Source organism: Dipodomys spectabilis, unplaced genomic scaffold (assembly GCF_019054845.1).
Source record: "Dipodomys spectabilis isolate Male_0828 unplaced genomic scaffold, ASM1905484v1 ptg000611l, whole genome shotgun sequence".
In the NCBI taxonomy this organism is placed as follows: domain Eukaryota; kingdom Metazoa; phylum Chordata; class Mammalia; order Rodentia; family Heteromyidae; genus Dipodomys; species Dipodomys spectabilis.
The window spans coordinates 1,575,619-1,647,707 of NW_024871288.1; the positions used below are offsets into that span (position 1 = coordinate 1,575,619).

The 72,089-nt window shown below is 41.5% G+C and overlaps 2 protein-coding genes across 2 annotated transcripts; one reads left to right on the top strand and one right to left on the bottom strand.

Moving 5' to 3' along the window:
• Positions 1 to 30,122: 30,122 nt before the first annotated feature.
• On the top strand, positions 30,123 to 37,221 carry Lect2 (leukocyte cell derived chemotaxin 2). Its single transcript, XM_042671340.1, has 4 exons — positions 30,123 to 30,168; positions 31,548 to 31,644; positions 33,159 to 33,304; positions 37,055 to 37,221. The coding sequence occupies exons 1-4, from the start codon at positions 30,123 to 30,125 to the stop codon at positions 37,219 to 37,221; spliced, it is 456 nt and encodes a 151-aa protein (XP_042527274.1).
• A 6,739-nt stretch (positions 37,222 to 43,960) lies between these two features.
• LOC122100923 (F-box/LRR-repeat protein 21) lies at positions 43,961 to 50,782 on the bottom strand. The gene is made up of 4 exons (XM_042671332.1): positions 50,417 to 50,782; positions 49,880 to 50,002; positions 45,532 to 45,703; positions 43,961 to 44,604 (listed from the first exon to the last, which is right to left on the bottom strand). Exons 1-4 carry the CDS (start codon positions 50,780 to 50,782, stop codon positions 43,961 to 43,963), a joined length of 1,305 nt encoding a protein of 434 aa, XP_042527266.1.
• Positions 50,783 to 72,089: the final 21,307 nt, after the last annotated feature.

Sequence of the window (72,089 nt, forward strand, 5' to 3'; positions counted from 1 at the left end):
TGTCCTGAGCTTCGGAGATAAAGGCAGTGATGCTCTGCTTCACGTGACCTGGCGTTCCTCTGGTGTGATCCCCCTTTCATGTTTACCCAGAGGAGCTTTGCAGAACCAGAGTCCAGATTATCTCCGCCACCACCCCCTGCGCCCTTTCCGTAGCTTGGCAAAGGAAGAAGTAAAGTCCCGGCTTTCGATGTGGGAGGTCTGGTGGATAAATGGATTTGAAAATGACTTAACCCAAACAATGACTCAATGAGATATGTGTGTGTGTGTGTGTGTGTGTGTGTGTGTGTGTGTGTGTGTGTGTGTGTGCAGGGCTGGGGTGGGGGTTGGGATCAGAAAATGGTTATTTAACTTTGCTGATCTCAAATGAGGTTAGGTGTTCTGAATGACCCAACCCCACCTTGAGGCTGAGCGACCATCTATGATTTCAGGGGAGAAGTAGGTGTACAGCTAGAAGAGGGGCTGTTCCTAGTGCCCTCTGAGTATGTGGTGGGATTTGAGATTGTGAAGATACCGGACACACTGCTCTTCCTTTGCTGTGTGCTGGGCTCTCCAACTACTCTGCCTTTGTAGAAGTGGTGGTATGGGGTTCAGTCTAGTAGAGTAAATCACAGGCAGAGAAGAATGATAAGAATGTCGAAAATCTGAACATCGCTTTTCTGATGGAGGCAATGACAATGATCATCAAAAACTGAGCAGACATTACACACAGTGTTACACGGAGAGGTTTGTGTGTGTTCATACCCTTGCATTGTTTTACATGTGTACTGAGAGCTTACCACACGAGGCTCAGTCATCTGGTGATATGTATGTTATTTTTGTTGGCATAATGTATTAGTTTGAATCACAGAAAACTATACATATGATGAGAACAAATAATTAAGTTTTAGCTAAGGATCTCTGGGTAATATCTATCTATCTATCTAGCCATATAAATGTATCTATGGTTATATATATGTGTGTACATATATAAGTGCATATATACATATATATATATGGATACATTTGTGCTCAAGGCTAGCATTTTACCATGAGCCACAGCTCTACTTTTTGCTGGTTAATTGGAGTTAAGAGTCTCTCAGATATTTCCTGTCTGGGCTGGTATTGAACCATGATCCTCAGATCTCAGCCTCCTGAGTAGCTAGGATTACAGGTGTGAGCCACCACCAGCAACTGGCTACTTCTTACTTTTTACAGCTGGTCCTGGGGCTTGAACTCTGGGCCTGGGTGCTTTCCTTGAGCTTTTAAGCACAAGGCTAGCACTCTACCACTTGAACCACATCTCCACTTCTAGCTTTTTTTTCTGGTTAATTGGATACGAATCTCATGCACTTTTTTGCCTGTGCTGGCGTTGAACCACAATCTTCAGATCTCAGCCTCCTGAGTAGCTACGATTACGGGCATGAGCCACTGGTGGCTGGCAAACCTGGCTACTTTTTGTATTTTTACAGCTGACATATCTTTCGATCATCTATCTATCTTTTTCCACTAGGAAAAAGCCCTCCCAATGATGAATCATCTTCATTTCATAAGGAAAGAATGTTATATGTTACTGTGAATACACAAATGGTCAGTATGAACTGACCAATTGTTGCATTTACTATGGGTGATGTTCACATTTCTACTGAGGAAGCTTTTCCATGATTACATAGAACCCCTTAGGTCTCTCCTTAGCTTGTAAGTACACAACCTAGATGGATGAGTTGGAAGCAATCCAAAGCTCCAATCTCAGAGAACTCACATACCAATGCTTAATTTGTTTAGAAATACTTTATGTGTATGAAAATGGAATATGTGTCCAACTCAAAACTGACCTGGAATCAAGATGCTACACCCTGAATGTTTTCCTGCACAAGTCATATCTTGGAGACCTTATCCTCACTGTGGTCCTGTTAAGAGGTAGAACTTTTGAGTGGTGATAGTTGATAACGGTAGTTAGGTCAAGAATGGGATAGGAGGCCCAAGGGAGTTTACTGGACTCTTTGACCATGTGAGGACATAGTGAGAAGTTTCCAACCCATTAACCAGGAGGTGGGCCTTCACTAGACACCAAATCTGCTGGCCTCATCGTCTAGGAAGTCCCAGCCCACAGAACTGTGAGGAACAAATTTCTGTTGTTTATAATCCATTGGCTTGTGATATTTATAGTCGGCCAAATGGACTATAATATTAATCCTTCCGTTTTCTGCCAGAAAACTGTATCACGCTACTGATTTTAGTCATTTTTTTTTTTCTTGAGCCAAGTTTAGACAAGAGACATAAACTCAAGGTAATTCTTACCGCACCACAGTATACAGACATACCCGCCGCTGAGGACACTGGAGGCTTCCATGAATAGCATCAAGTGATGTCCCAAAGACTCAGTTCTTTATAAATGCTGAGTACATTCCATAAGAATTTTGGGATTCCACATCAATGTCTCTATCTTTCTTAAAAAATAAAAGTTCCTCTCTTTAAAAAGTTGGCAGAACCTAAAAGAAAAACAACACTACAGATGAGTTATTGGGTGAATTAGGGGTAACTATAGTTTACTGTGGTGTGTGGGGGGGAGGCAGGTGGGAGGGGAGGTATGCAGAATTATTCTAAATAAAAGTTGACATGGTCCTGTGTTATGGATACACCCAAAAGTCACATGACAGTTTCAGAAAAAAAAAAAAAAACACCCTTGCCTCATGGTTACTATATAGCCCAGGACACAAAGCATGTATTATTTTTGTCTTGTAGTCAACCAGTGGAAAAAATACCAATTTTGAATTTGGACCTGCCAAAGAATACCTCTGAGTTAGTTTTGATTGTCTCAGCATAAATTCTCTTCCTATGTTTGCTAAACAAGGTAGCATTGCCATGGGAACGTTCCACTGCCCATAACTTCACTCATACACTTGTGGCCCTCTTTCAAAGCGACCACATATGATACCAATTGGACACGTTGGCATGGCATTTGCTCTCGACATGGATAAGAAATTAGAGGCGGGGGGGGGGAGCTGCATTAATATATATATCTATATATCTATATATATGTGATCAAAGGAAAGATAAATATAAAATGGAAGAGAGTTATCGCAGGAAAAAATTTTGTATGGGAAGAGGAATGGTGGTGGTGACCTAATAATTTCTCAGTTCATGTGGCATCCATGTTTAGACAAACCAAATTAACTTCCTGGGGGAAAGATGGAGTCAGAAAATACATTCCATGGAGCTAGCCAACAGCAGGGGAGGTGGAAGACAATGGCAAATAAAAGGAGGGAGACACATTTCCCCGAACACTGACACGGGTGCTGTGAGTCAATTATCTCTTCTCTCTACCTCCCTTCTCCATACTGAGTCTAACACCACCGTGTCTCCTTATTGCCCTTCCTGGGTCTCTGGTTGACATTCTTTAGTCCATTGGTGTTCACGGCCACCGGAGCTGTCTTTTCAAACACACATCAATGAATATGGCTTCCCTCTCGCTTAAACATCTTCAGCATTTTCTCTTTTTATTCTAGACAGGATCCAGCATCCCTCACACGGCCTGCTCTGGTGCTGTGCTTCAGAAGTCTTCTCTCTCTCCATTCTTGCTTAACATTGGCTTCTTCCCCTCACTTCTTCACAGCAGCCTGGCCGCTTTCATTCAAGGCCACAGCAAGGCTCTTCCAGCCTTGGCTGTGTCTCAGAACTAACATCCTCCTGTCCTCCTCCCATATCTGCCCCTATTTCAGAGTCTGGGTTCAGAAATCATTTCCTTGGAGCAGCTTTCCTTGACTCTGGGGGTTGAGGCTAGGGTCCCTGGTCATGTTTCTTCATGCTTCTCATCCAAGTTTGGAATGAGACATAGCAAATAATCACGCTGCTGAGTCTCTATAACTTTGCCCCTGGAAGCCTAAACGTAAGGACTAATTTTGGTTCTCCATTTTGTCTTAAAGTCCTAGCATGGAACTTCCCTTACAACAGGTACTTTGTAAATAGTTGCATTATCTGCTAGTTGCATCACAACCAGCTGTGAGGAACAGGTGATTTTTTTTTTACCTTTATTACACATTTCTTTCTGCTTCATTTCACACCCAAAGAGGTGACTCTGCTAAAATATAAAGCAAATGCTGTTTCTTTTCAAGATGACCCTGCACAACAAATCATGCTTAAAACAAGGAAAAGAAAGTGGTAAGGTAGTTCAGTTTCCTTATCTCTAATTTTTTTTTTTAATCTTGAATGGTTAACAACTTCCAGGCAATTTTCAGCTGCCCTATGTAGGTAAGCTAAGACTACTGGGCCATATGCTTGATCATGGAGGATATTCAAAATGGGTCAAGGTCAGAAATAAGAATTGTTTAATGACAAGCTGGGAGCTTACCGAAGTCACAGTGCCTGACCGGATAAGAGGCATCCAAATCAAACACAGGCTCATGGTTCTGAGGTGCTGTGACTCAAACATCCACCTCACCCTCCATCCCAGCAGCCTCTGCACAAGGCCAGTATATACCATGTTAAGAATGGCAACAGACCTTCAAGACTTAAAACTACACTAGGCCACAAAGCATATTGTAAGAAACAGCCTTGACTGATACGTATGCACAAAAAGGAGCCCCAGAGAGACTCAGCTTAAAATCTGGCTAGCAGACAAGCACATTTCAAAAGCAAATCTTTCTGCATGAGGACTTGTTAAAGCAAATGTTGGTGGTGACATCATGTATTCACAAAGCAATTGTGGAGAGGCACACATCTTGATTAATTGGTGTGTGTGTGTGTGTGTGTGCCAGTCTTGGGGGCTTAAACTCAGGGACTGGGTACTCTCTGAGTTTATTTTGTTAAATTTAGGGCTCTACCACTTGAGGCACAGCTCTACTTTTCTGCTTTGTAGTGGTTAATTGGTAATAAGAGTTTCCTGCCCAGGCTAGCTTCAAACCATGATCCTCAGATCTCAGCCTAGAATTACAGATGTGAGCCACCGGCGTCCTGATTAATTGATTTTTAAGCTCAGAGATACCCGGTTAATCATCCAAGTTCTCAAAGCAAAACAGTGGCATGACCAAGCTAAACAACATGTGCTGATTACAGCTACTTTGGGGATTTTTAGTGAAGTCTACAATTACAAAGGGGCTTTAGAAGATGGGTCAAGGGGCCACCTACATTAAAATCACTTCAGGAAGTTTGTGGAAAACATCCTGGCTCAAAACCTTTTGAGGAAGGGACCTAGACAAATATATTCAAATATATTCAACAACTTTATACTGAGGATTCTGATGTCTACTCACGTTTTAAAGAAATCACAGAGCTGTATTTAATTTTTTTTTTTTTGCCTTGGAGGTTCATATCTCTTTCATCTCTGTTCTTAAAATTGGGTCTATACCTTTTGCAAGATAGGAAGAAAGGATGGTCTTCAATCTCCCGGCTGAAGTCACTGGAACTTGAGTTGAGTAAAGGGATTTTTTTTTTTTTTTTGCTACCAAATTGGGAGCGACAAAGGGTGTTTTGCTGAAAGCAGAGGAATCATTTTTGGACAAAGGGAGGACACGCCTCTCATTAGCATCTAGGGCACCAATCCAACTTACTGCTTAGACTTAAGTCTCAACAGCCTGAAAGATCAAGGAATGAGGTCTAGGGCTGGCAGGGGAAGGAAGACGAGAGTGAATCCCTTCTTTTAGGTTAAGCTGAAGGACAGTACCCCGAGGTAAAGGAAACAGAAGTAGTTAGGCCCTGGTGAAGCTATCGCTTAGTTTTGAGTCATTTCAATCTCTGAAGTCCTTTCCAGCCCATCCTGGCTTTACTGGGCTGCTTAGGAATCTGGCAAAAGCAAACATAATTCTTCTCTGGAATTATAACCTCATGTTCCTCTTCTATTTCTGCAAAAAAAAAAAAAAAAAACTTTGTAAAACTTTTTGTAAACACACATACACACTTTTATATTTTTTTCAAAAGTCCAGCACAATATTTAAAAATGACCAGAGCTTACTCGGGATAAAACAACATGGGCCTAACATTAGGAGAACAATAGAGGAAAACAACAAACTCAAAAGAGCTTTAGGGATTTCGAGTTAACTGTGATAACTATGCTCTTCATATTCCAACAGCTAAAAGACAAACCATAAGAATCTTTGTCACAGAACTAAGATATACTTTGTTGTTGTTTTTGTGGGGGCCACTTCTGGGGCTTGAACTCCAGGGCTTTGCACTCTTTCTTGCTTGGCTTTCTTGCTCAAGTCTGATGCTCTACCAATTAAGCCACATCTCCACTTCTGGCTTTTTTTTTTTTTTTCTGGTTAATTGGAAACAAGGGTCTCTAGGATTTGTCTGGCCTGGGTGGGTTTTAAAACAAGATCCTCACTCAGATCCCAGCCTCCTGAGTAGCTACGATTACTGGTAGCATGAGTCACTGATGCCTGGCTGCTAAAAATATTTTTAATGTAATAACTGAAATTAAGAACTCCTTGTAAATCATTTTTACGGTAGGTTAGACATAACTGAAAAGAAAATTAGTCAGGTTTCCCAACAAGATCCAAAGTGGTAAGGAAGGCAGGGAGTTGCAGTTAAGAACTGGGATGCAGCAGGTGCTGGTGGCTCATGCCTGTAATCCTAGCTACTCAGGAGGCTGAGATCTTAGGATCATGGTTCGAAGCCAGCCCGGGCAGCAAAGTTCATGAGAAGACTCTTATCTCTAACTAACCACGAGAAAACTGGAAGTGGTACTGTGGTTCAATGTGGCTCAAGGACAATTCAGGACCTGAGTTCAAGTTCCAGAACTGGCATGCACGCATGCTCGCATGCTCATGCACACGCATGTGCACATACATACACACACATAAATGAATGAGGCCTAAAACTGTCAGGAACATTAAAAATAGAGCCCAATCCTTTACTACAAGACCAATTGATTTAATGTGAAAAAATACCATGTTTTCATTTAAATTTACTATTTTTTGCAGTTATTTTTCCCCCCACTTCCTCTGCATTCTTGATTTCTTTTTGATTATTCTTATATGGTATTTATTATCCATTAACTTGATTTTTAAAGATCATTCATGTATTTGATATATTAAAAACCCAATATCAGCTGGTACTTCCTTTCCCTTCTGGACAATTCTTTCTGAACATTTAACTCATTGCTATTGTGTTTTAATTTTTATATCATTTATTCTATAATATTAAGCAACTGAGTCATTTAGACTTACCCACCTAGTGCATTTTCATTGGTCTTTAGTCTTTCTACATCTCTATCTATACTTTGATCTCAGATAAGTTTCCTTCTATCTGAGAGATGCATACATACATTTTTTTGTCAGTCCTGGGGCTTGAACTCAGGACCTGGGCACTGTCCCTGAGCTTCATTTGCTCAAGGCTAGCACTCTCTATCACTTAAGCCACAGCGCTACTTCTGGCTTTTTCTGTTTATATGGTACTGAGGAATCCAACCCAGGGCTTCATGTATGCTCTCACTCTAACCACTAAGCCACCTTCCCAGCCATGAAAGATGCATTTTTTTTTTGGGGGGGGGGGGTCGGTCGTGGGGCCTGAACTCTGGGCCTGGGCACTGTCCCTCAGCTCTTCAGCTCAAGGCTAGCGCTCTACCACTTGAGCCACAGCGCCACTTCCGGCTTTTTTTTCTTTTTGCTTATGTGGTACTGAAGAATCGAACCCAGGACCTTAGGCATGCAAGGCAAGCGCTCTACCACTGAGCCACCTTCCCAGCCCGAAAGATGCATTTTAAATATTATATTTAGTGTAATTTTGCAGTGAGAAGGAAATTCTCACTTTATGCCTGACATGTTCTTGTTTCTGTGTATTACACATCTCTAACTCTGTGGATATAGAATTCGAAGTGAACAAGCACTATTTCTGCTTACATACCACTGGTCACAACTTAGTGATGTTCACAGAGGGCTGGGAATGAAATCTTCATCTGACCATGTGTTTATCCAAAAAGGGTGGAAAAAGGTCCTACTGCTATCTGAGAGAAATAAAAATGACATCTAGCTATTGGTATAAAGACAGAGCTCTTACTCTTACTCAACAGATTTTTTTTGGTTCTCCCAGCCCCAACCTAAACAACAATAATGACAATGACAAACCTTCCTCCTTAGGGCTGTTCTTGGCCTATCCAGCTACTCTTGACTTGGGCTACATCCTGGTAAATTCATCCATCAGACCTTGAATGCATCTAATAAACTTAACCTACTGGGTAAGCTCAGCCTGACTTACCTTACACGTGCTCCAAAAGCTGCCATTAGCCTACTGTTGGGCAAAACCATCCAACAGGAAGCATCTTTTATAATGAAGTGTTTGGTATCTCAGGTCCTTGATTGAACAAGGACAATGTTTTTGAAAAGGTTTTGTACAGTGCTGTACAAAACCAGTCGTTTACCCACAGGGTTGTGCAGCCAGCTGGGAGCTGGGAGCATCATGAGAAAGTACAGTGTCACATAGTATCAGCCCAGTTAAAGATCAAAACTCAAAATATGATGTATGGTTTCTGCTGAGTGAATACTGCTTCTGTCTCCTCATAAAAGTGGGGGGAAAAACCCAAGTTGAAACATTTTAAAATTACCGGTGGTGTTCCTTTGATGTGGTATGAGGTGGCTTTAGATGGACCCAGGATGAACAGGCAAGCATTAACAAATAGGCTGCAGAGGTCTGGATTCTTGAGTTCAAACGAGGAATTGCATGGAAACTGAAGTCATTAATAAATACAGCCAAACTGAAGTCATTAATAAATACAGCCGCTATTTCATGTAGCATGTCCAAGTCTAAATCAAATGCAACTGTGGGGAGAACCAGATGCTATTCCCATTGCTACATTTTCAACGTTTCCTGGAAGTGATCTCACCCCGATGGGTAATGCCCTGATTCAAATGGGCATGCTATTTATATTCAGAGCCTTGCTTTTAGGTTTCAAACCCATCAAACTTCCAGTAGTGACTGCTTTGACTGTTGATTCTGCCGTTTTGATGTGCTACATGTGATGGCTGTCAGGAAGGGAAAGACTTATGTGGCTTGCCAATACATGAGGGTATCATTACCGAGTGGATCTGAGAACCCACCTCATTAACTCAGAGGGGAGGAGAAGATTTCACTGCTCCCTTTTGTGAAGGGAAAAAAAATTAACTGGAATGCATGATCTCCTACTAATTCAAATATGTCTCTTGCCAAACCTGAAAAGGAGACATTTTGAGTCCTAAGGAGAATGTTAATCCTTTAAAAGAAAAGATTATCAGAAACTCAAACATGAGAATGGAAACATCACTATAGAAACAGCCAAGATTCAGAATATACTAAGGGGATACTTCTCAAACCTTTATGCTAATAAGTTTGAGAATCTGAAAGATATGGACAAATTTCTAGCAAATATTGACATGCCCGAACTAAACCAAGATGATTTAAACCAACTTAACAGACCAGTATCAAGCATCAAAATAGAAGCAGGAATAAAAGACCTCCCACCCAAGAAAAGCCCAGGACTGGATGGATTTACAGCTGAATTCTACAAGCCCTTCATAGCAGAACTCACACCAATACTCCTCCATCTCCTCAATGAAACTGAAAGGAAAAATTCACTACCACACTCTTTTTATGAAGCCAGCATAACCCTCATCCTCAAACCAGGCAGGGACTCATCACAGAGAGAGAACTATAGACCCATTTCTTTGATGAATATTGATGTAAAACTTCTCAACAAAATCTTGGCCAGTCGACTTCAACAACTCACCAAACAAATCATCCACCATGAGCAGACAGGATTCATTTCAGGGATGCAAAGCTGGTTCAATATACACAAAACAATTAATATAATTCATCACATCAACAAGAGCAAGGATAAGAACCACACGATTATCTCAATAGATGTAGAAAAAGCATTTGACAAGATCCAACAATGCTTTATGATGAAAGCTCTGGAAAAACTAGGAACCCATGGAACATTCCTCAATATAATAAAAGCTGATTATGCCAAACCTATAACCAGCATTATACTTAATGGTGAAAAGATAAAGTCATTTCCTCTAAATTCAGGAATGAGACAAGAATGTCCACTCTCTCCACTCCTCTTCAACCTAGTATTAGAATGCCTAGCTGGGGCAATAAGACAAGATACAGACATAAAGGGGATCCATATAGGGAAAGATGAAGTAAAACTCTCCCTCTTTGCAGATGACATGATCTTGTATTTAAACAACCTCACGGACTCCACTCCCAAGTTACTTGAGCTGATTGGAAACTTTGGCAAAGTAGCAGGGTATAAAATTAACCCTCAGAAATCAGTGGCTTTCCTGTATACCAATAATGAAAAGAGTATGGCTGAAATTGGGAAAGCAACCACTTTTGTAATAGTCCCACAAAAAATAAAATACTTAGGAGTTAACAAAAGAGGTGAAGGACCTGTATGATGAAAACTTTAAAAACCTGAAAAGGGAAATTAAAGCAGAACTAAGCAAGTGGACAGACCTCCCATGCTCCTGGATTGGGAGGATTAGCATCGTGAAAATGGCAATACTGCCAAAGGCTATCTACAAATTCAATGCAATATTTATCAACATCCCAACATCATTCTTCAATGAAATAGAAGAAGCAATCTAAAAATTCATATGGAACAAAAAAGACCCCGAATAGCAAAAACAATCCTTAATAGAAAGAACGGTGCTGGAGAAATATCAATTCCAAATTTCAAACTCTAGTACAAAACCGTAGTAATCAAAACAGCGTGGTACTGGCACAAGAACAGACCTGAGGACCAAAGGAATAGGACTGAAGACCCAGAAATGAACCCACAGACCTATAGCCACCTAATCTTTGACAAGGGAGCTAAAGAATAGAATGGAAGAAAAACAGCCTTTTCAGTAAATGGTGCTGGCAAAATTGGTTAAACACTTGTAGAAAACTAAAGCTAGATCTGTATATATCACCCTGCACCAGAATCAACTCCAAATGAATCAAAGACCTCAGAGTCAAAGCAGACTCCATGAAACCATTACAGGAAGGAATAGGAGAAACTCTAGGGCTCTTTGGCACAGGCTGAAATTTTCTTAATAGAGACCCAGAAGCACAACAAATCAAAGAACGGTTGGACAAATGGGATTGCATGAAACTGCAGAGCTTCTGCAAGGCAGAAGACAGCCCATGGACTGGGAGAAGATCTTCACTAGCCACACAATGGACAAGAGTCTCATATCTAAAATATACTTAGAACTCAAAAAACTAAATCCCCCAACAACAAATCCTCAAAGAAATAACTGCCTGATTAATAAATAGGCTAAAGACTTAAAGAGAGACTTCTCTAAGGAGGAAATAAGAATGGCCAATAGACACATGAAGAAATGCCAACTTCTCTAGCCATAAAAGAAATGCAAATCAAGACAATGTTGAGATTCTACCTCATCACAGTTAGAATGGCTATAATCAAGAAATCTAGTAAAAACAGATGCTGGAGGGGATGTGGCCAAAAGGGAACCCTACTGCATTGATGGTGGGAGTGTAAACTTGTTTAACCACTTTGGAAAGTAGTATGGAGGTTCCTCAAAAGACTTCACATAGTGCTCCCCTATGACCCAGAAATCCCACTTTGGGGCATTTACCCAAATGATCACAAACAAGGTCATACCAAAGCTACCAGCACAACCATGTTTTTCGTAGCATACTTACTATAGCTAAGATATGGAACCAACCCAGATGCCCCTCAGTAGATGAATGGATCAAGAAAATGTGATGTATATAATGGAATTCTATGCCTCTGTCAGAAAGAATGACATTGCCTCATTTGTTAGGAAATGGAAAGACTTGGTAAAAATTATATTAAGTGAAGTAAGCCAGGCCCAAAGAAACATAGAGCCCATGTTTTCCCTTGTTTGCAATGACTAGTACATGTCTAGGACAAGCAGAGAAGGTCAAAGGCTACGTACATATGACCACATGAGATAATGTTAAGCAAAATGTACCCCAAGACAGGGACACGAGTGGTTTTTTCTTTCTTGCTAGTGTTTGTAATGTACTTAGAATGCAGTATGTAATTTGTTTCTTTTGTATGTTCTTCCCTCACAGTATAACCCCTGTTCTCACTGGATTTGATGCCTGTCTTTTGCACCTTGTATATACATTTTTGTAATTTGGGGAAGGGAAGGGATATTGGGGAACGCTTATATGGGGATGCAGGCTGACCCTTGTGACAATGAGATGTACAGGACACTATTTGAAAACGAAATTTACAATGTCAGGGTGAGGAGGCGGGAGGAGTTAGGGAAGTGGGGAGGCAAGTGATGGTAGAGGGAAAACAAAGGAGGAGGTAACAATGCTGGCTATGAAATGCTCTCACTACCCTACTCATGTAACTATAACCCCTCTGTACAACATTTTTTTGTTTTTTGGGTCCGGTCATGGGCCTGAACTCTGGGCCTGGGCGCTGTCTCTCAGCTCTTCAGCTCAAGGCTAGTGCTCTACCACTTGAGCCACAGTACCACTTCCGGCTTTTTTTTCTGCTTATGTGGTGCTGAGGAATCGAACCCGGGGCCTCATGCATGCAAGGCAAGCGCTCTACCACTGAGCCACCTTCCCAGCCCTCTGTACAACATTTTTACAATAAGTATTTAAGAAAAAAAAGATTATCAGAAGGAAGCACAATGAGACCTTTTATCTAGAAGATTTTCCTGGTTTTTTATCTTTAAATTGGTGAGGGGGTGGGCAGCAAAGAAAAGTCATCACAAGAAAACAAACTGCTTTTGGAAAATATGGCTGATTTCTATGGATAGTCAATCCCTTTTGGGTGCATGCTTTTATCTCACAAATCAACAGAGGTGAAAACAACTGGTTAACCATGCATGTATAGCGGTATGGGCTTTCCTTAGTTTATTCACATTACAAATGTGAAATGTACCATTTCGATGGCTCCAAGATCAAATATGCACATGATGGCAACTAATATCTCAGGCTGATGAAACAGGATGCGATCCATGGGCCCGGTTCTGGGCACAGTGGTTTGAAGGCTTTCTCTTCACTGTGTTAGTCAGCTTTCTGTTACTGCAACAGTCATAATAATACCAGAGATAATCAACTTATAAAGAGGCAAGGTTTACGTGGGCTCACAGTTGAGGAATCCTCAGTCAAAATAAATGGCCTTGTTGCTTTGGGGCCGGTGGCAAGGAAGTGTGTGACTGCTTCAAGCACGGGGCAGAGGAAAGCCCTTCACCTTTGTGGCCAGGATGTGAAAGGAGAAAAATGAGAAGAGGTCAGAGCCTCATAATCCCCTGGGGCTGGCACATCTCTCAGTGACCAAAAGACCTCCCAACTGGACTTCACCTTTTAGAGTTCCCAACACCTCCCAATAGTACCGCGTCTTGAATGCCCATGCCTTTCACTGGAAAGAAGGAAGTTTCGTTGCTGTTTTGCTTTTTGTCTTATTGTGAAAATATAGTACAGAGGGGTTACAATTACATGGGGCTGGGGTTTTTTTTGTTTGTTTGCTTGCTTTTGTTTTTTGTCAGTTGTGGGGCTTGAACTCAAGAACTGGGTGCTGTCCACTTTTTCTGCTCAAGGCTAGCGTTCTACCACTTTGAGCCACAACGCCACTTCTGGTTTGTTGAGCGGTTAAGTGGCGATAAGAGTCTCGCAGGGACATTTCTGCCTTGGCTGGCTTTGAACTGCGATCCTCAGATCTCAGCCTCCTGATCTCAGCCTGCGTAGCTAGGGTTACAGGCGTGAGTCACTGGAAGTTCCATAGTACCAACCTGAACCTTACCAAGGAGAGGGAGCATGGGGAGGGCAAACTGCTGTCCCAGTGTGACTCCTGAGAGCAAGCTGGCATTGAGTTCAGGTCTGTTGGTTTTGCCACCCTGGATGCACAGCTTGGAACTGAATGAGACGCCAAGTTGGGAGAGCGTAGTCCAATGCCTGACACGTACTGAGATACCAGAACAGGTAAAATGGAAGTCCTTTACACTAAGACGGCCCAATACAAGCTGTGATCACACGGTTTCCTCATTGTTGAAGGCTCCGAGGACAGCTAAGGTAATAAAGGAGAAGGGAACCATTTGGTGGAGGGCCCCTTCTGGATCTACCTCTGTTTGGTCTCAGTTATCTCTGTACTCCAGGCTGGCCTCTTCACTGAGGGGCTGGGTGGCTGCCATCCAACCACTTCTCTGCACTCGAGTTTTCTTCTGTAAAAGGAGAATATTTGTCGGGCGCGACTCCTGAGCTTCCCTCCTGAGTTCTTTTCTTCAGTTCTCAAACTGAAGTCATCTCTAAACTCGTGCCTGTGGAAATTAGTCCAGGAACCCGGGGGTGCCAAAAACCTGCCTTCAGTATGTAGAAAGAAATCAATCGCCCTAGTAACTAAGAGAGATGCTCTGTAAAGATTAGCCTTTTCCACGAAGGATAAACTCTGTTTCAAAAGCAACACACCACGGTGGTAAAACTGCAGGCCATGCTGGCAGGACTCGAAATCGGAGAACCAGCGGAGACCCTGAGGATTATTCCAGGCACTTTTCACAATCCTGAGCCATTTTAAATCCAAGGGTATCAATCAGGACTGCTCAGGAGAGAAGCTTTCACCAAGGCTTTGAAGTCTGCTCAATGGCGCCCACTAGTGGAGGCTCCACTATGGCCATGCACCCTGGCTGGTGCAGCTCTATCCCAGAGAAAGAAACCAATGGATCTGCGGATGGGGAAACTGAGGGAAAAAGAAGAAGTGCCTTGTACAAGCCAGAGGCAGAGTTGTCAGTGTGGTCCATGAATTGAAGTTATCTCCCATGCAGTACTCCAGTTCTTTTTGTTGTTTTTTTTTTTGGTTGGTCGTGGGGCTTGAACTCTGGTCCTGGGCGCTGTCCCTCAGCTCTTCAGCTCAAAGCGAGTGCCCTACCACTTGAGCCACAGCGCCACTTCCAGGTTTTCCGGTAGTTAAGAGTCTCACAGACGTTCCTGCCCAGGCTGGCTCTGAACTGTGATCCTCAGATCTCAGCTTCCTGAGTAGCTAGGATGACAGGCGTGAGCCACTAGTTGCTCTTTTCATGATAAGTTAAAGCTTATTCAAGATGCTCATTATTACCATATTTTTAAAAATATCTGTAAAGTCTTACTTTAATCCAAGGAAATACACAGTGTCTGGAGAAGGTCTTGGTTCTCTTGATTCTATCAAACTTTAGTAACTCTACAACTGCTACTAAACCATGGAAATTTTGGTAGGCCCTAATGATATCTAGATACAAATAATCTTAGAAATGAGAATTATTTGACAGATACTTTGAAGCTTCTCATTCCAAATGAGGACACATAACCAGGTACTGTTACCCCCAGGCCTCTAATTCTTACTAATCAGGATCACAGTTAGAAGCCAGACCAGGCAGAAAGGTCCACGAGACACTTATCTGCAATTAACTAGCAAAAAGCCAGAAGCGGAGCTGTGGCCTTGAGCAAAAAAGCCAAGCAGAAGCTCTCAGTTCAAGCTCCAGTACTGGCGCGTGCGAGCATGCACACACACACACACACACACACACACACACACACACACACACACAATGAGGACACATTTTAAACTGTCAACACATTAAAAAAAAATCTGACAAACATCACCAAATAGTCTCAAAAAATAAGGGTGTAATACTAATACTTTAATTACCGGATAATGAATCAACTAATACTTTTAAAAAAAAATACTAAAATGTGACCACAGAAGGGAAATAAAAGCAGTGTAGGACCCTGTCTCAGGTTCAAAGACATTTCACATATACACAGGAACCCTGAATCTACACAAAGGATACAATAAAAGACTCAAGATTCTGAACCAATACAACACCTCACAAAGTTGTTTAGGAAAGACCTCGATAAGTCTAGAAATGTCGAGAGGGAAGGTATGGAAGTAGGACTTATGCCTTAGAGGAAGGAAGGGTATTTAGGTAGCAGGAAAAGAAGGGCAGAGAACCGGGTGGTGGTGAAAGCTACCAAGAAGGCATGCAAAGAGTTGACACAGGAAGAATCTCTTTCACTGAACAAGAGGCTAGTCATCCACAGCAATCCTACCTAGGCGCCTCTCATTGTGATGCCAACTTTTCTGACCTCTCCTGTGTTTTTCTTGCCTCCGAATCCAGCCTATGATACCGTCCTGAGCCTTAGCTCTCTCCCTCTCTCCTTCCCTCCCTCTCTGCCCCCCCACTGCTGGGCAGCCACACACTGCTGGAAGGCCACGTGCCTGCTTCCGGCTCTGGGCCCTGCTGGCTGGCAATCCTTGAGCTTGTTTTCCCTTATCAGCTGTGTCGCAGCCCAAGCCGTGTGCATCTTAAACTCTCTGCCATTTCCTCACTCCTTCACATCTTTTACTTAATTCAGAAGGCTGGGGTTATTCTACATGAGTGCCTCATCCTGACACACTGTCCACACTCTAATATCCTTCCCTCCCTCCCTCCGGCCCTCCTTCTCTTCCTTCCTTCCTTCTTCCCTCCCTTCCTTCCTGCCTTCCTTCCTCCCCTTTTTTCTTTCCTTTCCGTTCTCTCCTTCCCTCTCTTCCTGTATTTCCCCTCCTTTCCCTCCTCCCTTCCTTTCACTTTGTTTCCCTTCCTTTCCCCTCCACTTTTTTTTTTAACTTTTCTGTATTTCTTAGTGCTGGAGATTGAACCCTCACGAATACTAGACAAAATGATCCTTTTATCCATTTGTTAGTTGTTTGGCACCTGGGCTGATTCCACAGCTTGATTATTGAAAATGGAGCCACAATGAATGGAAGAAGGAGAAGGAGAAGGAAGGAGAAGGAGGAGGAGGAGGAGGAGAAGAAGGGGGAGGAGGAGGAGAAAAAGGAGGAGGAGGGGGAGGGGGAGGAGTATGAGGAGGAGGGGGAGGGGGAGGAAGAGGAGGAGGAGGAGGAGGAGAAGGAAAAGAAAGCACATGCACCCACACATGCACCCACACATATACACCATGGATGATTACTCAGCTATAAGAAAAAATAAAACTATGTCTTTTGCAGGAGAAATGGACAGAATTGCACACCATCATGTTGAGCGAGATGATCCAGGCTTAAAAACATGTTTTTGCTTTGTTGTGGAATCTAGACCTAAGGTGATACTAATAAAAGAATGTGGACGTGAAATGGGGACAGTCAGGGAATGCTCAGTAGGAGGGGGAGGGAGAAAGGAAAGGAAACCAACAGGTGAAAAGGACCAAAGCATATCGAGTGCACGCACGTGCATTCACATGTGTGTGTGTGTGTGTGTGTGTGTGTGTGTGTGTGTGATGCGTAAAGACAGCATAATGAAACACACTAAATACCTTACAAAAGCAAGGAGAGGGGTATGGAAATAGGATGCTCAAAGTACACCGAATGAGATTCTCCCTGTGTGACTGATTTATGCTAACTTAAAAATCAAATAAAGGAAGTGGCGCTGTGGCTCAAGCGGTAGAGTGCTTGCCTTGAGCTGAAGAGCTGAGGGACAGTGTCCAGGCCCAGAGTTCAAGCTCCACAACCGACCCAAAAAATTAATAAATAAAATAAATGCTTCTTGAGTGGCACTAATCCTTCCTGGCTCCACCCTCGGTTCCCTGATCTTCCTTCAGGCAGCTTCTGACAGAAGAGGGCGCTCCTTTCACCTCCAGGTATTGGATCAATGGGAGACACACTCAGGAAAAACCTGTGTCCCACAGCATCAGACAGGGCACTCCCCAGACACCCAAGACCTGGGAGGGAGCCGCCCGCCAAGGAGTCTGTTCTTGGAGCAGGGGTGTGCACATAGATGCTTCCCCAACAGTCAAGGTCAACGTCCCGGCTTGGCTTGTTTGAGCTTCGGTGTTGGCAGGAAAAAAGAGCAGGAACACATGAGGTAAGAAATGCAAAAAACAAAAAGGTGTTTTGTTCTCCTGAAACACATCAAGCCAGGCCCCAGGTGGCTCACTCATGTAATTCTAGATACTCAAGAGGATCTGAGGATCGCAGTTCAAAGCCAGCCTGGGCAGGAAAGTCCCTGTGAGACTCTTATCTCCAATTAACCACTCAGAAAACTGGAAGTAGCGCTGTGGCTCAAGTTGGTAGAGTGCTCGCCTTGAGGTGAAGAGCTGAGGGACAGTGCCCAGGCCCAGCGTTCAAGCCCTACAACTGACATAAACAAACAAACAAATACACCAACCAGCACCAGGTGGCTCACCCCTATAATCCTAGCTGTGTACTTAGGAGGCTGAGATCTAAGGATCATGGTTCGAAGCCAGAACAGGCAGGAAAGTCCGTGAGACTCGATCTCCAGTAAACTACTCAGAAAAAGATGGAAGTGGTACTGTGGCTCCAGTGGTAGAGCGCTAGCCTTGAGCACAGAGTGACTCAGGAACAGAACCTGGGCCCTGAGTTCAAGCCCCAGGACTGGCAAAAAAAAAAAAAAAATTAAAAAAAAAATACCCAGGAGTGAAATCCCCTGAATTGTTATGGAAGATTTATATGTGTATTTTTCTTAGATTGGCAAAGTCTCTCTCTCTCTCTCTCTTTTTAAATCAAGTTTTTGGGAATAAACAGAAAGAAGCGAATACTTTTGCCAATAAGAAAATGGATTAATAAAAGCACTGATCCTCTCGATCAATGGTTTTCATTTCTAATATCATAGGTGAAAATTTCTTCTTCCAGTGAACATTGAGCCTCTACTTGTGCCAGTGTGAGTATTGTTCCTCTGGGTTGCTCTATGCTTGGTTAGGCACACCAGCTACTCTTGCTTTTTTTTAATGAGAACCCTGCTTGCTGTTTCTGGATGGTCTGGCACTTGTCAAATGCAAGGATATAAACAGAGTCCTGCAAATGTAAAACATTCCTGAATGTGGAAACTCAGGATGGTTTCCCTGATAGGGTCGTTTTCATGTCTTACTTCTCTTTGAACTCCTCATCGAAGAAAATTTCCAATGAGATTGTAATTAGGTACATAAATGCCTGCATAAACCAAACCGACAAAATGACATTTCTTCAAGTCCCTGGAAGGTGTGCATAGCCTTGGGCTCCCTTGCAGGCCAAACTCTGCTCCTGATCTTCTTAATCGCTCGAAGTCAAAGGATCATAGTAAAACCTTTGTTCCTGAATCTCAGGTTCTAAAAGATGATTGGCTTTGTCACTGTACCCAGATATTATTTGGCCCAACATCAGTCCAAATGTGGCTATAAAATGGTCTCTCTCTGCTTCTGTCTCTCTCTATCGCTTGCTTACTCTTTATGCTTGTAGATGAGAGTAACATTCAAGTCAGTAGACTTTGAATAAAGCATATTACCCTCGATAATGTGGATGAGCCTCATCCAATCAGTTGAAGAACTTAAGAACGAGAAAAGACAAAGAGCCCTTAAGAAGAGGGGAATTCACGTTGGTGCGGGGAGGGGGGGGGGGAGGGCGGGAAGGAGAAGGATTGGGATTAGGGGGGGAGGGGGGAGGCTGGGAAGGGATGTGAAGGGTAAACAAAGGAGGAGGCGGCAATGCTTGGTAAGAAATGTACACATTATCCTGCCCATGTAACTGTAACTCCTCTGTACAGTATGTTCACAAATAAAATTAAATTAAATTAAAAAAAAAAAAAAAGAAAAGAAAAGGGGAATTCGATCTCAAGACTTGCCTCTGGACCCCAAGATGCAGGACCAACTCTTCCCACTCTGCAGTTGGCCCCACAACTGCATGAACTGATTATCTAAAATCACTTTATCTACCTGTTTGTCTATCCATCATCCATCTATGTATCCATCAATCATCTATCTCTCCCTGTTATGGTGTGAATATGAAAGTGTTCCCCCTGGGCTCATGTGTTCAATGCTTGGTCCCAAGCTGGGGCCACTATTTTGGAAGATGGTGGAGACTTTAGGAGGTATGGGCTAACTGGAGTAAGTAGACTCAGGGGGTAGGGGAGGGGTGCTGTTGAAAGTCACCCTGGTTCTAGGTCCCATCCCCCCTTCTCTGTTTCCTATCAAGTATAAGGTAAACACATCCTCCACCACACACTGCTACCACCAGGACTTCCTGCCCAAGCCCATGGGGCCTAACCACCATGGACGGAACCCTCTGAAACCACATGAGCCAGAATAAATCTTTCCTTTCTCTGGGGCATTCTGGTCACAGAATGTCGGTACTAGTTCTCCAGAGAGCCCTGGCTATTATAGACAGCGTTCTCTTGCTAATTATAGAGAGAAAACAATTGTTTCCGAAAAAAAAAAAAAAAAACTAATGGAAAAAAACTTGTCTGAATTTGGAATCCCAGAAGATGTCATCCAGCTAGGAGTGTCACTGAGTTTTCTCTGAAAACCACTGACCCTGTTGTCTGGTGAAGACTGGTTTGATATCCTCTCTGAAGGTCACATTTCTCTCTCTTTGCTGTCCAACCAGGTTCCTCTTTCATCACCACAGAAAGGATTGCTCCACATCGCAAGCATAACTTCTCACAAAAGGTTTTCCGAGGAAGCTCTGGAAACAGAAAATGAATCCTTGCATGAATGCTTTTGCCTGTCCTGACTTCCCTCTCTCCTCTCTCCTAGTATCCCACAGAAATATTCCTAGAGAAATTCCAGATCTCCCTCGAGTCAAGGGAAAATTCAGAAACACCATCTTCGTGGTGGGGAGCGAAGCCAGCTGAGCAGAAAGCTGGTTTGCAATGCCCTCTGAAATGCTTACAAAATTGAGCTCACCCTGGCCCTCCCCTCTGTACCACGGCTCGGCCAGCCCAGGTGCTGTCTTTCTTGTCTTCCTGTCTTGTCAGGGTCTTGGGATAAGAGCTGGGTAGTTGAGCAGTGAAGCAAGTACTATAACCCACTCTGAGGGCGATGCCTTGTTGACAGGATTCCCTTTCCTAGGAGGCATCAGTAGCAAGAAAAGCATTTTAATCCTCAAACAGGCCAGCATCATTTCTTCCATTGTCAAAAGTGGATTTATCGCTCCTTTTAATATGTTCAGCTAGTCTGAGTCAATCAGAACAAAGGTGCCAAGAATGTGTGTGTGTGTGTGTGTGTGTGTGTGTGTGTGTGTGTGTATTGTGTAACCTCTGGCAACACACTCAGCATGTCTGTGTGTGGTGTAATGTCAGGGTTCAAAGCTCAGGGGCCAAGTACATCTGTTTACCACGGCTCAGGCTAAGCCAGGTCTGTGTTTCCCTAGGTGGCTCTGAGCTGTTTGCTTTCTGTTGGTCAAAGTGCTAGCAGATGGTGAGAGGGGGTGAGGAAATGTTGTCCATTGTGATTTTGTGAATGTCTGATAGGCTGAAATTGTTTATAAACTGGGGCTTAGTACATTCTGGAATTTTAGCATCAAATAGTCTGTTCCCATTTAAAAAAATTCTCATGCAGATTTTTTTTTTTTTGGTGCCAGTCCTGGGGCTTGAACTCAGGACCTGGGTACTGTCCTTGAGTTTTTTTTTTTCTCTCTGAAGGCTAGTACTTTACCATTTTAAACCACAACTCTACTTATGGTTTTTGGGTGGTTAATTGGAGATAAGAATCTCATGGACTTTCCTGTCCAGGCTGGCTTTGAACTGTGATCCTCAGTTAGGATTACAGGCATGAGCCACCAGCACTTAGCTCGCACACAGAATTTTAAAACACAGACCCTCTCACTTGAAAAAAATGGGCTTAAGTAGCAAGTAGGTGTAGGGTCTGTCTTGACTGCATATTCCTACCCAATGGGGTAGAGAAAGGTTTTATTGGGCAAGGCTCATGTCTAATTTAAATGTCACTGGCTTAGAGTGATAGTATTTTGTTTGGTGTAAATCATCTCCAGTGTATTTTGGCCAAGAAAGTATGTCAAAGATGGTCAGCCAGCTCACAAGAGTAACTTTAGATAAAGATTAGGATGCTGCAAATGTGGACCCTGTAATTTAACAAACTTTGGGAAGGTAACACCCTTGCTTTCATCCTGTCTTAAGCACACAGGTAGGAGGAATAACATTTATATTCTACATACATACATTCTACTTATATATCAGTGCCTGATTCCTATACTCTCTGGCAAGGCTGTGTGTGTGTGTGTGTGTGTGTGTGTGTGTGTGTGTGTGTGTGTGTGTGTGTGTGTGTGTGTGTGTGTGTGTGTATGCACACAGACAAAGTGATATCACAAAAATGTTTCATACCTTTTAGGACAATTATTATTTTTAAAATGTAGTAAATGTTGGTGAGGATGTCAAGAAATGAAATCCCTTATATCATTTTTATTAGCATATATTCAACTGTACATAGCATAAAGGGTTCATCCACTGTAACATTTCCATACATTCATATCACATACTTTGATCATGACTATGGCATGTTTGTTCCATTCCTAACTTTAGAGGAACTGCTTCAGGGTTTTCTTTTTCCCCCATTCAGAGTAACCTGGCTGTAGATTTGTTACCTCTAGCCTTTATTATATTGAGTGGTGTGTCTTCTATTTCATTTCTTCAGCGATTTGACTGTGAAAAGATGTTGGATTTTGTCAAAAGCATTTTCTGCATCTATTCAGATGATCATGTGATTCTTGCTCTGACTTCTGTTTATATGCCTGCCATTTTGTGTTTACTGATTTGTGTATGCTGAACCGTCCTGGAATGAATTCCTGGAGGGACGGCAACTTGATTATGATGTATGATCCTTTTGCTGTATAGCTGAATTCATTCTGAAAGTACTGTGTTATTGAGGATTTTTTGTATTTATGCTCATCAAGAAACTGGCTTATAGTTTTCCTTTACTGTTGTTTCTTACCTAGTCTGAGTATCACGGTGATACTGGCTTCATAGAATCAGTCTGAAAATGTTGTTGCCCTTTGTACTTTGTAAAATAGTTTCAGAAGCATTGGTGTTAGTTCTTCTGGTAGAATCTGGCAGTGTATCCTTTCAGTCCTAGGCTTTTCTTGGCTGTTTTACTACTGTGAAATTCTCATGCACTATGGTGGGAATATTCAGCCCCTATAGTTTTCTATAGACATATATTAAACTTTATAAAAGTTAAGAAAAACTTGTATACGTCAAAATACACTTTCAAGAAAATGAGCAAGGCATGGTGGTGCACACCTATAAACTCCATTCTCATGAAACAGAGTCAGGCAGACCCTGAGTTTAAGGTCAGCCTGGGCTATATAGCAAGAATCTGTCTCAAAAAACATTTGCAAAGAGAGGGAGGGAGAGAGAGAGAAGACTACATACATAGTGAGGCAAAATATTCCCAAATTATTTATCTGACTATGATCCAGAATACACAATTACAACTCAACAACAAAAAGATAAATAGTCCAATTAACATCTAGGTAAAAGACTTAACAGACATTTCTCTAAAGAAGATAAACTCAACTGTCATTAGACACTGAAGAAATGCTTCCACATCATTAGCCTTTAGGAGAGTAAAATAAAAACCATGAAATACCATCTTATACCCATTAGAATCACAATAATTTTAAAGATCTATCATCTACTTATCTATACATCCTATTATTCATCCATCCATCCACTTACCTACCTGCCTGCCTATCTCTGTGCTTATTTATTTGGACCCCTAGTAACTTGCTGACCTGGAACTGTTCCCACTAAGTCTGAGAATGGGACACTGAGAAAACTAAGACGTAGACTCTGAATTTGAGTACATCATCCACCATCAAGCAAAGCTAATAGATTTTCATCTATATTCTCACTTCAAGACAGTATAGCTGAGAAGGATTTTGTGCTAGGCAAGATATTGATATGGATGTGCAGAAAGTAGAACTCTTATTTACAGCTGATACAAATATAGATTTATATAGCCAGTAAGGAAAATAGTTTAACAGTTCATCAAGACATTTAACATACTGTTACCATATTCCTTAGGAATTCTATTCCAAGAATATGCCCAAGAGAGATGAAAATAAAATGTTCACACAAAAAAACTTGTAGAGGAACCCAAATGTCTATTAACTGATGGACAAATAAAGTATGGTATATTCATTCAATGGAAAATTATCCAGTTATAAAAGGAATAAAGTATTGATGCTTATTATAATAGGTGGATGAATCTTAAAAGCATCATGATGAGTGAAAGAGGTCATATAAAAAAGGGTAAGTATAGCCGGATGCTGGTGGCTCACGCCTGTCATCCTAGCTACTCAGAAGGCTAAGATCTGAGGATCATGGTTCAAAGCCAGCCTAGGCAGGAAAGTCCATGAGACTCTTGTCTCCAATGAACCACCAGAAAACTGGAAGTGGCGCTGTGGCTCAAGTGGTAGAGCATTTGCCTTGAGCTGAAGGACTGAGGGACAGCGCCCAGGCCCAGAGTTCAAGCCCCATGACTGACAAAAAAAAATGAGGGGTAGGGGTAAGTATTACACTATTCCATTCACAGGACCTGTCCAAAATAAACAAAGACAGAGAGGGAAAAGGTAGACTCCAAGTTGACAGGGGAGATGGAAAGTGACCACTGATGTGTTTCACTGTTCATTTCTGGATGATAAAGACAATCTGGAATGGGACCGTGGTGATGATTATATGACTTCAAGAACAGATCAAAAAGAAACATATAATTCAAAAGAATACACTGTATGGTATGTGCACTTAATCTCAACTTTAACATTTAAATGGTAGCCAACAACAGAAGATAGCTCTCTTTTTCTTCTTGCCTCATCCCCATCCTAAAGGAACATGGGCACGCTGAGTGCTGTGCTTGCCATGTGGCTTCCTGTATGACCTGGCCCAACTCCAGCAACTCCTTGCTGAAAAACAGAGGCCAGGGAATGGAAGCAGAAATCAGCTTCATGTCTGTTTGGTGACATCAAGGGAGAAACATTAAACAAGTTTTGTCAATTCTATTTCTTCATGGGAAAGAAATAAATTTCATAATGAATCATGATGCTGGTTGGAAAAAGTTTTTAAATTCTTTATAATTTCACTCTTACTGCAATTGCTAGCTTTCCTGAGCACTGAAAATCATCTATCCATCCATCCTACTTATTGTATGTATATCTATCTATCTATCCATCCATCCATCCATCATCTAGCTATCTAGCTAGTAACTTGTCTATCTGTGCTCGTTTATTTGTTCCCCAGCAATGTGATGAACTGGAATCACTTCCCTTAAATCTGAGAGACTGGAACACTGAAAAACGAAGGCTCAGACTTTGTATTGAGTTACCACCATCAGGCATGGCTAGTAGATCTGAATCTATGTTCGTAACCTCAATGTAGTAATAGTAAAGAAAGAACTTGGGCTGAGCAAAATTCTGGAAACATGCTTGCATTTAGTTTGCCATATGACCATGCTGGATTAGTAAGGTCTGCTTTGAACACATAAGAAAATCATGTTATGTGTCCTACCCTCTCCAGAGACCTCTAGCAAGACTTCCTTCAATATCCCTTAACCTTGAAATACTGCATTAAATATGACACAAAGTTGCATTGTATGTATAACCTATATTTCATAAAGACATGGCATGCTTCATCTACAGCAGCTTACGATCTAATTTAAAGTGTATCTTAAACACCCGGTGGCCAGTGGCTTATACCTGTAATCCTAACTACTCAGGAGGCTGAGATTTGAGGATTGCAGTTCGAAGCCAGCCAGGGAAGGAAAGTCCATGAGACTTTTATCTCCAATAAACTGCTCAGAAAAATCCGGAAGTGTCCCTGTGGCTCAATGTGAGTAGAGTGCTAGCCTTGAGCAAAAAAAATCTCAGGGACAGTGCCCAGGTCCAGAGTTTAAACCCCAAGAACAGGAAAAAATAAACAAAGTATATCAGACCGGATGCTCACTCTGGTAAGGGCTGTAATGTGTCCCACCGATTACTCATTCTATTAATGACAAAGGGAGTGGTTTCCTGGAAAATGCTTCTTTAGGTTTTCGGCTAAGTCGATTATTTCATACATTAGAAAACTTACAAATGACTCTCCATATTAAAATTATTTTATAACAAATCCCCTCTTGCTTCTTTCACCCAATATGGTGATAAGTAATCTCTGATACTTGTAATGATTACCATTTTTTTTCTGTTAGCATAGAGAAGGGGGAAGGAGGGAGGGGAAAGACAGGGAAAAAAATGAGTATGAATATGGATGACTTGCATAGTTTTAAATCAGAAGGGGAAAATACCCCCAGTGGGTATTCATCTGTAACCTAAGACTTTCAGTAACCAAAATGTATGCCTTTATTGACTCTTCTCTCTGATCATGACTAGATAGACAGACTCTAAGAGAGTGGTTCTGGGCTTATTTCATATTTTTGAATGCATTTGGTTAGCTGTATGGCTCAACACAGCTTATAGCTTCTGGGTAGGTTTCTTCTAGTGAACTCTCAGAAGGAAAAGAGCAGGAAAGAGGTTTGAGGGTTTGGTCTAAAGGTCCAGGTAAATAACCCTTTGAAAGTACATTGGTCCTATCATCCCCACAAAGAATCCTAACCTACAGATTATATAGAGATCAACTATATTAAGGATCAAAAATGCTGATTTTGGCATTCTCTTATTATTCCCAAAGACAATAAAACCAAAATGGTCTGATGAAAAATTTCCAAGTGGAACCTCCCAGACCCCTGCCCAACATCTAACTCTTCTGCTATTTTGTAGTTTGCAAAAAACTGAAATCATCTATTGCATTTTAACTTTAATACAATGTTCAGCTGAAGAGAGCACACATTTATTAAAATCACAGAGGCAAGAAGAAATAAGAATTGCATACAAACACCCAAAATGGCAATGGGGATTTGTTTTATATTGTTTTGCATTTTGGGATGATTTTTTTTGCAGTAAGATACATTATTTGTATAATCAGAGCCATCCATATAGCTACTTCTTAAAAATCAACAGAAAAATTACGAAAAGAACCTCAGCCTTAAGCAAAGATAAGCAAATACTGTCCTAATAGCGTCCTAGAGAGAAATAACAGAATACGGAAAACAACAAGGTGTCGGCTAACCCACAACATGATATAAACATCTTTATTATTTTTTAACAACGGAACAAGAATCTCAGGAATGCAAGAAAACCAGAGAGAAGAGATGTAGTAAATGTTTAAGTACCCATTACCCACCTTCAACAATGTTCCTACTCCCTACTACTGGGTTATTTTAAAAACAAATCTGAAACATCATATGATTTCACATTCATTTTGTTTTCCATATGTATTTTTTTGTTTTATTTTTGATCAGTTGTGAGGCTTGAACTCCTGGCCTGGGCACTGCCCTCAGCAATTCAGCTCAAGGCAAGCACTCTACTACTTGGAGCCTCAGCACCGCTTCCAGTTTTCTGGTGGTTTATTGGAGATAAGAGTCTCATGGACTTTCCTGCCCGGGCTGGCTTTGAACTGTGATCCTCAGATCTCAGCCTCCTGAGCTAGGATTACAGCCATGATCCACCAGTACCCGGCTCCATATGTATTTTTAAACATCAGTGTAAAGTCCTAATATATCCTGCTTAAAGAAATAATTTCTAATATCATCAGACTGTGTGAACATTGGCAGGGTTTACGTGATTCTTGCCTACTCTATTTTGTTAGAGTTTGAAACAGAATGCTGCTGTCTCTTCTGCATTTAAGGAATTGCTCTGGTTTTAGACAGGATAGAACTGCAATGGTTAATAACAGACATTTTTCCCTAAATGGCAGGAAATGTGAGCCATGATTAGAAAAAGCAATAGAGTTGCTGGAGCAAAGGCTTTGTGCTTTAAAAAATGTCAGTGCTGTTGCTAAATTGTGTTCTTAACAAGGTTAAACCAATTTACTCTTTTGATAAAAGTACACATCTCCACATTCCCTTGCTTTGCTGATTTGATAGGTGAAAATTGGAGCTTAAATTCTGTAGCTCAAATTCATTATAGGTGAAGTACAACATTTTGAATTACTTACTGCTAACTTGGGTTTATTCTTTGTGAAGGCCTCTTAGCACCTTCTGCCCATTTATCTATCAGTTTGTCTACATCTTATATTTTTTAAGATTTCTCAATATATTGGGGAAATGAGCTCCTTATGTATCATGTATGTGGGTAAATCTTAGTGTGCCTCTGATTAGGAAAGTTTGCTTTATAGAGTGTTTTCATTGTCACAACAGCAGGTTAGCAAATGTTTTTCTTCCTAGTTACTGGGGCTTTTTCCATTCTTTGAAAGGCTTAACTCATTCCAAGACCATTTCAGGAACAACTAGAGAATGTCATAACTTATGGTTTCCTCCCTCTTTTACTCCCTTCCTTTCTTCTCTGCCTCTCTTCGTATTATTATTTAAGATAAAAACGTCTGGTCTGCGTTGATGTATGGATCAAGGTTTTATTTCTTGATAGCTGCTGTCTTGGTACTATTGGGAGATTACTTATCTTCTCCCTTCATGGAGTCAAAATTTTTATCACATGAAGCACTCCGTACACTATATGTATCTGTGTCTGTTTTTGCATCTCTTGTTAATAGCAGTGGTTGGTTCTTTTTTCCAGTACATAGACTCAGTTCTCAAGACACTGACATTCTGCACATTATATACTACATGCCTTCTTGAAGGACTGTATGTGAAGTCAAAAGTTGCACACAAGCTGGTTGTCAGTGGCTGACACCTATAATCCTAGCTACTCAAGCGGCTGAGCTCTGAGGATCTCAGTTCAAAGCTAGCCTGGGCAGGAAAGTCCATGAGATTCTTATCTCCCCAACCACCAGAAAACTGAAAGTGGCACTGCGGCTCAAGTGGTAGAGCGCTCACTTTGAGTGAAAGAGCTCAGGGACAGCACCCAGGCACTGGATGTTAGCCCCAAAACCAACAAAAACCAAAAGAAAAGAAAAAAAATACAGGGTTGGGAAAGTCCCCTCTCTGACTCTGATGAGAAGAGCAAGGACGTGGATGTAGAGGCCTCAATCCCAATCTCCTGCTGCTACTGACAATTATTTAAATGAGGATACATCCATAGAAAATTCCAGGTCCTTATCTAATGTTAAGGATAGTAACATCAATATATATTTGAGAATTTTAAATTCAGAGAAGTGTAGGCAGCATTTAACATCCCAAAGCAAAAAAAAAAAAAAAAAGTTGCCTTTTTCCAGGTGCCAGTGGTTCAGATCTATAATCTTAGCTACTCAGGAAGCTGTGATCTGAGAATCAAGGTTTGGAACCAGTGTGGCAGACAAATTCTCAAGCCTCTTATTTCCAGTTAACCTGTAAAAGGCTGGAAGTATGGCTCAAGTGGAGAGCATCCATTGAGTGAAAAGACCAAAACCAAAACCAAAACTGAACAAGAACATGAAGCCCTAAGATTAAGCCCCAGTATGGGGAAGGGATGTATTTTTATTCAACAGTATAGAACTCTAACCATATGAATGCATATAAATTGTCTTAAAACTGTTATATTCCATTGTATGATTATATCATGTTCAGATACCATTTCCCCTACTGATAGGTACTTTAAATGTTTAATTTTCATTACAACAAACAAATATTTAAAGTCACATATTCAAAAGAAATGTATATATATATATATATATATATATATATATATATATATATACACACACACATATATATATTCAGTTGTGGGGCTTGAACTCAGGGCCTTGGTGCTGTCCCTGAGCCTCTTTGTGCTCAAGGGTAGTAGTGCTCTACCACTTGAGCCACAGCACCACTTCTGGTTTTGAGTGCTTAATTAGTGATAAAAGTCTCACAGGGACTTTTCTGCCCGGCTTTGAATTGAAATCCTCAAATCTCAGCTTCCTGCGTAGCTAGGGATTATAGGCGTGAGCCACCGGCATCTAACTCAAATGAAATATTTTATTCAAAATGTTACTATCTGTAATTATACAGATGAAACATAATTGAACTGATAACTTTTTAACACTAAGGGACATCCTGAAGACTATGATATAGAGGATCACACTTTTCCTGCTCAATTCTCTTCTGAAAATGAACCAGAAAATGAACACATCTCCTAACAAACGGTACTAAATATGTAATTATTCATATGTATATTCTTCCAGCTACAGCCCAAAGACCATTAGTCTGCACTTAACCTTATCATTTCTGTTAATATTTAGTCAGTATTGCCAATAAAACTGGCTTCTTCAGATCAAAGGCTTTTACATGGGTTTTACATGAAAGTCAAATAGCCATTTATGGAATGCTGGAACCCAACTCGCTCTATTCTCTTATAAATTTTCTATGTCTCATGCTAAATTAAAAGAATCGAGAGGAGCAGAATTCTAAGGCTAACTTGCCAAAAAATAATCAAACTTGACTTCTCTTCAAAGAGTGTGTGGGGCAATTTTAATTAGAGGAAGAAACCTAAGGGAAGCAAAATCCAGATGTTTTCCACACAAGTACTACTTTTGGCTGCTTTGATTTCTACTGGTAAGTCAAAAATACAATTTTAGAATCTTGGCTAATTTCTACAAAATTGATTTCAGGGCTAGATTAGAAAATGGAGGCTGAAATGTGTGTGTTGTTATTAAATGTGGGGTAGGAAGGATAGATAGCTGGAGGAAGGGGAAACTGTCAATTTCTTCCTGAATGCTCTGGTTCTTTGACACAGGAAAACACAAACAGGAAGATTTCTAGAAAACCCTTCCAAATCTTGGTCTGGAATTTAACTGGAACACAACTAGAAAACAAAAAGCTTGTGCAAGAATCAGACTTCGAAAATTCCTGACAGAAAGGGCAGTATGGATTAGGACAAAGAAATTCTCCTTAATGCTCATAGCACGGAAGAAAAAGTAGACCATTAAATTGTCTAATAGATGCCTCAGTTCCCAAAGATTAATACCACTGCCAGAGTGATTACACTGTATGTTGATCAGGTGTTGATTTGAAACCTGGCTCCAAGGTGCAAGACTTTGAAATGCACAATTTAAATCACATTAAGGAACGACCACACCTATAGCTTTTCTACCTAGTATATTTATTTGTGAAGAGAAAAATGTCTTTAAATGGAATCAACCACCAAAGTAACAAGGTCTTGATTTTGCTTCTGGTTTTATTAGTTTGAAAGTGAAAGGCTGAGTTTGTTAACTGTGTAAGAGTGTTAATATTGGAAATTAGAGAATTTAATTCATTTGACAATGCTTATGGTACTGAAAATACAAATAGCACTTAAAGTTTGCAGGAAGTATAAGAGAGACAGTCTTTCCATTGTTACCATGCAACTGTTTCTATTTCCTTCCTCATTTTTCTCCTGACCTCACTTTAAATTTCTTCAACATTTTAGATTTTGAGAATGTCTCTCTTCCACGTCCACAAATAGGAAAAAAAAATTTAGTTCAGCTTGAATAAACTTGGTTATTTCAGAATATGCTCTGCCTTTAATTCTACCATTTGCTCAAATTTGATTATTAGAACCACAAAGCAGCATTTCAAAGAGAATTTCTAAAGTTATCTGATCGGTGCTTGTTTATTTTTGCTTAACTTCAACACAGTGGTTCCCATGTCAGGAAGTTTACAAAGCACAATTTATACCACTTATTAGTGGATAGTGTGAAACAAGGGTATGATGTTGGAGGTGAGTGCTTACAAAGAAATAGATACTTTATATGTCATACGACAGAACTGGCTAGGGAAAAAGCCAGTTTTGACATCTGAATCAGGGAACATAATTCTGTAAAGAAGATCTTTCCCATAAAACTCCAGGAAGTCGGGGCAAGTACAGTGAAAGCAGGCTTCTCAGGAGTTCCCAGAGACTAAGAAGGCAGATGGAGGTTGGAGGTGCCCAAGGCATTCATGGCTCTCTTTTTCAGCACTGGCTGGGCAGTGGGCAACTATGTGTGCCGGCAAGTCCTCCAACGAGATCCGGACATGTGACAGCCACGGCTGTGGTGCATACTCTGCTCAAAGGTATGTGGTTTCACAGGCAAATCGCAACCTCTTTGGCTCTTCCCCTTGTCTAGAGTCCTTGTCCTATGTTTTCTCAAGGGCTCACCTGACCGCCCCTGGGACAGTATGAAAACCCAGAGACGTGTGAAGCAATACTGTCTTTGGAGCAACTTCCAAGAACTGTACTTCAAGGATAAGTAGTAAATTGGGGACAGACCATGAAAGAAGCAACACAATGTTTTCCGTCTCAAACGTCTCTCTACATTCATCTGTCTCATCTGATTTTCCAAAGATAAAAGCCAAACACTACTACTGTCTTTCATAAGATAAGGAGCTTGATCTAAGGGATCAGAGAATGAAAGTTTCCACCAAGCATTCATGGTTGGAGATGGCAACGGCTACCTCTGAATGCAGGCTTTTGGATTCTCTTCCCATCAACGATGCTGTCACTGACTCGGGCTGGGAAATTTAGATGTTAGCAGCTAACCCTAAGCAGACAAGAAAGCCTGCTGTCTCCTAGACAATGAGAGCCACATTTATGAATTTCTAGTAATATACATACCACCTTGAGGAGGGGTCCGGTCTGAAAAAAGTCATGTGTATGTCCAACTCCATTGCTGATTTCCAGCCTAATTAGAGTAGAATTCACCCTTACAGAGATACTACCTCAAATATCTGAAATGGGATGAAGAGATGGGGCAAAATAGATAAATGACCTCTGGACTGTCAAAATTAAGACTTGGTTCACACTGTCGTGTTTAGTCATTTAACTTTATGTGACAACTTTTTGGCTCTTCTCTGGGTATCTGCCTTACACACTATTCTAACCATCTTAGTGACTCTGCTTAGTAAGTAGCCTGCTGGGTGGGAAAAGAGGCCGGTAGGAGCAGATGGGGCAAGAGAATGAAAAGTCAGAGCTGAGGGGTAATTTAGGGACAACCCCAAGAAATGTCACCATCTGGAAGCATTTTGTATTTTGTTCATGCAGTTTAATAAACCCAAGAAGTATCTCTCATCAAGTTAAAATACCAGACGAAATAAATGATGTTTTCAAGGACTTTTCTTTTTTCAAACTGGAATAAAAGTAAGATTAAGGCAACATGTCTTTTTTTATGTTTATTGTGAGGCTTGAACTCAGGGCCTGGGTACTGTCCCTGAGCCTCTCTGTGCTCAAGCCACAACACCATTTCCAGTTTTTGAGTGGTTAATTGTAGATAAGAGTCTCACAGGGGCTTTTCTGCCTGGGCTGACTCCAAACACGATCCTCAGATCTCAGCCTCTTGAGTAACTAGGATTAGATCCACCAGCAACTGGCAACATGTCTTTTATGATAGGTTCTCATTAAAAGACAATTCTTCAAAATAGTCCTGATTCAGATAGCTATAAAAATCTACATATATGCTCAACAATCTACATATATGCTTTTCCTCAAAATACTACGTAAGAATAGCTAATATTTGTTTCAGGTTTGCCATGTAGCAGCTATTTTAAATGCTTTTATCTTTACAATCTGCTTGCTCTTATTTATATCCTAGAAATCAGAGGTCTCACCAAGGAGTGGATGTCCTGTGTTCTGGTGGATCAACTGTGTATGCACCATTCACTGGAATGATTATGGGCCAGGAGAAACCTTATAAAAACAAAAATGCTATTAACAATGGCATTCGGCTTTCTGGAAGAGGTAAGAGAGGTGAAGTACAGACCCAGGTCAGCTGCTAGAGATGATGATGACTGATTTCATGCAGGTTTCATTTACAGATGTTTTGTGCTTCTTTCAACACGACAGTATCTTGAACATAAAGGATACATTAAGCAAAACTTTGCAAAGCTGTTCCAACACTTTCCCCAAAGACTGTGCATTTTTTGCCACAGGATCCTCCAAGTCTACAGGTGATGGATGGGTGTGCTTTCTCTGTGGCCTATGTGGTTCTACTTAAAAAAAAAAAAATCTATAAACAAAATCACTTTCAGTAAAATTAGCCATAATGGAAAGACGCCTTCATTTACTAAAGTCTCACAATTTGTAAATGTTGACATTTCAGCCAGGATTAAATGTAAACTACTTTCAAAGTCCTCTTATGTTTTACGTAGAGCAGGTCTTCTGGTATGCCAGGCTTGGAGTTGTCTTGAGTTTTAACTCTTCTGAGGTATAACACAACATATAAAAACACGTTTCATGCCTAATATACAGCTCCACAAACTGTCATCAAGTGAATACAGTGGGTTGCCAACATCCACATCAAGACACAGAGTAAGCCAGTCTCCTCAAGACCTCTTGTGCTAGATAAGAGTTCAGGTACTATTCCAGCATGTCCATTTTAAAAGACGACATATTTAGAATGAAACAATATATGCTATTTGTATTTGTGGGCTTCTTTCATTGCCCCTCACCACTGTGAGATTAATCTGTGGTTTTGTACACCTGTTCATTCTGTTGGATCTAAACTATCCCATGATATGCATATACTTCCATCTATCTACCTACCTTGCAGCCATTTCTCTGGTTCCACAACCAACGCCCTTAGCAGTTGATAGAAGACTGTAAGAGGGAAACGGCTGTCATTTGGAGCATGCACATCTTCAGCTACAGCTGATAACTGCCAGTTTTTCAGAACAGTTGTACTGATTTTACAGGTCTGCCAAGAGTTTATGAGCATTCCATTTATTCCTCACACAGTCCTTCATGTTACCTATGCACTGCTGGATTCCAGCCACTCTGATTGATGGAGTGTTTCACTGCGGTTTTAATTTGCATTCCCCCAGTGGTTAATGAAACGCAATGTCCCGTATTTACTGTTAACATGGATATCTTTTACGATGAGCCTATTCAAATATCTTGCCCCCTTCCTATGGAATTATCTGACTTTTTCTTATTGAAATAGAGCCACTCTTTTCCCACTTTGTGAACTAACTTTTCACTTCCTTTATGATTAGACAGAAATTCTTATATTTGTTCTTTTGGCAATACTGGAGCTTGAGCTCAGTGCCTGGTATTCAGTAGATAAGATACTGCAGAGTCAAGCTGAAGCCCATTTCTTGTTTATTTTTGAGATAGGGTCTTACTTTCAGACACACATTTGGACAGTGATTTTATTCTTTACTTCTCACCACAGCTGGAATGATAGGCACATACCATTATGTCCAACTTCTTCCACTGAGATACTCACTGACTTTTGGGCTACTGACCTAGACATAGTCCTCTTTATCTTCGACTCCCAAGAAGTCAGTATTACAAGTTGGAAATTCTTATTTTTAATGTCGTCAAATTTAGTTAACAATTTCCCTTATTGTTAACACATTTTTAACACACTTTTGCCAACGTGAATACATGAAGATATTTCTTGGGTATTCTCCTATACATACTGATTTTGAATTAACCCAACATTACCAACAACATTAACTTGACAAGACTACTCTTTCCTCTGTGGTTCTGCATATCTTTGCCAGCGTAAGGGCATGATCTGTTTCTGTATTGCGTTTTATCATTTTTGCCAGAACAAGAGCTTGAATTCAGGGCTTCACGGTTTCACCTGGCTTTTCAGCTGGCACTCTACCACTTGGGGCACACTTCCACCTCTGTCTTTTTCCTGGTTAACTGGAGATAAGGAGTCTCATGGACTTTTCTGCCCAGGCTAGCTTTGAACTGTGATCTTGGCCCTCAGGTCTCAGCCTCCTGATTACAACTAAGAATACAGGTGTGAGCCGCTGGCACACACGCTCATTAGTTTTCAATCTGGTACAAATATCACACTGTCTTGATCACAATAGTTAAAAATACACACTGATATTTGGGAGTCTAAATTCCTAAACTCTGTTTTTTCACATTATCTTGGCACCAAGGGTAAGTTTCTTAACTGTGTTCTTTCACATTATCTGGAAACTCACATTTCCAAATGTATAGCTTGCCAATTTCCATAAAAATCTTGCTGGGACTTTGATTGGATTTCAGGATATAGATCAAATTTTAAAAAAACAACAAACTGATCATCTTTATAGTAATGAGTCCTGCAATTCAATGGATATCTTACATCCTCTGACTATTGAGGTCTTTTTTGATTGTTGTGTTGGTAGTTGTACTAGTTTTCAGTGTAGAGGTCTCACACATCTTACATTTAATGTATATTCACAAGATCTTCCAAGGAGTTTGTTTAGATCTCCTGTAGCAGTACTGTTCAATAGAAATATAACACATGCTGTTTATGTAATTTAAAATTGTTTGAGTAGTCTTAGTAGAGAAGTAAAAAGAAACATTTGATGCTGATTTTAATATTTTATTCAACTCAATCTTTCCAAAATATTATTTCAAATGTGTGATTAATAAGGAAATGGAGCTCTTTTCCTTTTTTTATATTCAGGCCTTCAAAATGCATTATGTATTTTACTCAGAAGTACATCTTAATTCAGATTAGCTACATTCAAGTGCTAAGCAGTCACATGAAGATAATGGCTACCATGCTGGATAGCACAATCTCATAGCTTTCCATCTTTGTTTTTGCTTTTTTCCACTTGACCTGTTTGCACAGAGACTAGTTTAAGACCTCCCCTTTATGAGTGGGTTTCTTTCCATTTCTCTTTGCGTTTCCTCCTGTCGTCTACACTTTATACAGATGGCTTCTGTGTGACTGAGTGCATGGACAATTCATGGCAGTTGGCATTACACACTGCTCTCCTTGTTTCCAAGCTTTTGGCCTGAATTCCATTCTCTGGCAACAGGATCACAACCCTTCCTTTCTTTTTGCTTCCACTTGCTTGGGAAACCTTTGTCCAAGTCTTTATTTTTAGTCTTTTCAATCACTGTGTTATTCTATATGGCACAGAACTGTGTTCTGCTTTTCAAACCAATAGGAAAAAATGTCAACAGAGTTAAACTCATATATATGTATACATATGTACATACATATATATTTATATGTATGTACATATGTATACATATGTACATACATATATATTTATATGTGTATGCATATATATATAGGGTAGTTTTGTGACTCATAGATTCAGACCCAACAATATTGTATCATTGTATAACTATTTCATTATACTAAATCTCCCTTTCTCTGTGCAGTCCTTTATAAAAGTTCTCTTGAAATCTAGGAAAGATTCTTAAAGTCTGATAATTTTATCAGACTATGTCTTGGACTTGACACTGGTCTGGGTCACTATTCTACTACCTAATGTTTTTCTACTATTTTCTGTTTTTCTTCAATACTCCTGGTAATTTTTCATTTGAATCTTTCCTTCCTTTGCCATCCTGTAAATTTACTCTACCTTTTTTAATAGGCTTCTGTTATCTTCCTCTGTTCCTCCGCTGAATTCATCCAACCTCAATTCTTTTTTTTTTCTTTGCTTTCCACTTGTGTGCTTGTTTTAAAATTCTGAATCAAGGCTACAGAAGTATAGATAATAAAGAATTATACTCATTTTCTTTTAGGTTTCTGTGTCAAAATCTTCTACATTAAGCCAGTCAAGTATAAAGGTTCTATCAAGAAGGGAGAGAAACTGGGAACTGCATTGCCTGTGCAAAAAGTCTATCCTGGTATACAGCCGCACATACACCTTGAAAACTGTGACCTGAGTGACCCAACCGCACACCTATGAGCAAAGACAAAGACCAGACGGCCTAAACACAAAGCCTGGATGCACACTCTGCTTTTCAAGACAGTTGTGTTCCAGCAGGACATAAATGCAACACAGAAAAACAGAATTTTGATTTCACCTCACTGTCACTGTGATGGCTAGGTACAATTTCTTAAAGATCTCTGATCTTTCTTGGGTCCTCCAGCACTTAGGGTAGTTTTGTGCTTCAGATTTTTCAGATTTAAAGAACTAAGATGAATAAACAAGCATATTCAAATAGCTCCAGGCTTTATTTCTGACACCTCTGAAAATAGTCACTTTTCTGCCTGAATATGAGAAAGTGCCTTTATAAAGGTCTTTCTATGAACATGGATGAAGAGTGGTTTACAACTGCTAGTTCCAGTATGTGCTTAATAGATAGTCTTTTGAACTAAAGTGGAAAGATTTTCAATTTTGGCTAGAGGGAAAGAAATCTGCTTACATGGATAACAAAGGATCTGCTGGCTTTCCACCACATTCTTCTACTCTCTGTAAGATGGCAGGTTTCCTAAGGAATGAATGATGGCATACTCTAGAAAGGACACATATTCTAGATTTCAGTGAGACTGTACTTTCAGAAATGTTAGAAAGAGAAAGAAGACTAACTTTCTTTACCTTAAGTGTCTCATGGAACTAGACCAGTGGCCCTTAACTAACTACAGGCATACCATGGCTTCTTACTTCTATATATTACTATGTAAAATTACAACACAAATTATTCTTAGTTCTACTGATAAAAAGTAGTAAAAGGGGACAGGCCAGACAAATGTTCAAAGAAACATTGATAATTCTAGTTCTGTAGATTTAATCCAATCAATAAGAAATTAGTAAGATGAATTAATCATTCTGGAAACTTACATCACAAAATTTTGCTTAAGTTCTCTTGAAAACTCCAGTAGAATGACTCCATTCTTACATTTAGATATGCTAAAGGAAAAGGTTAATTAAACTTTATCAATGGAGAAATTATTCTACTGGTATACTAGAGCCTACATATAAGAATGTTCATTAAGCCAGTAGGCTTGTAATTCTAGCACACAGGATGCAGAGGCAGAAAGATCAGCATTCCAGGCTAGCTTGGGGTCCATATAGTAAAACTCTGCTTTAAACAAACAAAAAAAACAAGAAAGGAATGTTCATGACATCACCATTTGTCATAAAAAACAAAACATCACCATTTGTCATAAAAAACAAACCTGGAATAAGCCCAATGTCACATCAACAGTGACCTAGATTTTTAAAAATTGTGTTTGACTAAAATATTATATAACAGTTATCACAATAAATGGGCCTCAGCTGAACTAACCAACTTAGGCTCTAACTTAGTAATAACTAAATAGATGAGTCATAGCAATACATAGTAGGTTTATGAAATATTCAAAAACTCATAAGGCATGATACTCTTTTTAAATAAAGTTAAAAATATCTGCAATCAAAGCCAACAAATACAGAGATAATAAAACTAAAATCAATAACATACAAAATAAAGAACACACATAGAGATAATAAAACTAAAAAGGAAAGCAAGAAAATAATGAATACTACCTTAAGTTTGGAAAGGGGAAGATTGTTTAGAAAGATTAAATTACTATCAATGATGTAATTTCATAGCTTGGGTGATTCCCTGGGTATTTTTTAGTATGAATAATGTTACAGAAGCAAAAGGCCCAGCATGAGGGTGTCCAGGAAAAAGAAAGAATTAATAGTATTATTTCTCAGGTGGCTGAGAAGCTATGTTATACAATTAGTGCTTTCTTCTATCCAGTCAGACGCTATTCCCTACTGGGTCATGACAACTTGTATAAGACTAACAAGTTGGACTTAGAATGTAGCTTAGTGGTAAAGTGCTTGCCTAGCATGCATGAAGCCCTGGGCTCGATTCCTCAGTACCACATACACAGAAAAAGCTAGAAGTGGTGCTGTGGCTCAAGTGGTAGAGTGCTAGCCTTGAACAAAAGAAGTGCAGGGACAGTGCCCAGGTCCTGAGTTCAAGCCCCAGGACTGGCCAAAAAAAAAAAAGACTAACAAGTTAAGAACCTATGTTTTGGTTAAGAAAACATATCCAGCACTGTAGGTTTCGATGATCTTCCTTATTCTTTTATCAGCACCCAATGACTTCAGGTTGCTTCTGGGAGTTACATTTGCTTTAAAAAGATAAAGGAAGTACTCCTAGCGAAGGCACCAAAAAAAAAAAAAAAGAAAAGAAATCAGCTGTAGGTTCTGAAGGCAACTTCAAAAGAACTGTAAATTATTTGACAAATGAAATTCTGTGCTTAGCTTTCTTTCATCTTCTGAAGTGATTATTTAGGAGGTGATCATTTAGTAGCTTGATACGGATGTTGCTTTAAAACAAAGTTCATTATCTGGAATAGAAATTTGCTCAAAGAGGGCTGGGAAGGTGGCTCAGTGGTAGAGTGCTTGTCTTGCATGCCTGAGGCCCTGGGTTCAATTCCTCAGCACCACATAAGCAAAAAGAAAAAAAGCTGGAAGTGGCGCTGTGGCTCAAGTGGTAGAGCACTAGCCTTGAGCTGAAGAGCTGAGGGACAGCACCCAGGCCCAGAGTTCAGGCCCCACAACCGGGCCCCCCCCCCAAAAAAACCCGAAATTTGTTCAAAGAAGAGCAAGAATATGGACTTCTGTCTAAGCATTTATCTCTGTTCAATAAAAATGCAATCCCTGGACTAAGGACATTTCTCTTGAAGATTTGGAATACAGCGCCCCCTGGTGCATTTTATGAGTGGGGGCTTTTCCCCTTACCTGTTTAGATAACATATTCAACTTTAGTAAAAACATTATGAATTCAAGTTATAGAGGAGTAAAAGTCCTTAGTTAAATTTCCATAGTAAGAATGATTATAATAATACTTCAATTATGTAGTGTCAGATATTGTTACTTCTTATTTGTGAATAAAAGTAATTATTACTTTAAAAATGTCAACTTAGGGGGTTACATGAAAGGAAGAAAGCATCCATGGCTAATATAGGAGACCAGACCTAGAAAAGGAAGAATTCTCACATTCTTCAAAGGACACTGATCACACACAAAAACATAAAAGCAATATATAAGCACTTAAAAATCTTCTGACTCCTGACTCATCTCTCCAGCATGAATACAATACAAATGAGGCCAGCAAGACTCATAAGGTAGGAAAAGAAAAGCATATGAAGCCTATTTTTGTGTTTATTCAGTATAACCTACAAAAGGATCCTTTCCTCACTCTCTCCATTGACTCCTTCCAAAAAAATTATTCAGACTTCTCCAGAATCCTATAACAAATGTAAACCAACAAATGAACAGCAACACATAAGCCCAAAGGACTGTGAATGTTTCAAAGACTAAAATTGGGAATACATTTGATAACAAACTCATTTACTTATCTAGTTAGAATTCTGTAATCTTAGAAAAATAGTACTTTTCATAAACTTTAAGGTATATGGAGATGTTTCTAATTGGGTAAAATATTAAAAATACTATTTGGGATTTTTTTTGTCTTAAAAACTGTTTTACTCTTTCCTTTTATTAACGCAGTAAAACTCAAACCAACTGGAGGAAATGGACATGAAAGAACTAGATCTTCTGCTTTAAGACTCATGTCAGTGCTTAGTTCTTGAGGTTCAACTACAAGGTCAATGAGAAGCTCCACTTAGTATCAGAGCTTCTCACCCAAGGTGACCAGTCCTGTTTGTTCCTTCTCTCTGTGCTAGCAAGCTACGGGGAATTCTCCCTCAACAACTCTTCTCCAGTCTCTCTCCTTTGCTTCCGTAGCTTCTAGAGCAAATACTAGACCATTCTGTTCCCTTGCCTTTTAGGCACAGGGCTCTCCTTCTGTATGTCATATTAAAATAACACAGGGTGAGATTGGGGGCTGATCCCTGAAGTATCTCCACCACTGCTCTCACCCCCAGCTCCATCTCTGCTAAGCCATTTCTTTTGTTTGTGGTTCTGTTCTGTTATTCTGACTGGATTTGAATTCAAGGGATAGGGAATTTCCATCCCAGGGACTATGTAAGGACCTTGAAATGGTTTGGGACATGATAGGGGACAGACACATATTTTCAAAGGATTCTCACCAGCTGCCCAAGGCCATCTGCTTGTGTGGATAATTTTATATGACTTATGAATCATGTTATAAATATCTGAATGGTCCTTGGCAGAAAAAAGGCTCCTCACTCCTGGTTTCTGTGCCTTCCTGAAATGTCTAACAACAGCAGTAACTCTTGGTTTTACACTGGGCACTGGTAGCTCTCGCCTGTAATTCTAGCTATTCAGGAGGCTGAGATCTGAGGATCGTGGCTCCAAACCAACCTATGCAGAAAAGTCCATAAGATTCTTATCTCCAATTAACCACCGAAAAGCCAGAAGTAGAACTATGGCTCAAAGGAGCAGAGCACTATCCTTGATCAAGAAAAGCTAAGGGATAGGCCCTGAGTTCAAGTCCTAGGACCAGCAAAGACACAGAGAAAACACACACACACACACACACACACACACACACACACACACACACACACAGAACTAGTTTTACTAGTTCCATTAGAATATACTGTGCCTGCCTAATGAAAGATAGTGTTCAAGAGTGAGGAGCAAAATGGTCTGTGCGAGCAACCTGCTTTAACCAGCTCACAGAGAGTCACTGCTCAGTGAGAAAATAATGCCAAGGGTCATAAAGCTTGCTGCTTCCTAGAACCACCCATAGAATATCTTAATTATTTTTATAACTATTCAAACTGGAAAAATAATAAATATTTCACTTATTTTTAAGAAGTTGGTTTCTAACAGTTACAATAAGTAAAAAAAACCAAAAAACAAAAAACACAGTTATCTGGCACTGATGCGAGTTTCCAGTGCAATGGAATGAACAGGTAATAAAGAGACAAATAACTAGGAAACCAACACAGCTATAAATGCCGCAGGAAACTACAGAGTGCCACACGCACACACAGCAAAGATCCAGCCTGAGTGGATGGGCCAGGTACGAAGAAGGCTCCAGCGGTTGGACCAGGTATGAAGAAGACTCCGGTGAGGAAAGATCTGGGGAAACACAGAGTGCCACGTGTACACACAGCAGAGACTCGGCCTGAGTGGGCTGGGCCAGGTGTAAGGAAGGCTCCAGTGAACTGAGAAATGGGAGGAGGGAAGGCAAGGAGCACCATGGTGGCTAAGAAGGTTATGAAGCAGGAAGGAGCCACGTATTCCATGACATTGTGATGACAGATCATCTGCCTAACGATAGCAGGCGGGTGAAGAGTTTTAACTGTACTACTAATTAAATGATTAAATCACTTATGCAAAGGGTCTAACAGGATTCCAGGACCACAGCGGGGAGCCAGTAAATGCTGATTCCTAGACACATCTTGCAGAACTTATTTCTGTATCTATCTAGTATTAATCCATTAATCTTTATAAACTGAATTAGTTTATTTAATTGTAATCAAGTGCCAATTACCTTCTAAGTTAATATAAAGTAGAATTTCAACTATATTAGACATTAGGAGTTAATTGAATAGCAGGATGATCTTGTGATTTCATTTTTTTTTTTTTTTTTGTCGGTCATGGGGCTTGAACTCTGCACCAGGGCGCTGTCCCTCAGCTCTTCAGCTCAAGGCTAGTGCTCTACCACTTGAGCCACAGTGCCACTTCCCGTTTTCTGGTGGTTTGAGATAAGGGGGTGGGGAACTGAGAAGGTGGCTCAGTGGTAGAGCGCTTGCCTTGCATGCATGAGGCCCCAGGTTCAATTCCTCAGCACCACATAAGCAGAAAAAAGCTGGAAGTGGTGCTGTGGCTCAAGTGGCAGAACACTAGCTTTGAGCTGAAGAGCTGAAGGACAGTGTCCAGGCCCAGACTTCAAGCCCCACGACTGACAAAAAAAAGTTTTACAGACTTTTCTGCCCAGGCTGGCTTTGAACCATGATCCTCAGATCTCAGCCTCCTGAGTAGCTAGGATTACAGGCATGAACCACCATCGCCCGGCGATCTTATGATTTTTAAGAGTGCTAAAAGTTTAGTAAATACAATGAAGGAAGCCTCTGTATCGGTATATTGATTTTACTCTTAGTTTTCCACCACGATTAGTTACACACCAAGATGAATGAGCTGCAACTGAAACAATATGGAGTTATAAAAGCATAATTTAAAGAGATCCAAGTTTAATATTGTAAATTTGCTTAGAAGCTAAAAAATATGTCTTCAAGAAAGGCTGAAGAGTATTCAGAACCATCTGTAGTTTATATCTTATCAACCATCTAATTCACACAGTTGTCAGTGTCATATATTATCAGGAACTTTTGGCTATTTGGATTTCTTATACATATTTTTTCAAATGACTCTGCAATCCATTAAAAACAGTCCATTAAGCTAGGTGCCAGTGGCTCACACCTGTAATCCTAGCTACTCAGGAGGCTGAGATCTGAGGATCATGGTTCGAAGCCAGCCCGGGCAAGGAAAGTTCGAGAGACTCCTATCTCCAATTAATCACCAGAAAACCAGAAGTAGGGCTGTGGTTCAAAGTGGTAGAGCACTAGCCTTGAGCTGAAGATCTGAGGGACAGTGCCCAGGTCCAGAGTTCAAGCCCCATGACTGACAAAAACAACAACCAAAAACCCCAGTCCATTAAAACTGTTTGCTAGCACTAAAATATTTCAGCAATGAATCCTAACATTTACACTTGCATAGACAGAAAGCTGATAATCTTACTGATGAAAGAAAGTTCTTTAGTAGCAGATTACCAGACAGGCATCACGTCAGGGGACCATACTCTTCCCAGGTATTTAGAGACTTCAGTGTGAACCTCATCTGGACTATATTTACCATCAGGAACCAGAACTTCCTCCATGACAGACAGCTGGGTCAGCCTTCTCCCACAGAGTCTTACAAATTCAACGAATGCACTGCAGCTAACTTCACATTCACTGAGACCCAAGGCTGATAAGTTTTTACAGTGTTCAGCAATGCAAGTAAGTTCCTTATCGAGAGGCTGAAGACCATTTGCACACACCACTAACTCAATCAGTCGTGGGCAGTTAAGACCTATGCGGCCCAGAATCGCTTTGCTTACTGAACGACCAAAATAAAGGTGAGTCACGGGGGTTTCTTCTTTGAAGAAGGTGTCAAATTCTTCTTCGTATAAAAAGAAGTACATAACAATGTTAACTCCAGGGGAGTGTTTAATAAGTGCGTCCCAACTGTGTTTTTTAATAGAATGAAATTCAATATGTCCAGGATTTTCACTTACAACATCAATTCGAAGATGCTCAAGATTAACATGGGTCTCTCTGGAAAGTGCTAAGAGCAGTTCATCACTGAGGATGTAATAATTCAATGCCAGTTCTCTAAGACCTTGACAATGGTCAGCGACACACAGAATTCCTGGAGGCAATCGGGGGTAAAAAAGAACAAAGAATCATACTGATGCTACTATAATGTTTTATGAGTTTTGATCTTGATTACTATCTGCTAATATCTAATGATTTTTTCTTCTTTGTTTTTAAAGCAATACTGAGGCTTGGACTCAGAGCCTTTTAGTACTTTGATCCTCCTATCTATAATTCACATCTAGTTGGAATTATAGGCATGTACCACCATGTCCAGCTATTTGTTGAGATGAGGTCTTGCTAACTTTTTACCCATCAATTTTTCTGTGATCTTTCCAATCTGTGCCTCCCAAATAACTGAGATTGCAAATTATACCATACCCAACTATATTTAATAATTTCTAAGCAGATAGTTACCATGATATATAATTGTGTGTGTGTGTGTGTGTGTGTGTGTGTGTGTGTGTGTGTGTGTAAAATTAAGATATTCTCATTGGGTGCTGAGGATTGCAATTCAAAGCTATCCCAAGCATAAAAGCCTGTGTGAGACTCTTATCTCCAGTAAACTACCAAAAGGCCTAAGTGGAGCTATCGCTCAAGGGTAGAGCAGTAGTCTTGAGCAGAAAGCTTAACAACTGCACCTAGGTCCTTAGTTCAAGCCCAGGACAAGAAAGAGGGGGAGGAGGGAGAGAGGGACAGAAGGAGGGAAGGTAGGAAAGAAGGAAGAAGGGAGGGAGGAAGGAAAGAAGGAAGAAGGGAGGGAGGGAGGGATGGAGGGAAGGAGGGAAGGAAGGAAGGAAGGAACGAAGGAAGATATTCTCAGGAGAAGCAATTTAAGCTATATCTAGGTTGCAGATTAAGAGTCCTTTTGAATAAAATTACTTCAAGGAATTGTTTCATATGCATGTAATTTTCAGCAAGTACTTCTGTTACTACTACTATAATTTAAAAAAATCATTCACTCTTCAGAGATATCACTTACCATCAGATGACACATGAGGACAGCTGCTCATTTTTAGGAGTTTTAGTGTATCACTATTATTGGCCACAAGAATCTTCAGGGAAGGGTCGTCCACTGGGGTGTCTTCAATTTTAATTGATGACAATGATTTTGAGTTGACAAACACAACAGTGAGTGCCCACACAAAATGAGTCTGGCATGGCAACAAGAAGAAAACACGAGAAGGTTATTTTAAGATGCCAGCTTCAATTAATTCAGAAACAACTCATGTCAACAGATGCTAGGGAAACAATCAAAACCATCAAAATGGGGCTGGGAAGGTGGCTCAGTGGTAGAGCGCTTGCATGCATGCATGCATGAGGCCCTGGGTTCGATTCCTCAGCACCACATAAGCAAAAAGAAAAAAGCCGGAAGTGGTGCTGTGGCTCAAGTGGCAGAGTGCTAGCCTTGAGCTGAAGAGCTGAGGGACAGCGCCCAGGCCCAGAGTTCAGTCCCCACGACCACGACCGGACCCAAAAAACAAAATTAAATTAAAAAAAACCATCAAAACATTGCTCTTTCCATAGTATCATGAGCCAGAGGACATTCATCGTTTTATGATAAATGGAGTGATGAGAAAGGAGCAATTTCCAAAGCTTCACAAAATAAAGACTTGCAGTTATTTTCAATGTTAAGGGATTTGATTTTTAGTATTAAAAGGACAAACAGTAAATTTTGCCTTATCCATAATTTATTACATGTAATATTGACCAAGCAGGGACAAAAGTATGTATTTTTTTTAAAAACAACAGCAAAAAAAAATTTTAATTCCCACATTCTCATTACACAGCTCAGATGATGAGGGGACCTCTCAGGCTGGTATTATCACTGGTTGTAGTTAAATCATGGTGTGGTCAGCAGTTTCTCCACCTTTAATTTTGGGAAAATATGCCTCCCCAGAAAAGCAAGTGAAAGTGCCTAATTTTAGTGACAAAGTGAAAATCTGAGATTTGTTGAAGGTAACATGTCTTCAGTAAAAGTTGGGTGGTGGAATGAGAGCAAGAATCAAGTACTGAACTCTCTTCATCCTGAGCATGTGTGTTTTTTCCTCAGTGGCGATCTCCTTGAAACCATAACCCTGAGGATACCGAAGGTCTATGTACACTTGTTTCCTAGAAGAGGGGGTGGCATGTGATGGACCACCAGTCAAATTCAGCCCATGGTCTATCTCTGTATGCTTTATGAGCTAACAGTTTTCACAGTCACACCTTTAAAGGGCTGAAAATATATTGTATGACATAATCAAACGATATTGTATGACATGAAAACTATATGGAACTGATCTCAATGTCTACAAACACAGTATGTCTGGCACACAGCCATGTCTGTCCACCTCTGTAGTCTGTATTTTCTGGAGCTGAGTACGTGAGGCAGAGCTGGCAGAACCTCAAAGCCCATGACGCTTGCTTGTTGGAGGATTTCAACTCCTCCCCTAGAAGAAATGCCATTTTAATGCATTTTATTCATTCCCATATTTCCAGACCTCAAACAGCCTCTGGCACTTAGTAGATGGTAAGTGTTTCTTGAAAATGAGTGAGGAATGCAGGCATGAATGAATGGATATCACATTCTTTAATGACATGCTTTTCCTAGTAAATTATCTAAGCAGCACAAATCCAAATCTTTACATGCAATGAATACTTACAAATTAAAACTTATAGCTTCATAGTTTCACCCCAAAACTGATAGAAGTTTTGTTGTTGTTGTTGTTGTTTTGTCGGTCATGGGGCTTGAACTCTGGGCTTGGGTGCTATCCCTCAGCTCTTCAGCTCAAGGGGAGCACTCTATCACTTAAGCCATAGCGCCACTTTTGGTTTTCTAGTGGTTTATTGGAGATAAAGAGTCTCATGGACTTTCCTGCCCAGGCTGGCTTTGAATTGTGATCCTCAGATCTCAGCCTCCTGAGTAGCTAGGATGACAGGCATGAGCCACCAGCACCCGTCTCTGATAGAATTCTAAAAGCTTTCATATTCACTAGTTTTTCTTTTTGAGAAAGATAGAAAAGGTCTGGAAACCAAATCTAGGCATAATCATTTTTTCTTTTTCAAAATCAATTTGAATTCTATTAAAGGTTCTCTGGCCCTCATTAGAATGTACAACTATAATGCCATAAATGCTACGTAATTATTTAGAAAAAAAGACACAGATCTACAATTACAAATTATGACAGAATGAATCATTTTTCTTTGAGAAATGGAACTCTTTAACTGGTTCTCAATTCGATGTTAATCTTGATAGAATTTAAGCATTGGAATACATATCTTATCATGGTAATATCTTTGGTGAGCACTTTTTTTTTCGGTCATGGGGTTTGAACTCTAAGCTGGGCACTGTCCCTGAGCTCTTCAGGCCAGCACTCTACCACTTGAGCTACAGTGCCACTTCCCGTTTTCTAGTGGTTTATTGGTTTATTAAGAGTCTCACGGGCTTTTCTGCCTGGACTGGCTCTGAACTGTGATCCTCAGATCTCAGCCTCCCGAGTAGCAAGGATGGCAGGTGTGAGCTGCTGGCGCCTGGCATGATAGGCACTTCTTATGCTTAGTAAAGTGCTAAATAATTTTATCCCATTTTCCCTTAGATTACATGGGGGGAAAAAGTTCCAGTGCCACTGAGCAAGGTCACAGCAACCATACCACTCACACCGAACGGAAGGAAGCTGAGAAGAAGCCCGTAAGTACCTCATCTGTGATTGCCTTAGTGAATCTAGACTCTGGCCCTACAGGCTGGAGTGCAACAGGAGGCATAACTGCTAGAATCTACAAAGCATTTCAGGTCACTCTTATCCTGTAGTTCATAACCAGGAAAGTAACTACCAGTGTAAGTTTTCATCTGATTACTTGTATTACTTTAATCCCTAAATGACCCATTTTCCTTCAGTGTACCATACTCTTTTAAGATAAACAGGCCAGCAGATGGCTTGCTGAAGAGAACACGACCCAGTTTGCAAGACTGAAGATGCTGCTGTCCCTCTATCCTCTATGATAGGGGTTTCCATTGTCCAGTTTACTGACAACCATAGTTTAGAGCTTATCACAGATCAGCCACTGTTTTAATTATGGGTTTATTGGGGTAAAGGGAACAGACAGAACGTCTTTCTTTGGTGAATCTGTTTTGGTGTGGGGAGAAGACAAGGATCATGTTAAATACGGAAGAGACTTCAAGTACTGAATATAAAATACTGCAGGGCTGGGAAGGTGGCTCAGTGGTAGAGCGCTTGCCTTGCATGCATGAGGCCCTGGGTTCGATTCCTCAGCACCACATAAGCAAAAAGAAAAAAAGCCAGAAGTGGCGCTGTGGCTCAAGTGGTAGAGCGCTAGCCTTGAGCTGAAGAGCTGAGGGACAGCACCCAGGCCCAGAGTTCAGGCCCCACGACCGGACCCAAAAATAAAAATAAAAATAAAATACTGCAATACCACAGAAAGTAGGGTGCTTTTTTCACAAATGTGATTTGGGAAGGCCTCTAAGAAGATGACACTCAGATGAGGAACTGAGTGAAGGGAAGATAGCAGTTTCTGTGGCAGAGTCTGTGGATTACTTCCTAACAATCAACTAGCCTTCTTTGGGAATGCAGTATTAATTTTTAGCTGGGTACAATGCACTGAGCTAAAAGATTTCCTGTTTTCCCGGAAACCTCAGGCCCCAAGACTGAGATATAAATGGGATTGTCTCAAGTACTTCTGGGAAGTTTCCACGAGAAGGAAGTGGTCCCTTCTTCCCCATTCCTTCCAGCCAGCTACTCAGCCAGCACGGGATCATGGAGGGCCCTCAGAAAGCTAGAAGGACCCTGAAAAACAATGAAAGCACTCTGGGGAGAGGAGAGAAGCTAGTGGGAGCCTCAGTTCTTAACAATTCCAGACCAGCTACAGAATACCTCACCTGTGGATTTCTTTAATGTAAGAGAAATACACTTCAGTGATATAGGCTTTACTATATGAAACCAAACATGGTTCTAACTAGCACAGTTTATTCAGTTAAATATTGTATTCTTCTACTGCCAAGCAAGAGACCCTAGTATTATAGAAAAGTACCCAGAATAGCCTTTATGGCTTTATAGTCAAAGCAATTACATACACTGGCACTTGAAAATAGTAAGCATAGCATCTATATAAGTGCTATGTAAGTGACATCTACTGTGGGAAAATTACTAAAATGACAAGATAGCTTAAAAAAAATCAGCCAGGAATAAGTACTAGTCAAGAGAAAGCTGTAAGTACAAATACTCTGACTACTCATGGGATATGGACTGTCTTTACCAAAAGAATCCTTTTTGTCTGGTTTGACAGTATTTAAGACATTTAGCACACCTGACAAGAAAGCACAGAATCCCTACCTTTGACACATTCATGAAACTGGGCTTGGCTGTTGAGATGAGCCCCAGGGTCTGGATGGAACAGTTTACCAGCTGAGAAAGGATGTCACAGGCCGCTTCTGCTGACTCAGTGCTGCTATCCACCTAGAAAGACAGTTTCCAGCTGAACTTCCTGAAGACGACTTGACAGAGTTACTACAAATAGAGTCACTTAAACAAGTTGTGAAATTCTATTCATCCCTGCCATCCATATAAATGAGTATCTTTCTTTATACAAAATGTCTTGGGATTATAAAGAAGACGAATTAACTTTCCAAACACTTCACATTTTCAAATCTTTTACAGTAATAGCCAGATGAAGAAAACCAAACTTTGGGTTGTTCAGTTACAGTTTAGGCTCTCCACTTCAATCCCTATGCTAACTAGGGAAACCCAGGGAAAGGGTTTATGATAAAAATGCTGCCACTTAATCAAGTGCCTCAAGAAACAGATCCGGATCTACACAAGAGTTGTTAGCAAATGGTCAGTCATGCTTCCACTTAGTGTTATTTTCCTTACCTTAAAGCTGACATATTGGAGATGGGCCGCATGCTTCTTAATGATCTGCTGGATGAGATCAGGATGAGTGGACTTAAAATACGAAGTTGCTGATTGGTTCAGTTCAAACTCAAACTTCCTCCAAAGGTCAGGAATATGAAAGACCTCATTCCATCGCCTACACACAGAAGATGCTCGGGCTCGATCTATTAAAGGAAGATACTGAAAAATCTGCAACACCACATGGTGAGGCAAACCCCCCCAGTCGACAGCAGCAGCACACATGTGAGTCTGGTGGAGAGAAGAGCAGAGCCCACGTTTGGGCTGCTTTAGCGCCGGGGAACACTGGACAATTTTATTCACCACAGAGAGGTTATTCCTCTTCATCCTGCAAACATTAGAAAAGTGTGACATGTATGACCTTCCCACCAAATATTTCCATAAAATATTTGTACTCTAACTGTAAAGAATGACATCAGAAACTAGAAAATTGTTTAATGAATGTAAATTCTATCCTCCTCCACTTTTATGCCCTGATGGGTGCTGCTCCGTGCTGAAGACACAGAGATAAATAAGCGTAAATCTAGTCTCAAAGCTATGATCAATGGTAAAGTAGAATCAGTGGCACGAAAACAGATGGGACCGGCTACAGAGAAATAAAGAGACGTCATGTGACTGAGTGTGTATGGGATGAGGAGACCTCCAGAGGTAATGTCTCAAGTTTGTTTGTTTTCCTAGACAATGATTGTGTCTTCTACCAAGGAGGAAGCATGGTACTGACATTCTGCTAAGAACACAGGAGAGCTCTGTGAGACAGTGCAACCAAAGGAACAAGTCCAGTACCCCTCAGCTGAGCCGCTTATTGGCCCTGTGATCTGATGGCGGCAAGGCCTCCCCGTGCCAGTCGTGGGGGCAGGGACAAAGGCACTACTTGGAGCTGCTGGGGGAACTGAAGCTCCCTGACTGATGTGCCAGTTCACAGCACACGCTCAGTTGAGTGCTGCAGTTGTGCTGCTCTATGTGAAACCATCCCGATGCCTTTTTCTGAACTATTTTCATTGCTTCATTCAAAGCACAATTCTAACAAAAAGTCAAATGATCTGCAATAGTTTTCAGATGACAAGTAACACATGGGAGAGGCAGGGCTCTAGAGAAGGGGGATTCAGCAGGGACAGTCTTTGTTCAAGCAACACACTGGATCTTCTCTAAGCAATGACAAACAGCTTGGTAGCAGACATTCTTCCCCTTTCCCCCAAAGAAATGATGACATCTTCAGGTATTAGCCATCTTTGGATACCACTAAGCTCCAATTAATTTGAAGCCTAGATACATTCAAATATGTATGGTCACTTTCTACATGTATTTGGGGCTGAATCCAAAGCATCTTAAGTATACAACTGTTTAAATGGGAAAAAAAATACTAAGTGAGGTTCTAAACTTTAGGAAAACTAGTCCCACTTTCTCCCTGCAATGTTAAGAACATATCTGGGAGATTAGGTGTCATAACTAAAACATACCTTCAAATCTAATAAAGTACTTATTTAATACGAAAATATATCTGCTTCATGATTCACTCTGTCTAATGGGAAGCATTTCTTAACCACAACACAGGAGCATGACTGACCTATAAAATTACTGAACAAAATGAAAAGTCATCTTTAGGACTTTGAAAATTGAAGTGGAAAACAAAAACAGCTGCAAAGCTGTATCTCTTTAGAGAAAGAGCTGCTACATCCACTTCAGTGTTTACACAAGCTAGTTACACACACAACTATCTCCTGGATTATCCAGCCCCACAAAATAGAAATATATAAACCTGTAACACTAGGTCCATAAAATATTAAGGTAAGGAGTGGAAGCTGGATTTGGAACTCAAGAGATTGAACACACTCATTAATATTTCTTATATCAGTTTCATTTAGTAATCTACAAAATGGAGAAAATTCCATTCAACTTAATTTCTAAAAAAAGTTACTCCTAAAATAATCCTTTATTAGAAAAAGTGACGCCAAACATAAAACACAGGCTTCATCCAATTGCCACCTTAAAAAACTGCTTTGCAAATTCTCTTAAACATTGTGCTACATATTAAATCTCATTGTTTATGTCATGTGGACCGTTAAAATTGAGTAAAGTCATTTTGGCAAATGACTAATAGTAGAATTAGCATAAATAATTACATATTATATTAATACTGATGATTCAGTAAAAATAATGCTTTCAATTTCTTTTTTCCTAATGTATATTAATTATTGGAACATAAACACCCCTACAAATTACAAACTTTATATAAAGCAAGTTTATGACAATGTAGACCACAAAAATATATTGTAGAATGTAAGTCAAATCCATCTCTTTTTTTTTGGGTCCGGTCCTGGGGCCTGAACTCTGAGCCTGGGCGCTGTCCCTTAGCTCTTCAGCTCAAGGCTAGCGCTCTACCACTTGAGTCACAGTGCCAATTCCGGCTTTTTTCTTTTTTTGCTTATGTGGTGCTGAGGAATCAAACCCAGAGCCTCAAGCATGCAAGGCAAGCACTCTACCATTGAGCCATCTTCCCAGCCCTCAAATCCATCTTTTATCCTTGAAAAGTTGGATATAAAAATTCTAGTCAAGGGGCTGGGAAGGTGGCTCAGTGGTAGTGTTTGCCTTGCATGCATGAGGCCCTGAGTTCCATTCCTCAGCACCAAATTAAGCAGAAAAAGCCAGCAGCACATAAGCAGAAAAAGCTGGAAGTGGCACTGTGGCGCAGGTGGTAGAACACTAGCCTTGAGCCGAAGAGCTGAGAGACAGCACCCAGGCCCAGAGTTCAGGCCCCCATAACCAACCCCCCACACAAAAAAATTCTAGTCAAAATATATGATTATTTACAAAACTGATCACTGCTTCAAGTTAAAGAAATTAAGTTTTTTTTTTACTGTATTTTGTTGTTGTCCTTTTGGTATTTGTTCCCCAAGCATTTCTTACCTTAAAGAAATCTTTGATGTCATAAGTAACTCTGAGCCAAGGAAATAGAGCAAGTTCAGCCAGGAGAAATTCACCAGCATCCATCTGATGTCATCCCCTGTCTCAGCAAAATGCCACAGAACATACTCATCAGGGTACAGAAGTGCACATCCAGTCAGCCTATTTATATACCACTGTATACATATTAAAGGCTTGTGCTAGGGAATTACTAATTCCAAATTACTAGCCTGGAACTATTACAATACTTGAGGCTCTACTATAGATGGAGCAAAGCCTGAAAACTCACATTTGAATTAACACTTATGGAAAGAGATTAACAAAAATTTAAGGTAGCTCATGCCTCTATTTATTTGATTTGATTAGTTGATTAGGCTTTTTTTGTGTGTGATATTAGGATTTGAACTCAGGGCTTCACTCTTTCTAGACACATGCTCTACTACTTGAACCATGCTCCCAAGTCCTTTTTTGAGTTATTTTTCAGATAAGCTTGCCTGCATTCTTATATGGCCTCAAACTGCAATCCTCCTCCTACACCTACAAAGTAGCTGGGATTACAGGTGTGTACTACCATGCTCCATCCCTGCACTTATCTGTTTATAGGTTGTATACATCTTTCAGATCTCATGTTTGCAGCACAGAACACAATGACAGCAATAATAACCAAAATATTTGTATAGTATTATTGTTTCCATATGAACACACTTCAACTGCTCTGCTATTAATAGAACATACACAAGAGCTTTTCAACTTTTCATTTATAGTGATAGATCTGTCATAAATTCATTCATAGTTTATCTGAGGTTTGGCCAATCCAGGCAAATGATTTGTCTAAATTAGGAGAGAGAAAAAAAGAAAAGAAAGGAAGAAAATAGTAGCAAGTTAACTAGGATAAAATCATGTCCTTGGCATCATGGGTAAATGTAAAACAAATAAGTGATATTTCTACTTCTGTAAGCTACATAAAAGTAGTAAGTGAAGCAACCCATTAATCTACTAAAAATGTTTCTTAAATCTAGCTGAGTGCCAGCAGCTTATGCCTGTAATCCTAGCTTCATGAAGGCCTGTTCAGGTAGAAAAGATCATGAGACCCCCTTCTTAACCTGTAACTGGGTGCTATAATGCACACCAGTTATCCTAGGCTACCTGGGAGTCTGACATCATGGAAGATCATGGTTCCAGGTCAGCCTGGGGGAGAAAAGTCTGCAAAAGCCTCCATCTCCATGGAGGGAGTTGCACACAGTAGTGAATGCTAACATACATGTTCTGTGACACAGGCATGTGCCCAGATAGAAAGCAAGAATCTATTCTAAACAGGGCTGCAGCATGCCACTGATGGCAGAATATCACTGAGCTTGAAACGCCAGCATTGCAAAAAAAAATTTGGGGGGGGGGGGGCAGTCATGGGGCCTGAACTCTGGGCCTGGGCGCTGTCCCTCAACTCTTCAGCTCAAGGCTAGCCCTCTACCACTTGAGCCACAGCGCCACTTCCGGCTTTTTTTCTCTTTTGCTTATGTGGTGCTGAGGAATCGAACCCAGGGCCTCATGCATGCAAGGCAAGCGCTCTACCACTGAGCCACCTTCCCAGCTCCCCCAAAAAAAATTTTTTAAGGCTTCACTCTCTCTCAGTATCCTTCTGAATTCCACTCATCAAGCTGACCTTTGAAGGGCAAAAGAGGGAATGCACTTGGGTTTACTGCAATCTGATCTCTGATGCCATCTGTCAAATCACTGTTTCCAGATAATGGCAGAGGCAGCTCTCCCTTCTGTACATTCTATCCAGAAGAGTAAGAGCAGCTACTGAACACACTCTGAAAAACACCATAAACAGAAGCAACACGAGTCAAGTGACCTGATCATTTCTCCCTAATCCACTCCTTTTAATCTTTTAGAAAACTGTTAACAAGCAACACCTGTCCCTTTGTAGGGGGGTACATTGTCAATTTCCACACACATGCAAAACAGGAACTGATCAAATCAGGTGCCTGGCAGTTCCATTTCCTTTAGCTTTTCTTGTGTTTGGAGCTTTCAAGCTCCTCTCTTCTGGTTCTCACTCTAGTGAACTAAGTCACCCCTCTGGGCTGTGGAACACTACATCTTACTCCTCCTCACGGTGTTGCTACTCCCTACCCTACCTTCCCCTCTAGCCTGTGGCTACCACACTCAAGGGAACATGAAAAACATTCAGAGACCATCCCTCTGTATCTGCCTGTGGACCAATATTTAAGCAGAGAATTCTGAAGTCATCTGGAAAGGTGGGAACCGCTTCCTACTGGCACACAAGGGTCAATCTCAGATCAATTCTCAGAGGTGTTCAGGGCCAGATGACTTTCTTCCTTGGCAGCGGAAAGAACATGACTGCTATCTAAGTCGCTAGGTGAAATTATGATGGATGAGAACCAGGATACCATACTCTACCAAGTAAGCCATACTTCTCAAAATAGGAGACATGATTGAGCTGTGGATGGGAAGCCCAATTCCAGAATTTGTAACAAGTATATCAGAAACATTATTTAGGAAACAATGTGATGGAAACTCAAAGTTCATTTAGTGGTTACTTTACCCAAATTCCTGTTAGGTATACTGACTAATCTGGTAAACAAAGATTAGGCAGGTACATAAATCTCAGGTCCTCTAAAAGTAATCTCACAGAGATTTGAGGGCAAGATGATCAAAGACAGATCAAGGGTCAGACTGATCAGATATCCCAAAGCTAAGGCAATGATGGGAGTGAAGATCTTTTCAACCATCACTAGGTTCTTTCCCACTGGCTAAATGCATACACAACAGGTACTTCAATTTTTTTCTTCTGGATGTGGTTGGTAGTGCAACCATGTAATCCCAGCACTTACAAGGTAGAGGCAAAGAAGATCACAAGTTCAAGGCCAGCCTGGGTTACAGAGTGAGGCCACAGCTCACTGTGTGTCAAAAAAATCAAGAGCTGGGATGTAGTTAGTGGCACACTTTTTGCCCGTATGCCCAAATCCATTGGTTCAATCTCTAGCACCACAGGAAGGGAAACAATTGGATTACAGGTGTGAGCCACCGGCACCAGGCTACAATTTTTCTTTCTTTTTTTGGGGGGTCCCGTCGTGGGCCTGAACTCTGGGCCTGGGTGCTGTCCCTCAGCTCTTCAGCTCAAGGCTAGCGCTCTACCACTTGAGCCACAGCGCCACTTCCGGCTTTTTTTTTCTCTTTGCTTATGTGGTGCTGAGGAATCGAACCCAGGGCCTCATGCATGCAAGGCAAGCTCTACCACTGAGCCACCTTCCCAGCCCCAATTTTTCTTTTTTTAATAAGAGAAAACCCTTAAGTTCTCAATTGTTATAACAATAGATACAATGTATAAACATCAGTTGACAAAACAGACATTCAAAATTACCTCAAAAGGATGGACAAATGAAAACGTCAGCAAGATGAAAATGGACAGAAGTATCCAATGTCCTGTATTTACTTTTTAAAATGGTATATGAAGAAACTGTTTCTACCACAGGCAGACAGAAACAATCCCCATGACTGGTACATGGACAATTCAGTCAAGCCAGATCACTGAAGACTTGCTCCACTGAAGACAGGGCTGAGGAGGTGGCTCAGTGGTAGAGTGCTTGCTGCATGCATGAGGCCCTGGGTTCGATTCCCCAGCACCACATAAGCAAAAAGAAAAAAGCCGGAAGTGGCGCTGTGGCTTAAGTGGTACAGCGCTAGCCTTGAGCTGAAAGAGCTGAGGGACAGCGCCCAGGCCTAGAGTTCAGGCCCCACGACCGGACCCAAAAAAAAAAAAAGAAAGACTTGCTCCAAAACACAGTTTTCAAAAACATAGCTTTCTAACCAAAGAATCCCCTGCAATAAGGAACGGCATGTTGTAAACCAAAAGACAAAAATGGAATTTAAACATGGTGTCAGAAAGCTGTGTTTTCCTTGTAGCCTGTATGACTTCTGGTTTACAAGAGACAATCTTTAAAAAAACATCTCAAAATCAAGTGGATCAGATCAGATAGCATCTGGGCTTCAAGAAGATAAGGAGTGCTGATGTCAAACTCTCTTAATGCAGTCTGCTTAAGTGTTTTCACATTTCACCACTGATTTATTCCCAGTTTTCTGCACTTGTCAAGTCTCTTGGTGGTTTCAAGAAAACCTTTTGAGCATGTCTATTTAAAAAAATAAATAAATAAATAAAACACCTGAAAACTGAAGTTTGCAAAATGCCTTTGGATGGAAACACCTTTGGAGAGGCAGGAAGAACACTACACAGAACTTAACTAGGACTGAGTTAAAATGCCTCAGGGAAATGGGGGGGGGGGGTCGGTGTTGAGGCAGCCGTTTCCTACTCCACTCCACCCCCAAACTCAGACAAAGTGTGGAGAGGCTTACTGGGAAGCTCTCTCTCCTCTCTTTTCCTCTCCCCCTAGCAGTACCAGAGTTTGAACTCAGGGCCTGGCTGCTCACTCAGCTGGTGCTCCACCCCCTTGAACCACGCCTCCAGTCCTACTTTTTTTTTTTTTTTAACTGTTTACTTTGGAAATGGAGTCCAGGGACCTTTTCAGCCCGGGGCTTGGCCTCTAAGGGGGCTCCTCCAGTTCTCAGCCTTCTGGGTACGTAGGACTTAGAGGCGTGTTGTCCCCCACTTTTAAACGCGAAGGCGATCTAGAGACTAATGCAAGGGATTTCATAACTCTCCTTTGTGTTTTGCAGTTGTTTTCTTTTTCTGAGAGAAAATAATGAGGATTTAATCCTGGGTTGGTTTTTTTTCTCACTGGAAAACGAATAGTCAGAAGCACGTCTGCCAAAGACCCGAGCCGTCTTGAACAGCGAGCGTGCGTGCGTGCGTCCGTCAGTCCGTCCACTGTCCTGGGGGAGAACTCAGCACGGCCCGGTGGACAGATCCACGGAACCGCGCGGGCCTAACCCGAGGGGAACCGGTCCCGGGGTCCTGAGGGCCGGGCCAACCCCGAGGGGAACCAGGCCCGGCGTCCTGAGGGCCGGGCCGACCCCGAGGGGAACCGGGCCCGGCGTCCTGAGGGCCGGGCCGACCCCGAAGGGAACCGGGCCCGTCTGGACCTGAGGGCCGGGCCGACCCCGAGGGGAACCGGGCCCGGGGTCCTGAGGGCCAACCTGACTCTGAGGGGAACCGGCCCCGCCGACCCGGCCCCGGCCTGCTCTGGGGTCGTCCAGCCCCCCCCCCCAACCCCAGCTCCCGACGCGGACCCGGCCGCCCCCCGCGCAGCCCCCGCGGAGAAAGGCTACCTGTGGACGCGGGTGCGAGTGCCGAGGCGCGGGCGGTGGCCGCCAGGTCAGCCCCCGGCCCAGGCCCGGCGGGACGCGCCGGCGGCGGAGCGGCCGCCCCTCGGGCTCCTCAGGTGCGCCGCGGACCGCACCTGGCCGCGCGCCTCGGGTCCCACAGGCTCGGCCGGCCCGCGCGCGCGCGCCACGCCCCCACCTGCGTCACGCGCCGCTCCCCGCCCCCTCGCCTAGCCCCGCCCTCCTGCCCTTGAGACCACGCCCGCCTCGTCGCCCCGCCCCCTCTCCCCTTGACGCCACGCCCCCTCCTAGTCCCTGGCACGTCTTCCCTGGACGCCCCGCCCCTCTCCCCTTGCCGCCACGCCCCCTCCTAGTCCCTGGCACGTCTTCCCTGGACGCCCCGCCCCTCTCCCCCTTGCTGCCACGCCCCCTCCTAGTCCCTGGCATGTCTTCCCTGGACGCCCCGCCCCTCTCCCCTTCTCCTCTTGCTCCCTCCCTTCGCCCCGCCCCCTTCCATTGAGAAGAGTTTCTTTTACCCGTGCTGGGGCTCGAACCCGGGGCTCTGCATTCTGCATTCTGCCACTGAGCCGCACCGTGGGCTCTGTGTAAGTTTGGAGTTTATAACACACAGAGGAGAGAAGGGATGGGGGGTAGGGGGGGAAGGGAGGGGGAGGAAGGGAGGGGAGGGGGGTGGGCCTGCTGGCCAAAGCTATTTGAATCAGCAGCACCTGACTTTTAAGTAGTCCAGGAAGTCTAATCTTCCTTCACACCAAGAGGGGTGAGCCTGGAACATTCAGGAACAACTCTACTGAGGGTTAGGGAGTAAAAGGATGCAACCAAAATATTCTCAAGCATTACAAACAAAACGAAAAGAAAAGATATCCCAGGTTTTTTTGGGGGGAGTTGGGGGGGCATAAAGTTTTTTTGAGTGAACAATCCCTCAAGATCACACTCACTTCTGACACCAACTAGAGTTGAGGTGGGGGCGGTCCTCAAGACCACACTTAAATTGTATGGTTCCCTAGAATGCACACACATCTCCTTGAAAGCCCTGAGAGGTATGTTGATGGTTTATGAAAGCAGAAGAATAGTGATTAAGATCAGCCAAAGGACAAGGTACCCAGGACAGAATCCAGGAGAGATCCCTGAATGCAAAACTCCTAGGAGAACTCTTCCTGGTGAAACCGTGGCTGGCCCTGAACCTCTCCAGGTAAAACGGTGACAATTGTGCATTGGACATTGCCCAAGAAGCTCACCTAGATTTTTTATTGTGATTCGGTCATATAGACAGGATTCATTTGCCTGCGTGGTTGACCTTTTAGTTTCCAGTCACCACTATCCTCAAGGTCAAGCTATGACCCAAAATCTCCCTCACATGTCACCTTGTTAAGAGTGTCCAGTGGGGTCCAGGGACTAAGAGATCAACTTGCAGGAGCTGAGTACAAAGACTAGATCGCTCTTTAAGGGAAGATTAATGTTTTTACCACATCAGGGTCAAAGCAGACCTGATGTAACAATTGTTTCTGAAGTCCACAATGAAACCGTGTTATATAGCTTATCGAAAAGAAAAGCACTTTTACAAGAAATGTTTTTTAACATTTCTTATGTGTTGAAGAGTATTTCTGGCCATGTGATGGAAGATAATAATCTAATCGCACTGTACAAAAGTTTATATATATTTTTTTAAAAAACTATCTTTTCACTTTGCATCTTGACAAAAAAAGGTTCCCAGCCTGAAAAGATTCTTCAGGGTTTCCCTTTGTAGGAAATTCTTCGAGATTTCCCTTTGTTCCATCTACTGTGGGCATAATGATGCTTTGAGAATCTATTGTATTTTTCCTTTAGGAATTTAGTTCTTAACTATTTTTTTTTTTAATTTTTGGGTCCGGTCGTGGGGCCTGAACTCTGGGCCTGGGCTCTGTCCCTCAGCTCTTCAGCTCAAGGCTAGCGCTCTACCACTTGAGCCACTGGGCCACTTCCGGCTTTTTTCTTTTTGCTTATGTGGTGCTGAGGAATCGAACCCAGGGCCTCAGGCATGTAAGGCAAGCGCTCTACCACTGAGCTACCTTCTCAGCCCAGTTCTTAACTATTTTAAGAGGATGTAGACTCTGCTCTCTAAATAAGGATTCTTTTGCTGATACAAATGTATCGAAATTTTTGAGAAACAGCTCTTACTTCATTTTCTTAAGCTTTTTTTTTTTAAAAAAAAGCTTTATTATATTTTATCTTATATTTCTATATCAATACACAACAAAAATACATTATAAATTAACACAATAACTTTATAGAGAATGTATAGGGGTCAAATATGTAGTATGTATATGATTATATACATAATAAAAACTGATAGATGAATATATGTATTTCTATATTTATTTTACATATATATATTCTTTTTAGATTAGCTGTTCCTTAGGGGAAATGAGCAAAAGAAAGATTGAACTTTAAAGACCAATGCTGTTCATTTAAAAATCACAAACTCTCCCTGTAGCATACCCTTGAAATACAGAACTCACTCCTTTTTGCATTGTATTCGGTTATAAAGCCCCTGAAAACGAGGAGTTATGAAACAAGCCTCTCTTAAATGGGTCAGGCTTAGTCACCGTTGACAACATTGATTCGCAGCTATTAGTCTGCTGTGAAGGGTGAATGAAGGCAAAAGACTTGCGTGGAGCTCACGATTTCATTAACACCAGCCTCTTCCGGTGACAGCAACCTTGTCCCGCCCAGACTTCCAGATCAGAACTTACTACTTTAAAAAAAAATCAAGAAAGAAAAAATAATCATCTTTAACCTGCTACTTTCCACCCACCGCTGCTTTTCTGGCCAAGCTTTTAATATTGAAAGGTCTTTCACATGTCACACTGAATCCGCTTCACCATCTCTATCGAGTCTGTGGTTTAGAAGCAGCAAATCAAGGAATATATGCTGTACATACAATTAGTTCCTTCAAAACCAAAAGGATCTGTTGCCACATTGAACTAAAAATGCCACAGAAATACTTTGTCAATCAAGAGACTCTTCTCTCTGTAGGCGCTGTATTTGTGAAAGACAAAACCCTGTATTATTATTTTCGTTGCTGGCGTAAATCATTGAGAAATAGGGTCAGTCATTCAAAAGCACTAATGTGAGTAGGCGAGTTGCTAGGTCAGGCTCCACAGTTGCCTTGGTGATCGGCCCTTCAAAGGATCTTTCAAAATATGATCCTTAGCAAAAGTGATAAATTCTTAGATTTTTTTTTCCCTTTGGAACAAAAGGAAAACGTTAACATCGATATATTTTTATAAGCCTATTCAGTGTTCTACACCTTAATTTTTCTGTGTATGACAAGTTCCCTCTTGTTAAGAAATTCCCAATGTCTTAAAATGGATATATCTTAGGGTACATAATAGGGTTTTTTGTTTGTTCGCTTTGTACGGAGCTTTGAATTCAAGGCCTCATGCTTGCTAGGTCAGGAGCCTATCATTTGAGCCATGTTTCCCATCCTTCCTGGCATTAGTCATTTTTCATTGAACAGTCTCACATGTTTTGCCGGGTTGGTCGCAGACCATGATCTCTCTACCTCTACCTCTCACACTGCTTGGGTTATAGTATAGATGCCATACCATACCTGGTATGGCTTGTTAGCTAAAATGGGGAGGGGAAGCTTACCTACTTTTTCACTTGGCTGCCTGTGGACCACAATCTTGCTGATCTCTGTCCTGGAACTGGAGACACTTAGACATGTATCACCTCGAAGTTTAATTTGGTTGATTGGTTTTAGAAAAAAAAAATGGTCCAAGGTATTTCTTAAAAAGATGATCACTGTTGCATAGGTTTTCCCTTGTCCTTTGTCTCACCATTTTATTGTTCCCCTTCCGTTTATAGATAAGTATATATCTATATATATAATGTTCACAAGACAATATATTGGAAATGATCTTTACAACTTGGTGTGTGTGGGGGGGGGAGAGATTAGGGAAGGAAGGAGGGAGGGAGAAAAATGGTGGAGGAGGTAACAAGTTAGGCAAGAAATGTAGTCACTACCTAACTTATGTAACTATAACCCCTCTGTACATCACCTTGACAATAAAATTAAAATTAAAGAAGATGATCAGTATTAATAGGTTAAGAACCGACTGTATGGCCAACCACTGAACACTGGTTTGGTAAAGTAGAATACTTCAATCAGAGAAGGAAACGGGACAAAAATACAATAATATTGAATGGGAATGGTATTTAAAACACTACAGAAAAGACACCAATCCATTACCAACAAAGTAGGTCAGCTCTTTGTAATGAAGTTACTTAAGAAGACGAAGAAACAGATTAACCAACACCAACAAGGTTTACCAACCAAAGACTCTGTAAACAATGCAGAACAGTCCACTCATGTTAAAAGCTCTGGAGACGGTAGGAATAGAAGGAGCAGACCTCAAAATAATAAAGGCTAACACCATACTGATGGGTGAAAAACTAAAACCATTTCCTCTAAAATCAGGAACAAGGCAAGAATATCCCCTCTCTCCACTCTTCTTCAAGATAGTTCTGGAATTCCTAGCTAGAACAATAAGGCAAGAAAAAGACCTAAAAAGGATTCACAAGCCAGGCACTAGTGGCTCACATCTGTCATCCTAGCTACTCAGGAGGCTGAGACCTGAGGCTTGCAGTTCAAAGCCAGCCCGGGCAGGAAAGTCTGTGAGACTCTTATCTCCAATAAACCACTAGAAAACTGGAAGTGGCGCTATAGCTCAAGTGGTAGAGTGCTCACATTGAACTGAAGAGCTGAGGGACAGAGCTCAGGCCCAGAGTTCAAGCCCCCCAACTCCTCCCCCCCCCCCCGCCCTACACACAGAGGATTCACATAGGGAAAAAAGAAATGAAACTATCCCTATTTGCAGATGACATATCATATATAAAGGACCCAAATGACTCCATCCCCAATCTCCTAGAGCTTATCAATAACTTCAGTGAAGTAGCAGGAGGCAAAATTAACCCACAAAAATCAGTAGCCTTTCCAAATGCCAACAAAATCCTTCCTCCCAGAAGGAGAAAGCAACCGACCCTTCTGGTGAGAATTGAAACTGTATTTTTTCCCCAATATGTGACCATTCTCATCACGTATATTCAGTTTGGACTGAATTTGATTAAAAGGTATATTTTAGATACCCAAACCCTTGTTGAATGTTTTTGCTCTTTTGTTTAATAATAAAGGGAAGTTATTTTCTTCAGAGAGTATTTTGTTACATGTTTCTTTATCAACATCAATCACACAAATATGCTTATAGTTCAGGAACGTATCAGATATTTGAAAGGACATCACACCATCATCCACTATTGATTGAAATGTGTTTCATTAACAGTCAATGGCTCGTTAGTCATATCCTGAAGTGTCTTGTTCATTTTAGAAGGATAATTACACAGATGGTTCAGGTTCAGATGAGAACCCAGAGAAACTCTCATTATATTGACACGTTCTCTATAGAAAAGAGCTTCCGTTTTCAATCCAGGGGAGTTTTCAAATATTAAAAACTTGTAGGAATTAGATAGATAAAAACATACCTATGTCATCTTTAGCTAGAAGTGGCTATAGTGTACAAACACTTTATTGGCTCCTAAGAATAAACACTTCAGTTGTACATTAAATTTAACAAGTCAAAACACAGCTGATAGAAGACTCATAGCACCTCCAGTGTTTTCCAGAATTGTCTTTGGTTAGGGTTACAGACAGTCATCCAATCATGAAAGATAATTAATCTGAGCAAAAGATCCCTTTCATGAATTTCTCAAAATTTGGGAATTCATTTGAGATCTATTTTCAAGTCATCTAAATTCAATTTTTAGATTGCTTTTTGGCATCATCCCCTATAAAGATGTTGAGAACGGCAATTACCATCTTTCTGAATTATGCAGAACAAACTCTTCCGAATCATTTTGAAATCAAATACTTTGAATTCGGAACTTTAGCGTAAAGCTTCTTTATAAAGTAGAAAAAAATCAGGGGAGGAATAGCAACACAGATTTCTGTGATTGAATGACATAATCGAATACTCTTTTAGCTTAATTTAGCTTGCTCTCGGGCCCAATCAGAGATCTTGTTATAAATATAGATGAATAGAAACATATAAATGAATTATATATGATTTAATTGTATACTTACAAATTCATATAGATTTATTGTACTGTTAGACGATCTAATCTATAATCTATTGTATTGTCTAATTAACCTATTACACAATTATATAATCTTTTAATATAAAATAATCAGAGCATGTAAACTAGTCCACTGTCAAACTATGCACTTAAATTCTGTCCCCCACCTGCTTCAGCCAGTTCCTCTTTCTCTCCCCAGCCTCTGGGCCCTGCAGGGCCTTCCTCTACCTCAGCTGCTCCTCAGGCCACCTCTCCCTCTCCTCACTGTGTGGCTGAGTCCTAAGTTCTCATCTCCAGTGTTGACTGCCTCCTTGACCTGTACTCTATTTGATTTTTTTTTTGTGGTCAGTTGTGGGACTTGAACTCTGGGCCTGGGCGCTGTCCCTCAGCTCTTCACCTCAAAGCTAGCGCTCTACCACTTGAGCCACAGCGCCACTTCCGGTTTTCTGGTGATTCATTGGAGATAAGAGTCTCAAGGATTTTCCTGCTCAGGCTGGCTTTGAACTGTGAGCCTCAGATCTCAGCCTCCTGAGAAGCTAGGATGATAGGCATGAGCCACCGGCCAATATGTGATTTCTCATGGTTGGTTATCTTGTACTTAGATCCACAGTTGATTCCAGATCTTCCCCTATAAAAGCCACTTCTCTGGTTTTCTTCCTATCCTAGTGAATAGCAATTCTGGTGTTCAGCTTCTCAGACCCAACACTTAGCCATCACCTTTGACTCCTCTGCGTTCCTTTGTGTGTTCTATCTCCACGGGTGGGTGAGGCCTCTTGGCTCCTCAGCACTACCTTGGAAACTCATCCACAGCGTGGGCAGTTCTCACCCTCGCGCTGCCGCTGCCCTGGCCACATCACTGCGTTTCTCAACAGCCTTTCCGACCGCCTGTCTGCCCCCTTTCTTGTGGACTCACAGTATGTTTTGTTGGTGTTGTCGGTCGTGGGGCTTGAGCTTTGGGCCTGGACGCTGTCCCTCAGCTCTTCAGCTCAAGGCGAGTGCTCTACCGCTTGAGCCACAGCACCACTTCCAGTTTTCTGGTGGTTCATTGGAGATAAAAGTCTTACCAGCTTTCCTGCCCAGGCTGGCTTTGAACTGTGATCCTCAGATCTCAGCCTCCTGAGTAGCTAGGGTGACAGGCGTGAGCCACCGGCACCCAGCTCATAGTATCTCAATACAGTAACCAGAGGAGGTTCACCACAATGTCAGTTTGCATCTCTCCTCTCCTCGACCCCCTCTAAAAGCTAAGTCTCATCAGGATCTAGGACTTCTCCCAATCTGTCCATTTCTCTGGATTCATCTTTTACTGCCTCCTTTTTTTTCTTCCCTCCACTCCATGCTTTTTGTTTTTGTTTTTTGTCGGTCATGGGGTTTGAACTCTGGGCCTGGGCGCTGTCCCTCAGCTCTTCAGCTCAAGGCGAGCACTCTACCACTTGAGCCACAGTGCCACTTCTGGTTTTCTGAGTGGTTTATTAGAAATAAGAGTTTCATGGACTTTCCTGCCCAGGCTGGCTTTGAACCACTATCCTCAGATCTCAGCCTCCTAAGTAGCTAGGATGACAGGTGTGAGCCACCGGCGCCAGCTTCTAGAATTTTTATCTTTGTTCCTTGCTGTGTTCTGACTTCTTGGAGTAGGGCTTGGTATACAGCAAGTAACATAATGCGTAAAATCAGAGGAAATGAGGAAATGAAGGCCCTGCATTCTAAACAAAAAAATTGTTTCTGTTGTCAGAGATAAGAAGATAGATAGGCAGACAGACAGACAGCAAATACATACATCAGTGATAGATAGGTTGGTATGACCAGTCACTACCATTTCTCTCCTTCTTAGGAAAAGTAGCACAAGAACGAATATACAGTTATAGATAGGATACCTCCCTGGTAGGCTAAAGACAGGTTATAATCATTATACACTTTATATTTCTCATAAATGAAGAGCTAAATAATGCCTTTCATTTGAACATCTTCAACTACGCTATCAACGGTACCATAATTACACGCAGTTATACCTCACTATTAGACATCAAATAGCAGGGGAAATCTTAATGGATTCAAGATCTGCCGCCTGCTGACATGTGTACATGAGAGGAGAAAAATGCAAGATAGGGCCAAGTGGCAGTTTGACGTTTACATGAAGTCTTGCAAAGTCTATTGCTGCATTGGTTATTAGCATACGAAAGAGTGGAGTGACACGTAGACTATCAACAGCGAACCTTAAGCCGGGCTGCTACGTTCGCTAAGTTCACTTGAGCTTTCCTTTTGGTCTCTATGGGTCTGCCGTGGTTGAACAGACAGGGTGGGGGAGGGGGGGGAGACCAAGAAGGAAATGGGGCTTACTCTTGGTGGTTAACCAAGAGTACTTCCCTGGGGTTCACAGTACAGATAACACGGGTGCCCTGTGCTGACCATACCTGGGGTCAAGACAGGTCTTTTTCAGATAAGGAGCCCATACAAACTCTCCAGATGTTTATAGTGTGGCTTCGGGCCCTTGTGTCCTAATGAGGCACCCCTTGGGCACTAATCCCCCTCTGAGACACACAGAACCCTTCTTCTTCTTTTCCTCAAAAGTAGCACATGGGAAAGCTCTCTGGTCACGGCTCACACACTCGCCTCTTCCAGGAATCTTAATCCTTCTTGGAGAAATTCAAACCAGAAGCCCAACAAATAAAGGGCCAGCCGCCAATAGCTCACACCTATAAACCCTAACTACTTAGGAGGCTGAGACCTGGAGGGACTGATGGCAATTGAAAGCTAGCCAGGGCCAGAAATAGCTGTAAAACTCTACCTCCGATTAGCCAGCAAAAGGCAGGGCTGGAGGGGTGGCTCAAGTGGTCGAGGTCCAGCCTTGAATGAGAAAGTTGAGCGACAGTGTGAAGCCTTCGGTTCAAGACCCCGTAATGACACAAAAATAGAAATTAAAAAAAAAAAAAACATAAAGACATGTTTTATAGTGAAATTTTAGAATTCAACAAACCAGATCTAGTCTTAGTGTTAGGGAACAGGACTTTGATGGTCAACAATCTAGAGGTAAAGTCTGATAGGAACAGTTCCCCAAGCACATTTGGCATGAACTTATCTATTTTTTTTTGTCGGTCATGGGTCTTGAACTCTGGACCTGGGCGCTGTCCCTGAGCTCTTCAGCTCAAGCCGAGCGCTCTACCACTTGAGCCACAGCGCCACTTCCGGTTTTCTGGTGGTTTATTGGAGATAAGAGTCTCACAGACTTTTCCTGCCCAGGCTGACTTTGAACCGTGATCCTCAGATCTCAGCCTCCTGAGTAGCTAGGATGACAGGCGTGAGCCACCAGCGCCTGGTAAACCTATCTATTATTATAGCCTCTCCCGGACCAATTGTGCTGTAGTTTGGAAGAAAGGGCAACAGGTCTCCTTTCTTGAATCCTGTTCATAGACTGCTGGAGGGCCTTTCAAATGATTGGATCTATTCTTCTTGTTTTATAGGTGAGGGAACTAAAGTTCTGAAGAACTCATAACTTGAGGGTAAGCTTGGAAATGACCAGAATACAAAGGCCCTGAGGTTCAGTATGGGACATTCTGCATTTCTCTTCAATCTGAAGCAGCAACTGGGCTGACCAGGCAGGCAGGAAGCTCCAAAAATGCCCATAGCTTCAGAATACCCATCATATAAAGAAGTTGTTTTTTGCTTTTGTTTTTAAGGTGAACACCATCATAAGCTCCAAAGCATAAATCAGTACAGGCTACATGACCAAGAAAAAATGGTGGTATGCGGGCTGGGAAGGTGGCTCAGTGGTAGAGTGCTTGCCTAGCATGCGTGAAGCCCTGGGTTCAATTCCTTAGTACCCCATACACAGAAAAAAGCCAGAAATGGCGCTGTGGCTCAAGTGATAAGAGTGCTAGCCTTGAGCAACAGTGCCTAGGACCAGCAAAACAAAAGCAAAAAGAGATTGTGGAAAGAATCCTGGCTGGAAAGAGGTAGGTGTAAGTGTCAGGCCAGACAGGGTTAACGACACAATCATTTCACTTTGTATGAGGCCTTAGTCTCGTCTGGAAATAGAAACTTACCTGGAAAGTTCAAAAATCACTGTTCCTGTAGGACAGAGCAGAGAGATGAGCAGAGGATATGGGTCATGATTTTGTCTTAAAATGAGATATCTGCTTCTGTCTCCATCTATCAAAGATACAAAGGTGGTCCACAAAAAGCAACTTGGGCTCTAACTCTAACTCCATCCTTACTTTTGCTAGTGTCTGAAAACAACACCTGAGCTACTTTTAGCACTGCGATGTAAAGAATCATCTTCTCATCATCCAAATGTTGGAAGCAAATCTGGATTTGAATCAAGTCTACTGATCTCCCTTCCAAAAAATGGAAATGTGGTACTTTAAATGTTGTCCTCATGAATCACTCTAACCCTTCGGAATGATGGTTTGGATCTTTGTACATCCCAAACTCCATGACTGCAAAATCCATTCATCTAAGTGAAGATGGAGGAACATTTATTCAGGATCTAAGAAGGGAAAAAAGAGTTTAGGCCAACTGGTTTGCTTCTAAATAGGCCCAAAGAAAAGATTCAATCATGTCGGCAGGAAAGACAGAAACCATGAACTTAACACTATTTGTTTTCCCAAACAGAAGGCCTACTATGTTCTAGAACTCTTCATACACCTGCTCATAAGCTCCCACTGAGCTTCCTCCACTGATAAAACTCAACAGATGGCTAAAGGAAGAAGATGAAAGAAAAGAAGGTAAAAAGGGAGGGGGAGAAAGGAGGAAAAATAGTGTCTTTCCTACTGTTTTGCAGAGTTTCTAGTTACTAACCAGACTCTCAGAGTGCCATGGAAAGATGCCCTGAAACCTAGCACACTGTGTGTGTGTGTGTGTGTGTGTGTGTGTGTGTGTGTGTGTGTGTGCGTGTACGACTCCTTCTCCTAAGCTGAACAGAAGAAACTGTGAGAAGAGAAGCCTCAAAGCAGAACCTCAGACCTCAAGGCTGCCTTACCAGAGCTGAAGGTCGGGAGTAAATGAGGTAACAAGATGATGACACTCGATAGAAGCCTTTCTGCAGCATTTCTGTGAACTGCCAGTAGCAGGGCTCCGTCATGGCTATGCAGAGTCATTTGTGGAAGGCTGAAGGCTGGAGGAAACGGTGTGTTTTGGGATTTAGTAACACAATGAGTGATGTTTTAGTAACCTTGAACACAGGCTGATGAAAAGATCGCACGGTTATTCTCACTACTGTTTCGTATAAGCCATATCATTCTTCATGATCAGATTTTTTTTTTGTCAGCCACAAACAGGATGCAGATAAATGGTGGAAAGGAAAAGGAAGAGGTTTCAGAGTCAGAACAAAAGATGGTCATTGAAAGATTCTCTTTTACATGGCTTGGTAAAAGTAGTCAGCCACTTAATAACGTGCTATTATTTTTTCTGGTGGGCAACATCTCAAGAGTTCTTCGCTATTCTAATCGCACGACTGAAGGTTGTATTGTACCATGCTCTATTTATCTAGATGTAGACATTATAACAAAGGAAAAGGGAAATGATTCCACCAAATTAGCAAAACGGAATATACTATATAAACTGGACCAAATTAAGGCCTTCTTGGGATAGTCATTAACAGACTTTTTTCCTTTTTTGGACAGGGTCGTGGGACTTGAACTCTGGGCCTGGGCGCTGTCCCTCAGCTCTTCAGCTTAAGGCGAGTGCTCTACCACTTGAGCCACAGCGCCACTTCAGGTTTTCTGAGTGGTTTATTGGAGATTAGAGTCTCATGGATTTTCCTGCCTGGGCTGGCTTTGAACCGCGATCCTCAGATCTCAGCCTCCTGAGTAGCTAAGATTACAAGCATGAGCCACTGGTGGTGCTTGGCTTATTAACAGACTTTTATAGAACATTCCATCTCCAATAAGCAAACCACACAGTCTGCTAAATGTAACTCACATTCTCCCTTAAAGACTCTATAGTGCTCAACAAACCAGCCTCTATAAATTTACAAAGAGTAAACTTTTTAAAAAAATACTTCCCTTTGGTTAAAAAATATTTTGTGCAATTCATACTACTTTTTGACTGTGGGCTTTCCAGATAATTTCTTCAAGAGTTTTGTCTTCCAAGCATAATACAGGATTATAACTACTTTTGAACTTTTGAAGCATTTAGAACACTTAAGTATAAAATACGTTAAGACTCACTGATGGCTTTGACCTCTGCCTGCCATATTATTTAGTACTGAATGTTTTATAACATGAATGCATGGTTGGCTCTCAGCCAATTCTTTTATTGGTTCCCTGGGTTTATTCTTGCGTGTGTATGTCTCTAGGTCCACGTCCTTGACTTTTGGAGAAATTGTAAAGACTCAGCTTTGCTAGTTAGCAACTTGCAGTCTCTCTCGCTGAAACATAATTTCAACCACTGATTCTTTAATTCAGCTGCTCATTCAGTAATTACGCACCATTCACTGTTCAAGCCTGAAAAATAGTGGCAGACCAGATGGAAATGTTCCCCGAGTTTTCAAATTTTGTATTATTGTGGGAGAGAAGGTATAAAAAAAAAGTGTATTCCCAGAAAACAATGATTGTTAATGGCTGATAAATGCCATTAAGAAAACAAAACATGGGCAAAGAATGTGGCTTAGACTTCTTTCTTCCCCTGCACTCCATGAACTTACAAGGTCCATATTCACCTGCCCTGCAGGTGATCCTGTGAAGCCGGCTGCCTGTGTGGCTGGTGGAGATATTTAAGTACCTTGACTGACGCAGCCCCATGTTGGTGGGTCCTGTATACCCTCTGGGTATGCTGTATTCTCCCAGCCCAGTGGGCTTCATTATCCCCCATAGATAATGTCCACCAGGTGTCCCCCACTAGATGATGTTCCTCTGGTACTATGGGAATTGCAGAATCCCCATCATCCCTCAAGGGAACTTTAGAGAGTTATAAGCACCCTCCAATCTCTACCTGACCAACCTGGACCATTCATGGTACTCTGCTACTCTGTTCCCTCATTTCTTCTCCCCTATCAAGGTCAGCAGCCTAAAGGCGAACTGCAGAATCATCTCTTTGCAGGGGCCCAAAAGTCAATCAGGGAAAAAAAAACCCAAACAAACCAAAAAACCCTCTCCATTCAGCATTATCCTCCAGAGCTATAACACATCTGCCCTGGCTCGATAGGGTTCAATGAGGGGAACTAAGCACCCATCTGCCCTCCCTGTCCTACTTTCTCTCCCCATAATGCCTTGGTACTAGGAGAAGTACACATCCAACTTGGTTCCCTCCTGAACAACTTCTTCTGCCCTGGTGAAGCTAGCCACACAGCTCAGTCATCACCTAAGAAGATTATCCTATCTTTATATATTTGAGTCCTGTACACATTGAATCAAAACCCCTTTCCATTCTG

Bases quoted from the DNA above. Each gene is read 5' to 3' on its own strand.
- Lect2 (XM_042671340.1), top strand. From the start codon at position 30,123: ATGTTTTCCACACAAGTACTACTTTTGGCTGCTTTGATTTCTACTG. The intron at 31,645-33,158 runs GTATGTGGTTTC...TTTATATCCTAG, and splicing joins GGTGCATACTCTGCTCAAAG to AAATCAGAGGTCTCACCAAG. The intron at 33,305-37,054 runs GTAAGAGAGGTG...ATTTTCTTTTAG, and splicing joins CATTCGGCTTTCTGGAAGAG to GTTTCTGTGTCAAAATCTTC.
- LOC122100923 (XM_042671332.1), bottom strand. From the start codon at position 50,782: ATGAAGAGGAATAACCTCTCTGTGGTGAATAAAATTGTCCAGTGTTCC. The intron at 45,704-49,879 runs GTAGGGATTCTG...TTGCCATGCCAG, and splicing joins GTTTCATGAATGTGTCAAAG to ACTCATTTTGTGTGGGCACT. The intron at 44,605-45,531 runs GTAAGTGATATC...GATTGCCTCCAG, and splicing joins TCCTCATGTGTCATCTGATG to GAATTCTGTGTGTCGCTGAC.